The sequence below is a fragment of the Bidens hawaiensis genome, unplaced genomic scaffold (genome assembly GCF_021521415.1).
Source record: "Bidens hawaiensis isolate Kalapana, Puna unplaced genomic scaffold, B.hawaiensis_p1.1 tig00034732_1, whole genome shotgun sequence".
Classification (NCBI taxonomy): domain Eukaryota; kingdom Viridiplantae; phylum Streptophyta; class Magnoliopsida; order Asterales; family Asteraceae; genus Bidens; species Bidens hawaiensis.
Genome location: NW_027496035.1, coordinates 65,604 through 137,692, shown reverse-complemented (window position 1 = coordinate 137,692; position 72,089 = coordinate 65,604). Strand labels below are relative to the sequence as shown.

At 37.8% G+C, this 72,089-nt stretch overlaps 1 protein-coding gene and 1 pseudogene across 2 annotated transcripts; one reads left to right on the top strand and one right to left on the bottom strand.

Annotated features, from left to right (window-relative positions):
* Window positions 1-11,867: 11,867 nt before the first annotated feature.
* Window positions 11,868-48,584, top strand: LOC143586630 (uncharacterized; annotated as a pseudogene). The gene is made up of 3 exons (XR_013144741.1): window positions 11,868-12,275; window positions 46,960-47,972; window positions 48,424-48,584. The product of XR_013144741.1 is annotated as an uncharacterized LOC143586630 (transcript).
* Window positions 48,585-65,099: 16,515 nt separating this feature from the next.
* Window positions 65,100-65,942, bottom strand: LOC143586629 (uncharacterized). The gene is made up of 2 exons (XM_077068129.1): window positions 65,445-65,942; window positions 65,100-65,372 (listed from the first exon to the last, which is right to left on the bottom strand). The coding sequence occupies exons 1-2, from the start codon at window positions 65,940-65,942 to the stop codon at window positions 65,100-65,102; spliced, it is 771 nt and encodes a 256-aa protein (XP_076924244.1).
* Window positions 65,943-72,089: the final 6,147 nt, after the last annotated feature.

Sequence of the window (72,089 nt, the reverse complement as noted above, 5' to 3'; positions counted from 1 at the left end):
GAACATAAAATCTTTTCAATTTCGTTTGATAACGCGTCCAACAATACGGCCGCGGTTGGCCATTTAAAATTAAAGTATAAACCTATTTGTGATGGAGCGTTTTTTTATAGCCGATGCATTGCACATATTATCAACTTGGCCGTGCAAGATGGGTTAAACGTGATCGAAACGCAAAGAAACAATTTTAAAAGAATGTTACGAGATGTTTTTAGCAACAATAAAACATTTTAAGATACAAAAAATTTTGTGTAGAAGCTAATTGTCAATGGTTGGGGCCAAATTGGGATTGTCCAACAAGATGGAACTCGACTTGTGATATGTTTGAGAAAGCCATCCAACAAAAAGAATCATTAATTGCGTTTCATCAAATTTTGTCAGGTAGGGGTAAATGTGCACCGTACGATCCTAGAAACTGGTTATTGATTGAGATCGTTACGGAGGTCCTTCAAATTTTTAAATCTTGCACAACTAGTTTATCCGGGGTTTACTATCCAACAAGCCCCATTGCTTTACCAAAAATTGTTGTCATGTGCACAAAGTTGAGTGAACTTCATTGTAGGGGTGCACCTTATTTTGATATGGGTGTAAAAATGAAAGAAAAATTTAGAAAATATTTTCAAGAACTACCCGCTGTTTTGACATGTGCTGCTGCGTTAAACCCTTGCATCAATGTTGGTGGTGTTGAAGCTTTAATAGAAAAAATTTGTGACGAGCTAGAGTTAAACGACGATCAAAACCCCTATTATAACCAAACTTTAAAGAATGCTTTCAACACCACCTTGTCAAACATGTATGATGTTTACCTTACAAAATACGGGTCGTCTTCCCAAATTCATGACTCGTTAAGAGCTGTTGCCCAATCCCAATCCCAATCCCAAACCGACCTTGAAATGGGGATGTACTACATGATTTGGGAAGACGCCGGTAAACGTCAAAAGGTAAACACCCCAAGCAGTGAACTTGGAAGGTATGGTGGTACCAACTTTGTGAAACACATGACTCCGGATGAATTTAGAAGTCTTGATTTGCTGGCTTGGTGGAGAGGTAAGGAGGATGAGTTTCCGATCCTCGCCGCCATGGCCAAAGATTTACTAACGGTCCAAGCTTCCACGGTAGCTTCGGAGTCTGCTTTTTCTGTTTCTGGCAGGGTTATATCGATTAGGAGGACTCGACTCACTCCACCAGCTGTAGAGATGTCGATTTGCTACAAGGATTACTTGGACTCTTTAGATAGGGCACAACATCAACGCTCACTCGAGGGGGAAATGGAGTATGAGGCGGGCTTGTATGAAGACGAGGTCAATCAAGGACACACTCAACCAATGACCGATGAAGAAGCCGCGTACGACGATTACCTAAGGAATAGCTCGGGATCGGGTAGCGAAGAAAATTAGTTAAAGAAACAGCAAACATGGAGGCAAATAATGAGTAAGAAACAGCAAGTTGTTCATGTAATCGTGTCTAAGCATTCTTTAATGTTTGTATTTTTGAGTTACGAATATGCGATAACGATTTAATGTTTGTATTTTTATTGTAAAAACTATAAATGAAAGTTATGTGTTTTTAATCTTCCAAGCAAAGAACCCTAACAACGAAAGCAAATAATGGCTTCGGTCAGTCCGTTTTGCCTTGTAGTTACCGGTTTGCATTGTAGTTACCGGTTTGTTTATACTGTGAAAAAATAATGGTTATTTAAAAAAAAAATAAAATAAAAAAAAAAAAACCGGTTAACCAAAAAACCGGTTTTTAAAAAACCGGTTAATAAAAAAACCGGTTTAATAACCGGTTCAAACCGGTTTCTAAACCGGTCCTAACCGGTTAGACCGGTTAGGGTTTTTACATACACAAACCGGTTATTAACCGGTCCGGTTATTAACCGAACCGGTTATTAACCGAACCGGTTTTTTTCCGGACAAAAAAAAACCGGTTCGGTCACCTCTACTTGCAACGTTATTTGTTACTTATATTTTTTTTGTGCAATATTATTCTGTACTTTTCAATAAACGATTTTTTAATAATATATAAATCAGCTGTGTGTAAGAGTGCTCTAACTAATACAGTCACCTTCGTCACATAAGTACCGTATAGATTTTAGCTTCCGTTTATTTATTGTTAATAAAGACAAACACTACTCAAACCCTACTTAACACTACTATTATAGTCTTTCGCCCGGTTTAAACCTAGGACATCAACTTAAAGAGGCTTGTTCTATCAAATAAGCTAATCCCATATCAAGCTATGCGTAATTTTCACTTGGAAAGGGCTTGACCATACAGTCACGTAAGGGAATCACTCACATCACCAACAACATACTTTGATATGTGCAACCATCACTTGTTAGTGGGTGTCACACCCCAAAAACCTTAATTTAATAGCAGAAGATTTAGTCAACTAATTTGGACGGTGACAGATTCCGTTTAGTCATCAGTATTTAAACACAACATATTCACATACAAGTTGAACTTTTATTCCTTATAAGATGTCATAAAGTACACGTGCCAGAGTACACGTTTTGTTTAAAATGGAAGTCCAACATTCAAGTATTGCACTCGTTTTTCCCACATCACCTTCACGAAGCATTCACTTTTCATCTACCTAAAAAATACGTTTAAAAATTTTGACAACAAAAAGGTTGATGAGTTCTCAATTTAAAAACTATAATGTAATAGCTTTCGACTTTTACATCAATTATTTCTTCATTTTAATCAATGTGAATATCATTTTTAACTTTAAATCTTGCATTTTAATTCATTTTTATTTCATTGAAACAAAGTTTTTCTTTGTTTAATTATTTCCTTAATTACCACTTCGTCCACATTGACCAAAGTCAACTTTCCTTTTAATTGTGAAAGTGTATGAATATAACATTTTAATTCAAAGTGTGACAATTCATATTCACATAAAATCCTCTTCCAATTCTTACGAAGATAACCTTTAATCATAACTTTCTCAAAGTTTATAATATTAACATTTTATTTCTTTAAGCAAAACGTATTAGTCATAAGCGCTAAAAATATGACACATGTATGACTATTAAATCAATAACCCGACACATACCATACTCAAAATATTTGCCCCCAACATTTAACCAGAGCAAGTGGTCGGCAGGCAAGGCGTCATCCCGATAGATCTATCAATATTTCTATGCCCTAAACCAAGGTTAACGATTATAACGATTTGGCGGTTGTTTCCTCACTTTCGCGTTCATGCTATATTTAGGCAGTTGTTTCCTTATCTAAGTATTTCACACCAGTCTAATTTAACTCATCCTGTTTAATACGTTTGTAAAAATAAAATACAATCCATGAAACGTGTTCTCCCACCAATTAAAACATTTAAAAAGTGGGGACTGTGAGAAACTCACCTTTTTCTCGGCACAACTAACACATATGAGGTGATACACAACCAGTTGATGCAAGATAATGACAGTCATCCAATGATAACTGGATTCCTATGTTTAATACAAAATATATTAACACATAAACACATATACAAGTAGGAACGTATCCTAACTTAACTCGTTTATCCTCACATGTCTTATTTATCCTATGGTTAAATTACGAACTTCTATTGTTTTAGAAAATCGTAACCAAATCGAATGTTTCAAAATATAGTATAATTATAAACAACTTTTTCATTGTCCAAGTTATTTCCGATAACAATATTTATACTAATCTCTCGTTATATAACTTTTTCAACACTTAAAGATATAAAATATATACCTCCTCGCATACGGTTCGAGTCTAGAAATCTGCTCAAAACCCGCATGCACTGTGATCCGGATATACCAGCACATTCGTTTTTGCGTCACGGACGTTTCTCCGGTCTCGGATCGTTTGTACGACACCTCAAAACCTACATGCAACTCGTTTTAAGAAACTATATCGTTCTGAAACCTGACCAGTAACTTACAAATCTTATAACTCACCATCCAGATATCTGATCTTTGATTCCTTTGGTGAAATCAAATATCGATGTGTTAGGAACACTTATCGAAAATTTCAGCTTGATCCGACGGTCGGATCTCCGGGAATCTGTATTTCTTTACAGATGCGTTTTGCAAATCCGACCAGAAAGTCGGTCGCGAAAATGAGTCTAAACACCATACTTAGACATCTCAAATCTTTATCTCCACCGTTCACAATACTCTTCTATGAGTTATTAACTCTCTGTTCAAAAATCAAGGTAATCGGACCGTTAGATTTTTCGTACCAACATGATCTTTGAAATCACGTAAATCTAGAACAAGCTGTCCAGATTTTGAAATGTGATTTTGGCAAACTTAAACTCAAAATTAGGACGATCAGAGCATACCATCGCGCTCAGGACGTCTATAAATGGTTCTGGGTAGAAGATGGGCATTTGGCCGTCTTCACCCACCACCGGACCGCCGCTCGCCGCCTTACCGGAGCACCGCCGGCCACCGACGGACCGCCACGGCCGGCCTCCAGAATTCCACTTGCTCTCCCCTCTCTCTCTAGGCTCTCTCTCTCTCATTTTCTTAAATATGAAGTATTGTGTGATAGGTGACGGGTGGATTGTAAAGCCACCCTTAAGTGTAGTAATTTTAGTTAAACCACGTGCATTTATGTTTAATTTCAAGGATTTGGATTACTACACTATGTCGTGTGATTACAGGTAAAAGGAGGTAAAGGACGAAACAACAAGATCATAGGCGAAAACGGTGAAGAAAATGGAGTTAGAACGAGAGAGTTACGAAGAAAACAAGAAATAGGAACCAGCTCCACCGTGGCCCATGGTGCACGCCGTGGACCACGGTTCAACTAACGCAAATCTTCCAGAGCTCACCGTACCGTGGAGTGAAAACTGGATCGTGGCCCACGGTCTGACCCATGGATGATATAACGTTTAATATATGTTAATCCCGTGTACAATTTATTTAATATTTTATCGTTTATGTTCGGTTTCTCGTAAGATTTGTATACTACTAACTTAGTTTTATGTTTTAGGTTTAGGGTTATAATTCCGGTGAAAAGAAGGCGAAAAAAGAGCAAAAACAAGCCGAACCGGAGAACCGACGCATCAGGAAACGAACCGGACCAAACCAGGATTGAACCGGACCAGCATAGTGGACCAGACCCCCTAGGGCCGGAGCGCCGCGCGACGGGGGAGGGAGTGCCCGCCGCACGGCGTGGTGGTGGCGGTGCCGAGCTTCCAGAATCTTCCAGTCGTTAACCGTCTTAACCTATTTTTGGACCCCTGTTGCCTATAAAAAGACCCCTAAACTCACCCTTAAACATAACCTGAAGTTCCAGACGATTTTGGTGAGTTACGAGGCGTCCGAGGTCAGTTTCCGGCAGCTTTGGAGTCGAGGAATCAGCCGGCGAAGTGCTTAATAGTCAAGGACGAAGACTCCGGGTTTTATCGCCTTTATACTTCCGTTCTTATTTATTGTCGCTTATTATTGTTTTGTTTAATTTTATGATGCTAGGCTAAACTTTATAGACTGCCTAGGCTTATGATGAACCTACTTTGACGTTATGGTTTGACTTGGGATTTATTTATCGTTATGGTTTTATGAACAAGTAAAAGGTTTACTTACATTAAATTGATGCGTATAGATATTTCGGATTGTTTGATTGATTGTTATTATTCCATAGTTGCCTTGATTATTGTTTGTCATTATGATAGGTTGCTATTAGGTCAATTACTTTGTGTTTTTGATTATTTTATGATTGATGTGCACTAAGATCATAGGAATAATACTTATTAATTAAATAAACCTAAGTGTGTTGCTAACCTAAATAGCTGTAAGGTGCTAGGTTATTGGTAGGTCTTTGTTGATCAGGATTACTAGATTTAGTTCTTCGTAAGGAGTCCGTCTAGGTTTGATTGGTTAACTTTGTCTATCGAGTCAATTGAATATATTAGACTGCCTTTGCTTCCGCGCTGTAAGGTAGGATTTCGTATAAAGGAACTAGTTTGTAATTAATAGCGAACTTGATTTTTAATACTGGTGTGCGTTAAAACTTGTTAGAAATCCATCAGGGGTTCTGTTCGGGTTTTCTTATAAGTGTCTATTTTACGATCCCAGTCCATAACTAAATATTTTCCCGAGTCAATTCATTACTGAAATTTAGGGGAGTCTAGCCTAGGTAGTTTTCTCATCATCATCTTATTTTTATAAACAAACTTCGTTTTCATTTAAATTACTTGTTTTCTTAATTAGTTTTTAATTATAGTATTAAATTAATATTTTAAATCCCCCAAACAAATATAATTAATAAGTCGTATTTTGTAGTCGAGTCTAATTAGCTAATAAACGTAATTTAAAGAGTCTCGTGGGTTCGATATCCGGACTTACTTAGCTTTACTAGAGTCGATCGGTTCATTTGCCGGTTAGCAGTTTAGTCGAGTTTTAGAGAGTCTAGAGTATTACTTAGTGTTTATTTTTAGTTAATTTAGTTAATAAATATTAAACTACTTCAAGCACATCAGTGGACCACGGTCGAATCATAACTGCCAGACTCCTTTGTCTTTAATTGGCCGTTTTGGCTATCTTTTTCAGCATCTTTTCAATTGGAAACACTTGAGGGACCAGGAGACCGGCAGTTACGATCGGACCGTGGTCTGAAAACCCATCATCCACTGAACCCCTTACTACTACAACCTCTACAAGTGTACCTACTTCAACCATGTTCAGCTTTCAGCCACCAGTTAATCTTCCACCCTTGACAAATTTCATGCCTATTCAAGGACAATTATTAAACTCACCACAACAATCATCTTTCCAATCTCAACAAAATCCACTTTATTAACAACCATACACATTTTCCCAAGACCCACCCATAACTCATATTTCACCGAGTCCAAGATCGGGGCCGCAATTGTTTGGTGGGCCACGGTATGGTGATGGCAATGAAGGGTATGAAGAGTTCGAAGAAGGATATTCAAGTGGGGTTGATGGGAAACAGTTGAGGATTCAAGGGCAATTCGGGTATGTACCCGAACAACAACCGCAACAACAAGTGCAACAATGGGGTGGACCACATGTCAATCAAATACAACAACCGCAACCATTGCAACAAGTTCCACAACAACCGCAATATCAACAACCTCAAGAACCAAATCCCCAACCACAATTTCAACAATATTGTGACATTCGTCAATTTCGGGTCTTGTTTGTATTCGTTTTTGTATTTGTTTATTATGTAAACCGACCCGATTTGTAAACCGAAGCTTATGTTATAATCAAAATGATGGATTTATGTTATAATATTGTTTCACACTTGTTGGGTCTTGAAAACATCCTACCTTTATTTTTATTTTTATTTATTTATATATTTATTTTATATTTTTTTTTTTTTTTGTGTTTTTGTCTTGATCCATTTTGCATGAAAACTTTTGTGTCTCACACCCATATTTGACCACCAACATTACCCTATATATACACCACCTTTCCTCTTCATTTTCCCTTGCTACAACTCCAAAAAAAAAAAAAACTCTCTCAAACATCAAAGATTCAAAGTTATCTTCTTAAGTGTTCTTGAAGGTTTTTAGTCTTTCATCTTAATTAGTTTATGTTGCCTTATTAATACTTGTTTATGGTTGTGCAACATATATATAATATACACCCCTTGTTTACCTTTGGTAGTTACTTCTCCGATTCCGGTCGGTGAGGTTTCGGACCTCATAAGGCAAGGCTTCATGGAGGACTTTGTGTCCTTGATATATATACATCTATATAACTTGTTCATACATATTAATCTTGCTTATTTTAGTTTGTTGGTCATGTTTACAAGTTCCATGGTTATGGGTTTTTAAGAGTCTATGCTTCGGTTTAACCGTAAATAGCTCTAAACCGTAAACCGAACTTTGTTACTAGTTTTGTTAAATAATTGTTTAAACATACTTATTGTTAGATCTAAGTTTCTAAAATCATTTTTACAAATTCTATGGTTATGGGTTTGTAGAATCTTACCTCGGTCTTAACCCGAAACACGATCCGAACTGAAAACCGAACTTTTGTTTAAAGACTTTATTGTTAACTTTTGGTTGTAAAACTTAAAAGTATTTTTTTTATTTGTACGTTATTATACAAGTTCTTTAGTGTTTGGACATGTGGAAACCAAACCGATTCTTACTCGCTTAAGACACGTAAGTGTGTTTTTTTTAGCCATCAAGACTTATATATTTCTTTAAAAATAGTTACAAATTGATTTTTAAATATTTTCTTAAGTACTTGGAAATGTTGGATCCAACTTGATCTCATAACAAAGTTTGGACCGACAAAACCGAACACTCACTTAACGTGCGTTGTTAGTTCTAAAACAATGGAACTACATACTTGGTTAAGTCTTATTAAATTTTATTGAGTTATCTCATAACATTCAATATTTTGAAAAGTTGACTTTGGGTTTGACCAATTATCAAGACCCGAACCGACAACCCGAACACTCGATAAAAAAATCCGTTTTAGTATCTTTATTCCAAAAGGATTTGCATTCTTGCATTTTATCCACCTTATTACTTAACATAGGTTGAGTAAATATTAAGGTTAGATACGTTAACCCGATTTCGAGCAAACTTACATTTTTAAAGGGTTATTATTATAAATTCTTAAATAGTTACATTTTAAAACCTTGAACTTTAATTATTTACATTTCTCAACATTTATTTTGTTTAAAGACCTTCAAGACAACCTTTCTAAATTCAAGACTTCTTTTCTTTTTAGGCATTGTGCGTTAAACTCGTCGTTCCGACAAATCTCCAAATTATCATCTTTCAAGTTTACTACTTGAAGGTGAGTACTTCATACCCCATTTTCCATCTTTTATTTTGGGGGTGACATTTCATACTTATTCAACAAAATTCTTTATATTTGAATCTTAAACCACAAACGTAGTTGTATACTTTACCTAAATAATTGCTCGATTTGGTGTTCTATGCTTATATGCCTATGTGTTTATCGCTTTTGGTTGGTGGAACTATAAAATCCTAGACTATTTGGCATCCCCTTATAGCAAGGTGTCGTTAACGTAATGCAATTAACGATAACTATAAAATCCTAGACTATTTGGCATTCCCTTATAGCTAGGTGTCGCTAATGTGTTTAGCGATATCTATTTATCCAAATTACCACTTTTATTTATCGTTTCGTATGCAAGTTTTGTGGCTATCTTTATTATATACTAATATGATTAAACTTATGAATTGCTCACCAACCTTTGTGTTGACAAACTTTATTTTATGAAATATTGCAGGTTTGCATCTTGGTTGATTTATGATTGTGAAGAAAACGACATCAAAGACCTTAGGATATTAGTAAAAATAAACAATATCAAATTTGCCATATTTTGTGATATCTTGTTTATGGTTATTTTATGGATAATTGTTATGTGACATTTTCAATGTTGTGAAATGAAATGAGTTTATTAAATACTATCACTTTAATTAGTGTCATGTGCTTATGGACAATCGTTACACCTTGGCATGTTCCGCCGCCTTTGGTTGGGGTGTGACAAAAATGCACAACAAAGGCCCGTTTATCGGAAAATGGGCCAACCGAGAGTGCCATTGGGGGTACCAAGACAACATGCAAGAGAAATAGTTAGGGGGATTGAAGCTCATTTTCGACCAGTCATCACCAATAACCCATCTCCGGTGGTTATTCCTCAAAACCAAAGTGGAAGAACGTTTGATGTGAGAACCAATGCGCTCCAAAGATTACCAAAGTATAAGGGTCTAGCAACGGAAGAACATTATTTTCATTTGGAGGCATATGACTCCGTTTGCAACACGATTGGAGGTCAAGGTTTCTCACCGGATGAGGTTAAGTTGGTGTTGTTTCAATTTCCGTTGGAGGATAAGGCGAAGAGATGGTTCAACACATTGCCATCCGCATCAATTTACACTTGGGCCGAGATGCAACAAAGGTTTTTGGAAGAGTTTTACACGGCCCAAAAGACTAATTATGCGAGACGAAGTTTCAGAAGCCTCCAACAACAATTGGTGAGATGTTTCATGAAGCATTCGAGAGGTTTAATATGATGATCAAAAATTGTCCTCACCATGGTATAGCTCTTTGGGAGTTATTAAATGCTTTTCATGAGGGGTTGAATGCGAAAGATTAGAGGGATCTAATGTCAATTAAAAATGGTACATTTGATACCAAATATGAACAAGATGATTGGGCATTTTTTGAGCAAATGTCGGTCACATCAAAGAGAAAAGCTGAAACCGCAAGAAGAGCAAGGCCGGTAATTAGAAGAACACAAGGGCATGCGGTTAATAATGAGACACCTCAAGCTTCCAATCAAGTGTATGATGTGTGCACGAATTGTAATGGTTTGGGACATGCAAGTGATGCGTGTACCGGTGTGGAAGGACAAGTTGAAGAGGTAAATGCAATTCAAGGCCAAGGAGGTGGTAATCGGAATTATAACATGAACTCAAACACTTACCACCCCGGGTTGAGAAATCATCCAAATTTTCGATATGGAAATCAATCAACTCAACTCAATCCTAATTTCCAAGGGAATTCTCAAACCCACTTTATTCCTCATCAACAATACTTCAATCAAGGAAGTCAAGGTCAATTCAAGGAACGAGTGGTGGTCAAAGCGGGTCTTCAAGTCAAAGTTCATCAAGTGGGAATGAAGTGATGGACACGTTAAAGTTGATACAACAAGACATGTAGAAAAGGAATCAACTTGATGAAGCCCGAATGCAAAAGAATGAGGTTCGTGACAAGGCCATCCAATCATTGACCACACAAATGGGTCAACTTGAAACCGAAGTGGCAGAACTGAAGAAAAACAAAGGTCAGTTTCCAAGCGACACCAAGGTAAACCCTTCTCATAATTCATCTCGTAATGTTCCTATTAATCATGTTAGTGTGTTGAGAAGTGGTAAAGACTATAAAGCCAATTTGTCACCGGGTTTTTGTTGAAGGTGAAGCGGAAGATATCACGGGTAAAGAAAGTGATGATGATGAAATTAAAACCAACAAACCCACTAAACATGTCACTTTTGAGAAACCGTTGCAAGCTTCGGGTCAAGCCATAATTTTAAATGATAAAAACAAGGAAGTGGAATCAAATGTAGTTCCATTTCCTTCGGCTTTGCTTGACCCGGGCAAGAAAAAATGTAATTTTAAAACGGGGTTCTCAAAAGGAGGAAATGTGGGAAGTGTTTAAACAGGTTAAAGTGAATTTACCTTTACTTGAAGCAATAAAACAAGTACCCGCATATGCAAAATTTTTGAAAGAATTATGCACTCAAAAGAGGCAACAAAAAGTGCCTAAACGGGTAGATTTAACCGAGCGGGTAAGTGCGGTTTTGAAAGGAGATCTCCCTCCTAAGCTTCAAGATCCGGGAACACCCTTAATTAATATTTAAGTGGGTGATTTTCAAATGTCTAGGGCGTTATTGGATCTTGGGGCCGAAGTGAGCATTCTCCCGGGGGGTTTATATGACCAATACGACTTTGGTCCTTTGAAACGTGTGGAGACCATGGTTGTATTGGCCAATTTATCTCATAAACTTCCCGTGGAATCGTACGAGATGTAATTGTGAAGGTAGAGGATCTTTATTATTCTGTGGATTTTTTGGTTTTGGATTATTCATCAGGTGATTCAAGTCAACAACAAAATGTTATCTTGGGTCGACCCTTTTTAAACAAGGCCCATGCAATCATTGATTGTAGATACGGTACCGTTGACATGGACTTTGGCAACCGAAAAATGCGTTTAAATGTTTTTACTAACGTTGCTAATTCTTTGAGTGGTGAAGAATGTTTTTTGGCAGATGTGGTGGATCATTGTAATCCTCATGAATATGATGAGGATTGCGTAGAGGCTTGTCTTTGTGATGATTCTGAAAAGGTACACGTTTGTGCTTTGCGAATGGAGGAACAAAAACAGGATGCTTTAGCTCTACAAGAGGGAAGACCACCATGGACACATCAATGGGAGAGTTTGGAAAAAGAAATCAATTCGGATACCAAACCATCTTTGGAGTGTCCAACAAAGGTGGAGTTGAAGGAGCTTCCAAGTCATTTGAAGTATGTGTTCTTAGGGGAGAATGAAACCCTCCCGGCTGTCATTGCTTCAAATTTGGAGGAAGAGCAAGAGCAGGCATTAGTGAAGGTGTTGGAAGCACATAAAGCAGCCATTGGATGGATGCTTGTGGATTTAAAAGGTATTAGTCCTTCTATTGTTATGCATAAAATAATTACAGATGAGGAGGCTAAACCAATAAGGGAGACTCAAAGGAGATTGAACCCGAACTTGCGGGAAGTGGTGAAAAAGGAGGTAATCAAGTGGTTGGATGCAGGGATCATTTATCCCATTTCAGACAGCTCATGGGTGAGAGCTGACACAGGTAGTTCCCAAGAAATCCGGCATCCAGGTAATAAAAGATGATAAAGGTGAACAAATCGCCCCTCGACCGGTAACCGGGTGGCGAGTGCGCATCGATTATAGGAAATTAAATACCGCCACCTCAAAAGACCATTTTTCATTACCATTCATTGATCAAATAACTGAAAACCTTTCGGGTCAAAAATATTATTGTTTTTTGGATGGGTATTCGGGGTATAATCAAATTGCAATACATCCTGATGACCAACACAAAACTACCTTGACTTGTCCATACGGCACCTTTTCTTTTAGAAGGATGCCTTTTGGGTTGTGTAATGCCCCGGCCACTTTTCAAATATGCATGAAGAGCATATTTTCAGACATGGTTGGGGATTCACTTGAGGTTTTTATGGAGTACTTTTCTATTTTTGGTTCAACTTTCGAGTCTTGTCTCAATGATTTAGAAAAAGTTTTAAAACGGTGTGTTGAGACAAACTTGGTGTTAAGTTGGGAGAAAAGTCATTTCATGGTACAAGAAGGTATTTTGTTAGGTCATGGGGTTTCAAGTAGGGGGGATGGAAGTTGATCAAGCAAAGATTAGAGTAATTTCATCTTTGCCACCCCCGAAAAATGTTAAAGGGGTGAGATCATTTTTGGGACATGCTGGATTCTATAGGAGATTCATTAAAGGTTTTAGTGAAATTTCAAAACCTTTATGTAATCTCTTATTGAAGGATGTCCGAGTTTACTAATGATTGTTTGCAAGCGTTTGACAGTTTGAAGGAGAAGTTAGTGCTAGCACCAATTTTACAATCACCGGATTGGTCAAAGCCGTTTGAGATTATGTGTGATGCTAGTGATAGCACGGTTGGAGCGATTTTGGGCCAAAGAGTGGATAAGAAACCAGTGGTGATTTATTATGCGAGTAAAGCTGTATCCGAGGCACAATTGAACTATACTACCACCGAAAAGGAGTTGCTTGTGGTGGTGTATTCCTTAGATAAGTTTCGTTCATATATTTTGGGAAGTAAAGTTGTGGTGTATGCAGATCATAGTGCGGTTCGATTTTGATAGAAAAGAAAGATGCAAAACCGCGTTTGATTCGATGGGTGTTATTGTTACAAGAATTTGACCTTGAAATCCGTGTCAAGAAGGGTTGTGAGAATGTAGTAACAGATCACTTATCATGGATTATCCTTGATGGTGTTGATGATCCGATTGAGATAAACGAGAAATTTCCGGATGAACAGTTGCTTGTTGTTTCAACCGCACGGTGGTATGCTCACTATGTCAATTATTTGGCCACGGGGGGACGATTTTGGGGGTGGAATCATTATCTTTGGTGATTGGTAATCATTATTTGATGTGTTTTATTCGTTTGATGTTGCATACAATTGATGTTATGATGATTTCTCAAACCATGAGTGGCTAGTTTCTCTTGGTATTTCTCTTGGATGTAAGGTTAATTACAAAACACTTTTGTTTATTGTTCTTGCATTTGGATTGATTATCTAATTGTGATGTTAGTATAATTATGATGTTTGTTTGATTGTTTGTAACTTGTCCATATTGTTTCAACCTAGTTTCGTTCTATACGTTCTTGGTATTGTTGACAATTGAGATTTAGTAGAAGGAATTAGGGTTAAAAACGTATTGATTGATTAACAAGTAACAACCTCGCGTTCTAGTAATCCGAGTACTTAGTTCTTGATTAATCACAAACAATTACATTTACACAAAATCAAGATATTACGATTTATCCATTGAACTTAAACAAGAGTGTTGCGTGTTAACCAGAATTCCAAGAGAAATACTTGCTTGATAAATTGTTTACAACTTTCGTGTTAGTTAATTTAGTTCTTAAAATCAAATCAAAAATCAACTTGAAAATTACTTTTGTCATTTACTTTTTAATATTAGTTTAATTGTTAAGCTACTTATTAACATATTTTTCAAAAACTCCTCGTGTTCGATACCCACTTACCGCTATCTATTTAGTTGTAATTGGTTTATTTTTGAGTGAGTCTTCGACCTCACGTCAATAGGTCGGATTCTCGGTGTCTCAAAACTAGTCATCCGACGTTTCTATGTATAGCATGTTTCAGGTGACTCAGCAGGACACGTGTCACGTCCTGAGTCACCCACATTACACTTGGCCATAGGCTCACGAAATTGAGGCGCTTATTGATGACTCACTCATAAGTGTGACACTTTTCATGCATGGAGGTAGGTGAGTTTTTCCTCGCAGTCTCCGTTCGCGTATTGATCTCTTACTCCAACAAACTCACTACTTCGAGTGACATTATATTTTCCATATATTATTCGCCAAACAATTGATGTGTTGTAAAACACACGTATTTTCCGCACCTTTTATCTACGTAATATATTATATTTTATGTGTTTTTACTCGTTTTAGATAGGTTTTACATACATTTATTAATCTTGTAGGTTTTGGGTAAAAGAAAGGAAGAAACCGGGACTTTTCGAGCTTTTTATTAGCCTTTTACGCATACAAGTTCAAGACAAAGCTCAAGGCCCGACCCGTATGCATCATGGATGCCCAAGACCATATTATATTATATTATATAAAAAAATAAAACCCTAATCAGCCAAATAGGGCTGCTGGACGGAATCAACAGCAGCACAACAACATCAACAGCAGCACAACAACAGCAACAGCAGCAGCAACAACAGCAACAGCAGCAGCACCAGCAGCAATAACAGCAGCCCGGAACACCCAATATCCTTTCTTTCATAACATTGTTCAACAACTTTAATTCTCTTGTTTAATTGTTAACTAGTTTTGTACTTGATTGAGAGATTGAATTGTTTATGATTAGTGTTGATCATTGGATGTTTGTTAATATGATTGGTATGAGTTTAATGATGGTTTTATTAAGTGTTTGCTGCTGTCCAAAAATTATGCTCGGCTAATCTTGTTAGTTCTACCAAGGAATGATGATTCTTGTTAGGTTTTATGGATTGTTTGATTGATAGACTTGAATTGTTATTGTAAAGTTTGATTTAGACATGAAATAGGTTGTGTTTAAGGGCTGGAAATTTTGGTGATTTATTGCATAAACCCCGTGTGTTGATTAATTAGTTTTGTATTGATTGATCGGTGCATTGTTTGATTCTAGACTTTGTGTTTAGGGTTTGTTTGCGGTAGGTACCACCGTAGGGTTTTGTTGCATGATTTATTGGATTAAGTACAGCGGTTAGACACCTTCTATGAGACCGAGAGGTGATAGGAAGTAGGGTCGTCTCATTGCCTTTGCATGCTAGAATAGGGATTGCGCGAGAGCGAGTTCGTTTCTTGTCAGATTTAGGTGTTTTGAGCGACTAGTTGATCTATTTTGGTTTAAGTTGAATTGTTCCTCTATCCTTGGTTGTGTAGTATTCATTACCATTAGGGTCGAGTGTTGGTGAGACCGAGAGGTGATCCTTCATTAGAACACGTTAGCAATTATTTCCTGGTTTGGTCGTTTTAGCCGATTTTGAGTAGTTTAGGCTTGTTGAGTGAGACCGAGAGGTAATCCAGTGAGCCCGAGCGATCCTTAGTCGTGTCATCTTTAGGGACCGGTGTCTTGAAGTCATCCAATCCATTAGCTTGTTAGACCTACAATTTGATTCCGACCTAGGTAGACGTTTTTCTCCCATCCGAAGTTAACACCGTCAGTTTTCCGTTAAGTTTTCTATTTTTGGTAACTTTTGTCAGTTAGGTCAGTCAGTCCAGTTAAGTCATTTTATAAAACAAATTTAAAAATCAAAAATTAATTAATTATTATTCTTAGGTAGGTCGTGTCTAGGGTCGTAATCGTTAGCGTCTTTCGTGTCTTCGTGTTCGATACTCGGACTTCCTAGAGTTATATTACTTGCGACCGGTACACTTGCCGGTTGTGTATGGTTAGGATTTTCATTTTAATTAAAGCTTCGTTGTGAGGGTTATCCGACGCACATCAAGTTTTTGGCCCCGTTGCCGGGGACACGGTTTTAGGCGTTTGAGAGCAATCCGAGTTAGGACTTACCTTTTGTGCTACATGTAATTATTTTTGTTTTATTTTGCTTATTTGTTAGAATAGTTTAGATAATATTATTCCTAATTATAGTTTTATGCGACAGACTCGATCTCTAGGACCACCCGACACGGAAGCATTTCCCGAGCCAAAGAGAGAGTTTCGTGAGAGACGTCGTCCCGTTTCACCTTCATCCACTTCTTCATCCGTTGACCCCGACGATAGGGATAGGATCATGGGCGACATTCCACCACCGAGAAGGACAGTTGCGGACCGGGCCCGACCGGCCAATGCTGGCGCGAGATCCAGCATCGCACCACCCGCCATTGGAGTTGCGACGAACTGGCAGATCCCGTCAAACATTCTAAATACCATTGCTCATTCTGCTCAGTTTCACGGGTTGCTTCATGAGAACCCGCACTCTCATCTCACCCGCATCGTGCGTATCTGCGACACTTTCCATCTTGCGGGCGTTTCCGAAGACGCCGTTAAGCTCCGCGTCTTTCCGTTTTCTCTCGCTGATCAAGAGAGTCTGTGGCTCGAGTCCCTCCCACAGGGCTCCATAGCCACTTGGGCTGCCATGCAGACCCAATTTCTCGAGAAGTACGATCCTCCGGCTAAGGCCGCTCGTTTGCGTAACCAGATACATTCTTTTCAAATGGAGGACACCGAGAGTTTTTACGAGACCTGGGAGCGGTTCAAGAATCTATTAGTGCTGTGCCCCAACCACGGCTTGCAAGATTGGGCGGTCGTCGAAAAGTTCTACAATTGAGTGACGTATGCGATGCAGAGTATGCTCGACACGGCGGCGGGAGGAAATCTGTTGACAACAAAGGACCCCGATGAGTGTATCGCCTTATTCAATGGGCTAGCTATGAGGGATACCAAAGACCACCCGCCAGAGGAGGTAAGACCGTCGATTCCATCTCACGAGGCATCCATTCGGTGGACATGACCACCGCACTAACGGCACAGGTCGAGGCGTTGGCGAAGATGGTAAAGGACATGCAGACGAAGAGTAAGTTGTGTGAGATCTGCAGAGGGGGGCATGATACCGTTCAGTGCCCAGTCAGTTCGCAGGAGGAGGTTGTAGACTTCATAGGAAATCCAAACCGAAATCCAAATTCTTCCAATTCTTATAATTCGGGATGGAGAGGCAATCAGAACTCCAATTGGAGGAGCGGCAGCCAGTCCGGTTTTTAGCAACGCCGGAGTTTATTTCAGGATGCGGGCGAAGGAGCGAGCAGTGGGGAGAAGAAGCCCACATTGGAGGAGATGATGGCGCAGCAAACACAGATGTTGTCACAGCTCATGGCACGAGGGGATTCCCGACACAAGGAGACGCAGGAGAAGTTCCGCGAACACGAGCAATTCATGAAGAATCAGGCAGCGTCAATTCAGGATCTCGAGCGGCAGATGGGGGAGATTGCCAGTTGGTTAAATGAGAGGCCGCAGGGTACGCTACCGAGTAATACCGAGCAAAACCCGAGAGGATTCGTGAAGGCTGTGACGACGAGGAGCGGTGCAGGGGCACGAGATGAGCCCATGATTCAGCAGAGATCTAGAGGAGAAGTCGTCGAGGATCCTGCAGTCGATGGAGAGGAGCAGGTGGATGAGGAGATTCAGATGGAGTCCCCGCCGGCCCAGGTGCATCAGAGGAGCATCCCAGGGAGTTCAGCACAGGCCGAGAGACAGCAATCACCGAGCGAGCCACCGAGAGTTTACAAACCCCGATTGCCATACCCCGGGAGAGTCCGTAGAGATAAAGATGAGGAGCAGAACTCCAAATTCCTTGATATTCTGAAGCAGCTTTACCTTAATATCCCATTCCTTGAGGAACTCACTCAGATGCCTAAACACGCGAAGTTCCTCAAGGATATTCTTTCGAATAAGGAAAAGTTGGCTGAGGCCGCTTCCACCCCTTTGAGTGCTAATTGTTCTGCTATCTTACAGAGGAAGCTAACAGAGAAGAGAGCTGATCCAGGGAGTTTCACAATTCCCTGCACCTTGAGTGATGATACAATGGTTCATGCGCTGGCTGATCTTGGTGCCAGTATCAATCTCATGCCGTATTCTGTGTATCGCAAGCTGGGTTTAGGCGAACCGAGGCCTACCAATATCAGTATCCAGCTTGCTGATCGTTCCTTGAAGTATCCGCGTGGGATTGTTGAGAACATGCTCATTCGCATTGGTAAGTTCATTTTCCCGGTGGACTTCGTTATTCTTGACATGAATGAGGATGATAATGTTCCACTCATTTTGGGCAGACCTTTTCTTGCCACCGCACATGCGTTGATCGACGTTCGCGATGGCAAACTGATCCTTCGAGTCGGGGATGAGAACGTCACGTTTGACGTTCGACAGTCATCTAAGCATCCCAAATCGACTGATGACTCCCTATGCTTCATTGATACGATCATGACTCATGTGGGGGAGTTTTCCAGTAACCCCGGTGGAGGCCCCGCCTCAGACACACATATCCTAGATAGGGAGACCCCGGAGGTTGAGATTGTCACCTTGACTGAACACCCCCCTGATGCTGACATTGAGTCGTTTTCCTCTGATTCTGAGTTATCTACCGGAGTTCATCGTGTTCATCAGTTGCTTGAGTTGGAGGAGTTACGGGACCGTACTTACGCGCAGTCAGATTGTTATAAGCAGCAGGTGAAGGAACTGCAAGATCGTAAGTTAGAGGGTATTGACCAGTTTAAGTGTGGGGATATGGTTTTATGGTATAATTCCCGGTTGAGGCTATTCCCGGGAAAGTTGAGATCCCGTTGGTCAGGTCCGTTTATGATTACTGAGGTTTTCCCGGACGGCACTGTTCAGATAAAGGATAAAGGCGGGACGTTTATGGTGAACGGTGATAGACTGATGCACTACATTGGTGGGCCGATGACTGATCAGACGGTCGAGGTATTCTACCTTGACCCAATCTCCGAGATGTAGACGTGTGGATGCATCCCTCGGGAGACTGCACGAGTTGTAGAGTTTGTATTTTTGTTATATGTTTGTGCTATCTGTTTTATTTGTTTTGTCTATTTCAGGATGTTCCAAGATGAAACCGCTCGTACTCAATCTACATTCGAGTCGGTCGATTTAAGGGGTGTTCCATTATTGAAAAAAAAACACAAAAATATGTTTATTTGTTTATGTTTTTGTTTTCCGTTATATACGCTGCTACATGCGAGCGAGTTTGAGCTTCTGCAGGTTATATTATGCGCATAGTAGCTATGGTGGCGTTGTGGAACAGGTTTTCCCGAGGTTGCGGCCGCGAATGAAATGCTATACGGTCGTTTGGACACTACTCAGCTATTGAAGATTCTGCACACAAACCAGGGGAGTAACCCGTTCTTTGTTTTTACTCTTGTATATTATCTTTTTATTTTATGTTTTTATTTTTATTTTATTCTTTCCCTTATACTCATCGAAGACGATTTCGTTCTAAGTGTGGGGATAGGGTTTATTTTTCTTAGTTGTAGGAAAATTTAAAAAAAAAAAAAAAATTTGAAAAATAGTCCCTTGAAATTTGTTTTCTCTACGTTAAACAGGAAATGATATATTACCGAGTAGTGGTTGTTTTTTTAACTTCTTGGTGTTTTCAAAATACATATATATAATAAATAAGAACAGTGCCCATTAGACCCGCACGTAATGTATGGTAACCGAACGGTTTAGACTCAGTAATCGTGTGTCGGTAGGCTCAGCCTTTAAGAATGAAAGGGCAGTTTGGTTGTTGACCTAATTGAACCTTTTAAATGGCCTGGCTTTTGTGGGAAACATCTTATGGGTTTTGTTTGTTTAACTAAGCTCTTGACAGGACTGGAATGAAAAGTCGGGTCATACTCAAGCCTCGAGTCACATGATCATCTGTATATTATGTGTATAATCTTTTGTATATGTGTCTATTCCTGTGAAGCTCCGTACTTTGTTGCGCGGTGGCGCAGACCTGAACGTTGATGCTAGTAGAAGACAGTTTTGCTCGGCCCTCTGTTGCGCAGTGGCGCAGACCTGAGCCTTGATGCATTTCTGTAGTTTCGTCTAACATGGTATTAAAAAAAATAAAAAAAAATGCAAAAAGCCAAAAGGCAGAAAAAAAAATATTTTAAATCAAAACCACCATGAAAGAAACTAATGTCGGTCGATCTTGACCAAGCTAGAGTTTATAGGATTGTAAATGAGTCGAAATGTTTTAATCATGTGGCAATAGGTTTAAGTCAAGTTGGGGTGGCTCGGCCCGGTAAAACCATAATGGAATTGGTGAAGTGGCAGCAGGGCTATTAGGTGTGGGTTCCACTTAGTCATACAAATTAATAGAATTGTCACGCCTTATTTGCCTTGGAAAGTATTAGGGGCATGGGTTTAAAGTGGACAGCAATACCGGCAATCGACCTGATCTAGCTTATTAGGTGAAAGTTGGAAGGGGTAACGGGTCACTTGTTATAATATTTTAAAAAGAAAAAAATATATATTAATAATAATAAATAAATAAAACCAAGAGTTGTCGGTTGAACTCGGGTATGATCCTGTGTAGTATTCTTTTTCAGGGACGAAAAAGTCTTAAGTGTGGGGATATTTGATGTGTTGTAAAACACACGTATTTTCCGCACCTTTTATCTACGTAATATATTATATTTTATGTGTTTTTACTCGTTTTAGATAGGTTTTACATACATTTATTAATCTTGTAGGTTTTGGGTAAAAGAAAGGAAGAAACCGGGACTTTTCGAGCTTTTTACGAGACTTTTACGCATACAAGTTCAAGACAAAGCTCAAGGCCCGACCCGTATGCATCATGGAGGCCCAAGACCATATTATATTATATTATATAAAAAAATAAAACCCTAATCAGCCAAATAGGGCTGCTGGACGGAATCAACAGCAGCACAACAACATCAACAGCAGCACAACAACAGCAACAGCACCAGCAACAGCAGCAATAACAGCAGCCCGGAACACCCAATATCCTTTCTTTCATAATATTGTTCAACAACTTTAATTCTCTTGTTTAATTGTTAACTAGTTTTGTACTTGATTGAGAGATTGAATTGTTTATGATTAGTGTTGATCATTGGATGTTTGTTAAGATGATTGGTATGAGTTTAATAATGGTTTTATTAAGTGTTTGCTGCTGTCCAAAAATTATGCTCGGCTAATCTTGTTAGTTCTACCAAGGAATGATGATTCTTGTTAGGTTTTATGGATTGTTTGATTGATAGACTTGAATTGTTATTGTAAAGTTTGATTTAGACATGAAATAGGTTGTGTTTAAGGGCTGGAAATTTTGGTGATTTATTGCATCAACCCCGTGTGTTGATTAATTAGTTTTGTATTGATTGATCAGTGCATTGTTTGATTCTAGACTTTGTGTTTAGGGTTTGTTTGCGGTAGGTACCACCGTAGGGTTTTGTTGCATGATTTATTGGATTAAGTACAGCGGTTAGACACCTTCTATGAGACCGAGAGGTGATAGGAAGTAGGGTCGTCTCATTGCCTTTGCATGCTAGAATAGGGATTGCGCGAGAGCGAGTTCGTTTCTTGTCAGTTTAGGTGTTTTGAGCGACTAGTTGATCTATTTTGGTTTAAGTTGAATTGTTCCTCTATCCTTGGTTGTGTAGTATTCATTACCATTAGGGTCGAGTGTTGGTGAGACCGAGAGGTGATCCTTCATTAGAACACGTTAGCAATTATTTCCTGGTTTGGTCGTTTTAGCCGATTTTGAGTAGTTTAGGCTTGTTGAGTGAGACCGAGAGGTAATCCAGTGAGCCCGAGCGATCCTTAGTCGTGTCATCTTTAGGGACCGGTGTCTTGAAGTCATCCAATCCATTAGCTTGTTAGACCTACAATTTGATTCCGACCTAGGTAGACGTTTTTCTCCCATCCGAAGTTAACACCGTCAGTTTTCCGTTAAGTTTTCTATTTTTGGTAACTTTTGTCAGTTAGGTCAGTCAGTCCAGTTAAGTCATTTTATAAAAACAAATTTAAAAATAAAAAATTAATTAATTATTATTCTTAGGTAGGTCGTGTCTAGGGTCGTAATCGTTAGCGTCTTTCGTGTCTTCGTGTTCGATACTCGGACTTCCTAGAGATATTACTTGCGACCGGTACACCTGCCGGTTGTGTGTGGTTAGGATTTTCATTTTAATTAAAGCTTCGTTGTGAGGGTTATCCGACGCACATCAACAATAAATTCATAATGAGATCAATAAGTTTGTAGACGAAGCTAGCATGATACTTAAAGGTCTTAGAATATTATGGTTGTAAACGTTGCACAGTATTCGAAGAAAAATGGAGTTGATAAATATACAAAGGATAGCACCTTGATACTATCTTTGATGGATAAGGAGATGCTAACTCATTACTGTTTTTCAAGAACGCAATCATAATCGATTAGGGAGCGTATGTCCTACACACAGTTCGACATCACTATATACAATTCGGCGCGACTATATATAGTTTGGTGTGACTGTGTTTAAGAACATGGTTCGTATATATACTTTACCAGAGAATGGTATACATGATCTTTTGATTGCATGGAGTTGCGTATGACCTATTATCACACTTTGTTATAAATTAATACTGGGTATAACTTAATATGACTTCACAATACACTCCTCCAAATTAAGATTTAATCTCTAGTGTTAAAAGTATTATATAATACCTTTTAACACAAGATTGGGTGTGCTTATATATATATATAATGTGTGTGTGTGTGTGTGTATTATAATAATTTTATCTAAGCATATTATTTCCGCTAATAAGTTATTATTGATCGTTTCCCGGTGTCAGTGTGGGTGTCGGTTCTATGTTACTCCAAACTTAATAAAACTAGTTTAGTTGTTTTTCCCAAAAACAAACCATCTAAACTTATGGTGTCTATTCGATTTATTTTATCCACATAATAAACCTCAAAATATGACGACGGTATTAACTTTTACAAACTTATCGGTACAGGTGATTTAACGACCGTGTTCGAAAATACTAATTTGCATTTTCCCGCTTCGCTATAACTCAGAATTGAGTCACGTTTTCGCCTTCAGTCCAGGTTTTCAATTCTCTACACTACTCAATTGGATCCACCCATGGGTAATTTCTCAAATGTCAGGTTGAATATTCGCACGTTTAACTGAAAACGTTCGTTTCTTCTAACTTATCACCAAAATTTCTTTATTTGGCCTGACTTCTCACGTGCTTTCCTTTATATATGACTTTCTTTAATAGAATACCATAATATTTTAATTTACGGTCATAATTTCTCACTTAACCTGGCCTAAACATGTCTTAATCGCACTTAAGGAATATAATAATACTTTTTATTTTACCGGGTGTCACAGTGGGCTTGATCACAATTATTATGTAACTAGCTTTTGAACCCGTGTATTACACGGGATTTATCAAACGATAAAAATAAATAAGGTCCCTTATTTCAATTGTGATTCTCAAAATACTTATGAATTAATTTAATGTAGAATTAAAGGAAAAACATATGGGTCAACGAAAATTACTAAAATAGCATGATTATGGAAACACCGGGTGTGAATTTGCAAGAAATTTAAAAAATGTGCTAAAGTTGCGTAGTTGGTCAAACTTTAGTTATGAAAATAACACTAAATTAAAAAATCCACACTATGTTATAACCCGCTTGAAAAAATGATTTTGACCCATGACCAATGGATAGCTAGAATGAATGAGATGAGAGAATAGAAATTAAAAGTAATGTAGGCTTGATACCTAAGTTTCAACATTTTCTTTTAAAGTATTGTAAGATTATTATTTTAAATTTTGTTTATATATATATATATATATATATAACATGCTTTAATTATTTTCATTTCAAAGTGCCAGTGAGCTTTAGCTCAACTAGGGGTGAGCAAGAAACGGTTTGGAACCGTCAGAACCGAGGAATCGGAACCGAACCGGTGCCTCGGAACCGCCAGAACCAAGGAACCGCTAGCATGTATTACCTTACAGTTCTCGGTTCTCAGTATTTGCATTAAACGGTTCCCAATTCGACTCCGGGTAAAACCGATGGTTCTAAACGTGGAACCGAAGAACTGGAATATTAAAAACTTTTTAAATAATTTACCAATCCCCATTTTTTATAGGGTAACTTATTAATCGGCATCTATTCAATCATTCTTTAATTCAAATATTCTTTCTTTGCGTTCAAATCCTAGCAGCTAAGATCAATTTGATTCAAGCTTTCAAGGTAATATATATAAAATGATAGGATCTTCCTTTAATCTGCCGTCACTAATGATTTTTCCAACTTCAACAATTAGGTTTTAATCAAATAAATAATGGATGTTCATGTTGTAATCTATATGAATTTTACCGTGAAAGAAGACATACAATTATATAAACTTGTTATGCAATTAGCAAATTTTGCACAACCCGTTTGATAAATAAATGACTGAACCGGTTATGGCACAGAACGAATTAGCGATAATCGACTTTACTAGCTCTAGAGAAACCGGTTTATTATAATAGATTCCGGTTCCAGTTCTATTTTTCAGTCACTTTCGGTTCCGGTTTTGGTTCGGTTCTCGTGGTTCTAAACCGTTGCACAAGCCTAAGCTCAACTGACATTGGAGGGGGAGTGAAAATTTGGGATGGTGACCGCAAGTTCTTTAAGACCGAAACCACCCTGACCAAGTTTTGCCGTATAAGGCTTTATCGGAACAGAATATGAGAGGCTTGAGCCACCCGGAGCTATTTGCATGCATCCCCCCCCCCCCCCCCCCGCCTCCCTAAAATATACTTTAAAAAACACATATTGCTGACCATACATGACTTGAAAAGTTGAAATCGCACAAAGTTGATGAAATATATATCCAATGTCACTAGGCCAAAAAGACCATTGGCAAGTGATATTTTATTATTCAAAAGTTTTAAAAAGTTGAAAAATAGCAAGAAGAAGAAGTTTATTTTATATTATATATATATATATATATATTAAAAAACCAAATACCTACACTCTCGCAAATTCTACTATTCATGAATTATACAAATTTTATAGCTTAACTTACAACTCTTCTATGCACATATGTGTAAAGGATCTTAAGTTTAATCCTTTTCAATGTAAGTCATATACTCATATCAAGAGATGTTGGACAAGATTATGTTCCATTACCGGTCAAAGAATTTGAGTTTTGTTTTTGTGGTTGCCTGCATTTCTTGCAATTCCATGCATTGTGTTTACTTTGATTTGTTACTTCCTAATGTTAATCAGCAAGCGATTTCATGGTAACGCCTGGACGTTGTTACTTTCTTCGGTTAAGGTTTCAAACCAATCACACCTCGCTGCAATGCGAGGTCCACAATACTAGTTAAAATTAAAAAGCACACATTATTAACAATTTATAATCCTATAATATTTGATTTTTATATATTGAGGTGATTTTTTTCACATGTCCCTATTTTTTTATAATAAAGTGACAGACAAACGGACAACAAATTGCGCCGCAACCTCCTTTTGTAACATGTCATTATTAACATGTAAATAACCTTTTATCACGTACATGCAGTCCAGACAAATCTTCAAAGGCTGCGTGAGAATTTTTTATATGCTAGTTTGTATTCAATGCTTGCTTGTTATGTGATATATACGTCTATAGTTCTATACTCCAGTGATGCTATTTCACTGGTCATTTTGAAAAGACAAAATAGCAAAACTCATCCTTTATGTTTACATAATTTTTCATTGGATGTCCTTTAGCGAAAAAATAACAAAAAACATCCTTTTAAAAAAAAACACCTTATCACATTATGTCCTTTGGTCCCAACGCAGTTAAGTTTTCTCGTTAAAACTAATCATGTGCAAGGCACGTGGGGGTACTTTTGTAATTTTACAAATTTAATAATTAGAAATGAAAAACAAATCTAAAATGATACACACACACATGTCACTCTTTCTCCTGCCATCACCACCGACACCCAAACTTTGTCACCCGCCTCTATAATCTTCATCACCGCCATCACACCAGACCAACCACCGTCACCCACCTCTCCACCGTCTACCCCGATGAAGACGGCGACACCGAAGACGACGGTACTGATCAAATCAACTCGTCAGAAACAATTCACCGGAAAATCGATTTTGTTTATAGAGTGCTCGCAATAGTACTTGGTCTGCAGGGATTGCTTGTGCAGGTCTCATTCCATCATTCCCCTAAACTATCATGTATTGAAATTGTTGTTTCTCGCCAGAAAATTTTGATGCTAATAGTCGGAACCCTAGTTCTTGGGCAGGAATTAGGGAGGCGATTGGGTGAAGCCGCTGAAATTTAACTCTGATTCTGGTCGTTTGCTTGATTCAGGTATTATTAGGCGGTTGGGTGAAGCGGTTGAAATTGAACTCTAATTTTGGTCGTGAGCTTGACCAAACGGCAGCTGGTGAGACGTGGTGAGCGATGATGGCTATTAGTAACAGGTGGAGTTGGTGCCCTCTAATTTGACATATCCCTTATTTTTATTTCATAATATGTTTCACTTCATTTGTTAATCAAGGGTTTTAAGGGGTAAATTGGGGAGATGATAGGTTAAGGAGTTTAAGGAATAACACTATGTTCCAAAGTCTCATAGACGAGAGAAAGGAAAGGAAAGGAAGTGAAGGGTTTTTTTTTTCCTCCTCTTTCCTTTCTTCCCACACTTTCTTTCCTTTCAATTCTTTCCAAATTAGAAAGAATCAAATCACCTCCGGGTTACACTATATTTCTCTTCTTTTTCTTTATTTTTCTTTATTTTCTTTTCTTTAATGAAACTTGGGAACACATGTATTCTTCAATCTTGTCCTTTCTCATCTAAATAAAACTTGGTAACACAACCATCTTGATCTTTCCATCCATTTCCTTTCCTTTCCTACCTTAACTAAAACTTGGGAACACTGTGTAAGAGATGGTGGTGGTCAGAGAGAGGGGGAGATAGATATAGTATAGAGATGGGGAAAGAGAGATTTATTCTTTTAAATGTATTTATTTATTTTTTTAATTTTAAATTTTAATTATTAAATAAATATGTAAATTTACAATACTGCCCTCATGTGCTTTGCATATGACCGGATTTAACAAGAAAAGTTAACTGGGTTAGTGCCAAAGGACATAATGTGATAGAGTTTTTAAACATAAAAGATGTTTTTTTGTCATTAAGTTTATCAAAGGACAACCACTGAAAAAATATGCAAACATAAAGGACTAGTTTTGCTATTTTGTCTTTTGAAAATAAGACCTTTCTTTCTTTCTTTTTTTAAAGACCAATATGTTAAAAAAAAGGGGGAAAAGTGGGAAACTCACAGGTAGTAAGAACCACAACGATTACTAAGGTGTTGTTTGTTTTTGAAGACAAAAACCACTTACAATCTGATTTCATCTGATTTAATGTCTGCAACTGAAGATGTGGTCTGAAGGTCTGCAATCTGAAAATATAATACTGCATATTTTATAAACTGAATATCTCTGCATAAGCTGAAAATTAGTTCCCTATCATACATATCACAATAGATAGAATTTATTTAACGTCTGTAGACTGATAAATTAATTGATGGTGGTGTAAGAACTGTGGAAATGGGTGGTGGTAGACGATTGTGGTAGGCAATGAACGGTGGTAGTGGACAGTGGGTGGTGGTGATGGACTGTTGTGGTGGTAATGAACGGTGACGGTGGCCAACAGTGAGTGGTAGTGGTGGCGCCGGACGGTGAGTTGTGGTGATGGACAGTTGTGGTGGGTGGTGGACGGTGGTGGTGGTAGTGGACGGTGATGGTGGCCGACGGTGGGTGGTGGTGGTGGACGGTAGTGGCGGACGGTGGGTGGCAGTCATGGACTGTTGTGGTGGGTGGTGGACGGTGGTGGTGGTCGACGGTGGGTGGTGGTCATGGACGGTTGTGGTGGGTGGTAGACGGTGGTGGTGGCCGACGGTGGGTGGTGGTGGTGGTGATGGACGGTGGTGGTGTGTGTGGTGGTGGTGGTGATGGACGGTGGGTGGTGGTGGTGATGGACGGTGGTGGTCAGCGACAGTGAGTGGTGGTGGTGGGTGGTGGACGGTGGTGGTGGTGGACGGTGGTGGTGGTGGTGGACGTGGCGCACGATGGGTGGTGGTGGCGCACGGTGGGTAGTGGTGGTGTTGGACATTAGGTGTTGATAGGATATGAAGTGTGAAGAGTGTGAAGAAATTGAAAAATAGCTTATTTTTTAAGACAATAAAAGCATTTTTCAGATCTTTTTCTTCTGAAAAAACAAACAGTTTTCAGAAGCTTATGTCTGCGCGTCTGCAGACATAAGCTCATTGCAGACCTTTTTAGCAAACACAAACAAAACCTAAGCAAAACGAAAGAAAACAAACGACGAATTTCTAATCGTAACTTTGTTATACAGTTTTTTCAAACGGGTTGGCTACTAAAAGCATTAAAACTTCTATTAAATGAAAAAATGATATTAAATTTATTAAATAATAACATCTAAAGAAAGCAATACTGACATGGGATGCCAGTGCCTTATCATTTTCAGTTTTATTCTTGTATTTCATTATGAGCCTTGTGAATTTATTGAAAATGAAATAATAAATAAAAATAAATAAAGGGAATGAAAGATGAGTAGGCTTGTGAAAGTGACAATAAAAGGAGTATGGATAGGTCTAGAGGTGCACAAATCGGTTTTTTTAAAAAAACCGGTTCGGTTATTAACCGGACCGGTTTTTTTTGCCCGGAAAAAAACCGGTTCGGTTAATAACCGGACCGGTTAATAACCGGTTTTTGTATGTCAAAACCCTAACCGGTCTAACCGGTTAGGACCGGTTTAGAAACCGGTTAGAACCGGTTAATAACCGGTTAACCGGTTTTTTTTTTAAAATAACCGGTTAATAACCGGTTTTTTTCATAATAACCGGTTTTAAAAAAAACCGGTTTTTCCATTAACTGGTTCGTTAACCGGTTTTGGATCTAAAACTTGTAACCGAAATACGAACCGGCGGTTTGTAAACCGGTCAAACCGGTTTTTAAAAAACCGGTTTTCGTAAAAACCGGTTTCCGGTTTAAACCGGCAAACCGGTTCCCCAACCGGTTTTTTTGACCATCTCTAGATAGGTCTACCTGAACTAGCTGTCTTTTGCTGATGTGGTAACTTCATCCGATCATAAAGCATTTATTTTTACAAATATATTGCCTTTTATATTTTATTTTTAACATGATAAATCTTGATATTAACAAAAATAATATAAAACTGATGTACTGGAAATACAAATGGTAAATTGACACATTATACAAAGAATTAAAGACTAAAGAGAGATGCTATCACTTATCATGACTGATTGTTATAAAAAGAAAAAAAAGGTATTAAATGAAATCACTTGATGGTTTGTTGGTGCGTTTGAAAAGTGAGAAATGATGTCATCTTCAGTTAGGTCTTGTCGCTTGAAGTGGTGAAGAAAATTAAACTTTTGGGTTATTTTTGGAATAAAAACAAATCTTTGTTTAAGTTGTTGATTTTGAGGGAGTGGTGTAATTTTGATTTTTGATGCTTAATTTTGTTGTTTTTAGTATCTAGCGGCTTGCTGGTTTGTATCGTTTTTAATGAAAGTCGATGTTTGAAAAATAATTGGAAAAAAATATAAATAAAAAGATAGATTATACATTTTCACACGTGAAACAAGTCGGTTCGTAATATGCATCTTCCACCGCCATAGACTTCTTCATACACGGGGACTTTAGGTCCTACTACAATCTTTTGGTCCATCTCAACTTTTATTTTAAGTCAATATTAATTACTATTATAACAACCATAACAAAATTAACCATACAAACAAAGTCATATATATATAATTATATATATATATATATATATATAGAAGAGGGATTTTTTGAGAACCGTGTTGAGTTGTAAGAACTTAAGAACTCCATTTTATACCACATATTTAATTAAATGGATTGGAATATGTGGTTGAGATTAAATTTGCCAAAAAAGTCAAAGTAGGAGAGAGAATAAAGATGTAAGTGGTTACACTAACTTTTACGTCCGTTACGCATGTGTAAAATGTCGGCTCGGTGTGTAAAAAATTCTGTAATCTTTTTACGTGTATGTAACTACATATATTACGCATGTGTAAAAAAAATTCGGAAAAAAAATCGTTACACTGACTTCTTTCGAGTTCTTAAAACTCAAAGGGGTTCTAATTTGAAATCTCCCCTATATATATAGGGTAAGGTTAAAATGAAAACCCACTTGAGTTATGAAAACCCGTGAAAACCCAATGTAACATCGTCTTTTTTTTTGTTACATGTAATATATGTTGTAACATTTAATACAAAACATCAAAACATAAAAAAAATGTTTTGCTATTTTTTAATATTTTTTACTAATTTTTATATATGTTTTCAGGAGAGAGAAAAAGTTATATTTATATTTCATTTTTTATTCACTTTAATTGTGAACCACAAGATTTAAACATTAATTAAAAACATGTGGTTGAGAATGGGTTTCTAGAGTTTTCACAACTCAAGTGGGTTTTCATTTTATACTTAGCCTATATATATATATATATATATATATATATATATTATTAGGTTCATTTCAGAAGTATTTTTAGCGCGAGAAGAAATTTGAACCAATCACATTATTTCTCTTTTATTTTTGATTATTTAAATACAAGGGTATATGTGTAAAATGTGAATGATTTTTTTGGTATCTAATGCTTGTTAAATTGAATGTAAGTTACATCTCATGAGTTTCTTTAGTAATTGGTATTTATCTTATCTTTAATTTTATTTTCGTTATGAAGTTGAGTTGTGTTATGACCATATTATTAAGCTTTGAGTGGTTCTGAATAGGTTATGAATTAACTAATTATAAGATATTTTTTTAAAGGTAGTCAGATAACTTGATTTAGTTTTTGTTTATCTTGTTTATTAACTAATGTTGGTAAATCTGGTTTGTACGTACTGTTACCAAAACAAATTTCTTTAAACAATGTGTTTTGTTATCTTCATAAATCACATATAAACATTCACATATTATAAATTTTCCTACACATACTACATATTATAATGCATATACATACACATAAAAAATTTTCCATACACAGATTGATTGTTATATAAACAAATTAATGGTCTTTGTAAGTAAGAAAAATAATATACCTACACAATTTTACACACCGCCTACACCGGTAATCCTACATAAGTCTTTATTTCTTTATACATAAAATGTGTTTTTTTATTGTTACTATATAATTAAAAAGTATTTAATAAAATTGTGAAAAGTGTAGGATAAATTAATTAAGTTAATATTTTTCTACACAAACTACATATACCTATTGATACAGCATATACATACACAACAAAAACTTTCCCTACACAGATTAATTAGTACACACATAAATTAACGATCTTTGTAAAAAAGAAAAATAATATACCCACACAATGTTACAACTCGCCTACACAGTTAATTCTACATATGTCTTTTATATATGGTAAGCCATACTTTTTGGAGAAGTTACAAATAATAATTTTTTTAATTGATTTATTTCATATATGTATAAATAATAGTTTCATAATTTATTTAAAAAATACCAGTAAAAAAATATGCCATATACACAAAGAAAATATGAAAATAACATGAAAAATTAGCTACACATAATGAACTATAACTACATAGGGAATGATATGTACCTAACCAGAAAGATCTGTATCTACACACCTATATTCAATTCACAGGGAATGATATGTACCTACACAGAAAAATCTGAAAATAATATGAAAAATTACCTACACAGAATGAACTATAACTATACAAGAAATTATATGTACCTACACAGAACGGGCTTGTGATGATTTCTTCCCACTGTCTTAATTTTGGGAACTTTTGATTATGTTATGAGAGATGATGGTGGCATGAAACTTGGGATACGATCTTCAATCAGATGTTACAAATCTGTGCATATAATGAAAAATACAACAATACCTTTTTGCACTTAAAGACATTAAAACAAAGATGAAATAATTACAAGATTGCCATGTTTAATGTAGGCCGTGGATTAAACTTAATCAAGGGTTATAAATTACTTCTCGCTATAAAATCACTTCTCGCATGATCCATCCCCTATATATATATATAAAAGGATGAGTTATTGTATAATAATCAGTTACCATAAATTAAGTACGCGAGCTTTTAGAACATCAATTTCAATTTCATGCGATGGCATAATCATAACCTAAATCTAATTATACGATCTAATTAATCAACTGATTCATCGAGCATCCATTCGTATCAATATAATTCAACCGGTGACCCATATCAAACTAATTTGCAGATCGATATCAAACTAAGTGAGTTATATAACCCTAAAAATGTTCATTACCTGCAAATACGACTTCAAAACACAATCGGTCAATTTTTTACAATTAAACAAACAATTGCGCTTTGTTCTTCAATTTTCCACCTAATCATACTAATTTGTGTCATTAATTTTACTCCTTTCAATCAGTTGTTGAAGTAGATACCAACAAAAAGTTAAGCGCTTAATCTTCAAATTGATGATTTAATCAATCGAATTGGTGTGTAAGAGGCTTCATCAGTCGATTATGAAATTACTGAATAATGCATTCAATTGAGCTCCGATTATGATTCAAAATATTATGTTTAAACGTTCTGAACAAAACTGAAACGTTCGAATAAAACTTAAAACATTCTGAACAAAAATTTAAGAAGTTCATAACAAAAAAATTCAGAAAGAAAAAACTGAAAAGTTCATAAAAAAAGTCTAAGAAATTCAGAACAGATAAAGTTCAGAAAGAAAAAGTTAAGAAGTTCAGAACAAAAGTCTAAAAAGTTTAGGCTTAGATCTTGATACATTCAATGTTAAAACCCATCACTCAAAACTCAAAATTGATTGTTTGAAGCTACAAATTGATTATTAATTGAATCGATTTCAAAGATTAACCGATCAATTAAGTTCAATTTCAATTCTTATCAAAAGCTAAAAAACATGCGAAACAAGGGAAGTGGCGTTCGTGTTTTTTTGGCAAGCTTCCAGAGTTGTCAACTCCGGTGATAGTGAAGGAGGTGTGTTGATGTCGGTGAGTGGTGGATTGGTGGTAGTGGTGGAGATGGAATGAGGGAGAGGGATGACCATATGAGTGTAATTATGATTTAGGGTTTTTGAAAATCAACGTAATTGGATTGAGGAAGAGGGACGAAAGAATTTACAAGATTGTCACCGCGTGTTTTTTGAAATACATGGTATAGGAAGTCGCGTACGCAATGCACGATAAAAGGTTATTTTATTGGATCTTTTATCTACACACACACACACACACACACATATATATATATATTGGGGGTAATTATACACAGAAACGTGTTTGCGAGAACAGAAAAGTAAATTATTTATTTTTTTTATTTAAAAAAAATTGAAGTACAAGAAAATGATAGATATGTATTGTCATTTCTTTACGCATTCTAAAAATTATATAAACAAAATTCGTTTATTTATAGAACATACACATATGTAAATCATGCGTAGAATACCAGAATAGATAATTAATTTCTAGATATTTTTTCTATACATTACCTATATGTATGTAGGTAAATGTTTAAGGGTTGAGTTATTCTACAAAGGTTAACAAAAATGAGAATGATGAGAAGTTATAATTTATTAGCATGCGTCAAGTGGGGGCTAAAGGAGAAAGAACATAAAAGGAAAAACACATGTTTTCTCTAGTCACATGCAAGGTAAATGTTAATTCCCCAATCATTTAAAACGTTTATAACTTTTTCGTTCGACATTTTTTTTTTAAAATTCATCATAATAACAAGCGTTTCTTATCTTTAATACGAGCATGACTTTATTTTATAAAATTAAAAAATAATTATGTCATTGTGTCTATCTGTTTGTCATTATGTCTTATGTTCATCATTGTGTCTTTCTATTTATCATTGTGTATTTATGCTTATCATTGTGTTTTTTTAAAGTGATGAAATCTGAAAATTGCAATAGTGAAATAATATCGTTGTGTAATTCTAATATGTAAATATAATGATAAAATAACAATTATATCTAATTCATAAAAGTATAAAACGCAATGATTAATGCATATTACATAATAACATAAAATATAAACATAAAACACAATGGTGAATACATATTACACAATTATCTGAAACGTAAAACACAATGGTAATTACATAATACACAATGACCTCATAATACACAGTGACTAAAACAAAATGATGAGTAGAAAGACACAATAACGAACAAGAGACAAAATGATGAGCATAAAGACACAATGACGAACAAAAGACACAATGATGTACATTTTGTTTTAAATTTTATCTTTAATATGTGTAATGATTAAAAACACAATTAAAAAAAAACGATGACAAACCATACAATGTACAAAAACCCACTATTTTTTTATTTTTATTTTTATATATCGATATGATACTCATATTAAAGATAAAAAAACCGCTTGTTATTATGGTGATTTAAAGAAATGTTGTATGAAAAAATTATGAACGTTGTAAAATGATAGAGGAAATGACATGTACATTGCATGTGGAGAGAGAAAGTCAACAATATGAAATATTCCATATATGTTATTTCGATCATTTTTTTATTCTCAAATTAATCACAACTATTCATATCTAAGATCAACGAACTAAATTACTTCCCATAACCATTCTAACCATCACCAATATCAATAAACTTTTAATGTAAAAGTGATTTCATGTGTTGTTCATTTAAGGGTAGTTGTGCCCTTTTAATATTAAAGAGTATTTTAAAAGAAAAAAAAAAAAAGAAAACCCCTCACATGGCATCAGTTTTTCGTTAGAAACTAAATGGGATTAGCGAAGGGACTAAACTTGGAACCATCTTATGAATGTTTGGGCTAAGTTTGCAATTTTAAAACTTAAGGACCAACTTGTAGTTTAATCAAACCACATGGACCATTTGTGCAATTTTCTCTTATTAAAATATCAATTTTAGTCTGTTTGAAAAATATGATTGTTTACGAGTCGAGCCAGAGTGGGTTTGAGCTCGAGCTCAAAATTAAACGAGACAACTTAGCTAGGCTCATGCTTGATTTTAAAGTTAAACGAGCCTAAGATCAAGTCAACGAGCCTAGCTATGAACCGAGCCGAGCTTGGGACGAGTTTGGCTCGGTTACAAAAATGAGCCAACTCAACTCAGGTTGTTTCAAATCAAGTCTTTTTAACAGTTTTATTCGAGCTTTTATTGAATGAGCTAGCCAGGAGCTCAAGATTTAAACTGCGAACTTTTTGAACAGCCTTATACTGCGAAATGACACCAAGGATAGGTAAAGCAATATTTATGTAACGATATAGGAGCATAAGTAAACGAAACTGAATGCTATTGATAATTACATTTCTCTAATTTTTGTAATCTTACATGGCAGATGTGCTGATTATGTCCCCAATATTGTTGATGTTATAACAAATTTCAACATATTAACAATACACTATAAATTTCTATAACATAAATGAAAATATAAATACAAGTAAAAGAAACTAGTCGTTTTATTTTAAATTAAAAACTAAAAAACCTATTCAACAAAACTAAACCTACTAACTTGAATTAATGATCACATAGGGCTATAGTCATATAAGTAAAAAAATGCAAGTTAAAAAAGAAAAAAAAGACATTGATAAATAAAAAAATAATAATAATTATTATACAGTTTGGAAGGAGGTATCATATTTGATATCCAAACGTATTCATTAAATTATCAGATAAAGACATTTCTGCACTAAGTTACTATGTCCACCTCACAAATTACTTCACATATTATATGTTGTATAAGAGTTGTAGAATATAAATGAACCTATATTTAAAACTAATGATTTGAAGGTGGAGTTAATTTTTATATCATTTTACAATTTTCTTTTTCTTTTTTGGATTGTTACTACGAACAATAGGTAAGTACTTTTTGGACCAAGTGGTTTCAAAATCCATTATATTTATATAATTGTCTTTTTGATTCTTGGTTAGCTTTTATAAGACTACTAGTTATGACGGGGCTTTAAAGCCCGATTGTCACTTTGCAGCCTCCTTTAACGCCTCTTAAAATTCCCCATTTTTGGTTTAAAGCCCTTTAAAACCTCATCCTCACCTTTTATTTTTCATTACCACCCATTAACACACTACCGGCACCCTTTTACCGCCCCTCTTTAAAGCTCCTGTGTGCTGTTGAAGCTTCAAGCCTTGCCACCTCATCTTTTCCACTTGCTTTCACGCCCACAACAAAAGGTCTAACCAGCATCTTTTTATATATAACTTCTTTTGCCAAAAATAATAATAATAATAATAATAATAATAATAATAATAATATATTAGTTACGTTATTTAAATTATAAGCTTAGTAAGATATAAATTACTTTTTATGTGAAGAGGTAGGTCCCAGCAGAGCCTAGTTGGACCCGCAAAACTCACCTTGAAAAGGGACGTCTGCGCAGTTGAACCCGCAAGACTCCTTAACGGACGTCTGCATGGTTGAACCCGCAAGACTTAAAGGGACGTCGGCGCCGAGACCAACTGGATCCGCAGGACCCACCATGTTCAGAGACGTGACGTCCTTACGCGCAGTACGCAAGCTGTTCCGGCAGGAAAAGCCTCCCAATAGTGAAGTACTCTGCCTGTTCCCGCAGCTGCGGATACAAGCCATCAGGGAAGGATACCTGCGCAGCAAAGCTACACGCATAAGGCACTTAACTCTCATAATAATTCAGTAATGTCACCTGAAGAAGGAATGAGCAAAGCCGGGAACTCTCCCGCACAAAGCCGAGAGAACTCCCGCCCAAATGAGCCAGTCCGTACGATACTGTAGGATCTTTTGTACTGTACCTGACGAGGTATGGACAAAAGATCTGACCAAGGATACGACAGCTCACTGACAACGGTATGACGAGCAGCACGCTCTTGTACTGTGTCACTATTAGCCGCTGCCTACTCACCAACCTGTCGGAGGACGTGCATAGCCTGCAGTTGGTGGAACAGGAACAGTACACAGCCGGCCTGGTCACTATCAGCCGCTGCCTACCCACCAACTACCAGCATGGCATGTGCATAGCCCACAGTTGGTACAATAGGAACACTATTCAGCCGGCTATACCTTCTTGGAAACCTACCTTCGGCTATAAATACTCCAACACCTTGGAATGGTATATCATCTTATCTCATCTTATATCTTATATCTTATACCTGATATCTGCTCTAGCAATCTCTTAATATACACGTATATTCAAGAGCAATCTAGTCTGATTCTCACGCCGGAGGGTGGTCACAAGGAGGTACCTCCCCCCTTCTTAGTGACGAGCTCACGGTGTCTGTTTTGCAGGTTATCAGAAGAACCATCTTTGCCGGATCTAACCCCTCGTGGGAAACATCTATTTAACCCCCAGATTATCCGTAATCTGCCCGGGGTCGATTAGTGTTTCTTCATTGGCGCCATCCGTGCATAAAAGCTAGAACTTATTCTTTTTTCAGTTTTTTCAAACTTCTGGAAAGATGGTTAAAGAAACCCCGGTAACCACAACCCCAGCTACTGGGGGGAATACCGGCGACTACACAGTTTTTACGAACACTACCCCGGTTACCCAAGCCGGGGCAAGTGCAGTAAATTTTACGAACACTACCCCAATTACCCGAGTTGGGGCAAGTGCAGTAAATAATCGCTCACTGGGATTCACCGATACCCAGTTAGAGAGACAGCGAACGAGGCTCCCCCGCCAAACACTCGACGAAGTTAAAGCGTGGGCGGAAGCACGTCAAAAAGAATTCCAAGCTGAGTTGGATGAACGCTTACGTTCACTCCAACAGGCTGATGAATTCGTAGAGTACTCGGACGATGATTCGGAGGAATCCGATAGTGACGCAAACCCTCGTCATAGGGCGAAAGGGAAGCGTAAAGAAACGGACTCCCAACCGAGAAGGCATTTTGGAGAAACCTTCAAACCAAAAAACGCGGGTGGAAACCCAGTGACTTCTCCAAAGCATTTAGACCAACTGCGGCAAATGCGGGAACGTCCAAATTTGCAAGGGACATTGCGGAAGCAATCGCCCCGAAAAGTGCCAAACAGATGTCCAACATCGGCACTTACGATGGTATATCTGATCCAGACGATCATTTGAACAGATTCATAGCGGGGGCAACCGTCAGTAATTGGACGGAACCTACGTGGTGTTATATGTTCCAAATGTCGCTTGTTGGGCCAGCTAGAGCGTGGTTCGATCGTCTACCAGTCAACCACATCTACGATTGGGCAGACTTCCAACAGAAGTTTAGCCAACACTTCAGCCAACAAAGAAAGTATACCGAAGAGCAATGGACAATCCTCAATTGTATTCGAGAAAAAGATGAATCTTTGCCAGACTTCATCACTCGCTTCAACTCAAAGAAGCTAAGTCTGGGTAATATTAGCGAAGATCTTGTTCGCGCTGCTTTCATCCAGGGCGCGAACGACCCAGAGCTCATCCGCACCTTAACGGGTAGAGATGGCATGCCATCCACATGGGATGCCATCATGACAGCAGCTAAACGCTTTTCGGAAACGAAGAAGCAACTGGGTAGAGATCTCCCCCAGAGCACAAACCTCTACACCCAGAAAACAAGAGAAGACAACGTCTTTGCCACCCGACTAAACAAAAAGCGGAAGCTAGGCATTTGGCAGTCAAGGGTAAACTTTGACACCTCATCCGGCTTGCAACATTGGTTGGGCGGAAGGGATAACGTACAGAAGAACCAGAACTCCAGATGGACGCCACTCACCAAAAGCGTCACCGAGATATTCGCCACTGAGGAGCTCCCATGGCCAAAGGCTCCAATAATCCGACATCGTCACAATGCTGATCGGAGCAAATACTGTGACTTTCACAGGACAAAAGGCCACAACACTGAAGAATGCACAGACGTAAAGGACATCGTCGAAGCATTTGTTAGAAATGGGACGCTCGCGCACCTTGTGGCGTAACGAACGCTGAGCAGGCTGATGCGTGTAGAACCCCAGTTGGGGAAAACACGAATAAAATTGCAGCTTCAATGTTGGAGACTACATACTGCGTAAACAACAAGATCCCGAACCAGGTGCATATCGGCTCGATGGCACTCCCATCCCAACAACATGGAAAGGAGCTCAATTACACAGTTTGCATGTAGATCAATTCCAAACTTGTAAAGAAAAGGCCCAGAGCCACTTCTAATGGAAATGATTCTCCTTAGAACATTGATGCTGATAATCTTACATTTATACTTATGAACTTTCCAAACTGATATGTCGGTCTTAACCGCATACATAAGTGGGAAAGAAGTCGTTACTTGTGGAAGGCGGCAAAACCCGCATAAACACAAAAAACGACAAACCTTCACGCAGGTCAGTCATAGGTAAAGTTTGGTGATCCCACTAAGTGAAAGTGCCGGTTCTAACCGCACAAATCATGATAAACTGAACTAACCTATTGACAACCGCGCGTCGAACGGTTAATTTATTCAACACTGATGCCGGTTTTCACCGCATAAATAAGTATAAAGAAATTGTTGCTTGTGGAAGGCGGCAAAACCCGCATAAACACAAAAAACGACAAACCTTCACGCAGGTCAGTCATAGGTAAAGTTTGGTGATCCCACTAAATGAAAGTGCCGGTCCTAACCGCACAAATCATGATAGAAGAAACCGAACTAACCTATTGACAACCACGCGTCGAACGGTTAACTTATTCAAAATACTTAGATAACAGAAGGATGAGGAAAACCTACGCGCATGTCAGATGTAGGTAAATGTTAGCCATCCTACTAAGTGCAAGTGACGGTCTTACCCGCACAATCACGAACGAGGAAGCAAAACTTCAACCTATTATCTACCACGTTCAAAGGTTAACTTATTCTAAACACTTAGAAAATTTCAAAGGAAAAGATGAGGAAAACTTCCACGCAGGTCAGATATAGGTAAAGTTTAGCCATCCTACTGAGTGCAAGTGACGGTCTTATCCGCACAATCACGAAAAAGGACGCAAAACTTTAACTTATTATCTGCCACGTTGAAAAGTTAACTTATCTAAGTACTAAATAAATTGCTAAGTTAAATCAAAATATGCGTGAAATAAACAAGGCAAGGCATTAGCAAATAATCTTTATTCCATCGAAATTCAAATATTACAAAGATTGCTGGGTACATACCCGCATACAAAAGAAGCTATACAAAAATAAAAATCTACTCTAATGGTGGAAAGGGATCTTCAGGATCAAGCTTCAGGACCACTTCCACTTGGACCCGCACCATCAGTAGAGTGTGGCGGTTCAAGGAAAGCTTTAAGGATAGCTAGCCCATCATCAGCAGCAGCAACTTCGTTCACCTTCTCCACCACTGGATGCGGGAAGGCGGCATACTGATTCACTGCTTGGTCATATACAGCTTCAGTATCTACATCATACAAAGGGAAGTTGGAAGGCGGGATGCCCTTCTCAACGAACCCTAGACCAAGCAGGAAGCCGGCCTTTTCCCCATCCTCATGAGAAGCGTTGAGGGCTGCGCTCATAGCATCGTCATAAGATGTATCCGTAAAGACCCGATGCACAACCTACAAAAAGAAAATGTGTCAACCTTTTCTAAGTACAAAGAAAAGCGTAAAGACATTATGAAATTAAGCTTACATGCGACAACGCTTCTCGTAGAAGCCATTCCTTGGCAACCAGAGCCTCCTGGAGGGCGGCTTGAGCTTGGTTACGGGCGCGTTCGGCTTCACTTTTGTTAAGGTTGGCGAGCAACACTTCCTTAGCAGCAGCCTCTTCAACGCCCTTTAGCTTCCGCTCAGTGTGGTCAAGCACGCCCCTCTGGTCCAAGATCTCTTGGAGCTTCTTGGCGTCTTCCATAGCCAAGGCATCATGAGCCTGCTGGAGCCTCTCTAGCTTGGCTTTAAGCTCCTCGTTCTCAATGCGTAGAGGCTCAGCAAAAGCTTCAGCCTTGGTGGCCCTCTCAGTTGCGTTCCGTGCAGTTTCCTTGGCCAGCCGAAGCTGTTCGTTAACAGCTTGGGCAGCCTTGGAACGGGCCTCGAGACGGGCTTGAACTTCAACTTCAAGGGCCTTGAAGGCCTTCTCCTTTTCCGCAGCTACTACGGTAAGCCTATTGTTCTCATCCCGGACAGCCCGCGCCTGAGCTACTTCTTGGATACGAGCTGCTTTTAACTTGTCGTTTTCACGACAAAGCAGCTCGACGCGCGGCTGCATCCAGGCCAGGAGAATCCGAAGCTCATTGGTTAGCCTACCCTCCTGGTAGCTAGCCATTGCTTCCCCCAACGCACCACTGGGATCTGCGTGACGAGCCCACTCCACGCACTCCACAGGCGTGCGAAGGGTTGTTCCTCGGCGGATGTTCCATCGTGGAACATACACTTCATTGGAATCCGACACTGCAAAAAACAAAAAGCAGTTAGGAAAAGATGATATATATAAAAAAAAAAAAAAAAAAAGGCCAAAAGAACCCTACGCACCTGTAGGGTCGACAACAGGCCGATAGCCGCCAAACCCATCACCTGAACCCAAGGGAAATCCATCCAAGAGGTCAGGCAGATGGGAAGGAGGCAGAGGTTGGCGAGAAGCCCCAAGCATACCTGAAGGATCGGCCGTCGTTGCCGATGACGGAGGAGGCATGGTTGAGGCCGCCGCGGTAGAAACCAACGGAGGTGAACTCACCGTAGGTGAACTCACAACCGTGGTCGCCGCTGCGGAGGAGCCTGCAGAAATAGTCACCGCTGGCTCAGTGAAAGATTCAGTAAATATGGCACTGACAGCCGGCGGAGACGTCGTCACAGTTGGAACAGTTGGCTCATCCGGGTGAGCAACTGAACCAACTGAAGCAGGCGCAGACGCCTGGGTCATCGCCTCAGGTAGGTTGACCAAACCTACCGCCATGGGTCCGGAGGTGCTCCTCCCCGCTCCACCCTGGAATGCGGTAGCATCCATGCCTGCACAAAGAAGATATATAAGTATAATGGTGGAAAACTATGAAGTTAAAAGTAAAGGAAGTTTGTACTTACGGGTTTTCTTGAGCCTAAAAGTGCGAACAGGCGGGGACGAACCCGATGGAGCCGGCCTCTTTACGCCGCTCACCGTCGTCATCCTGGGCTGCCCGGAGGTGACAGTCGTCGCAGCCTCCGGAGCAGTGGTCTTATCACCACCAGGGTTCCCCGCCACCTCATAGCTTTCGGTCTCTGAATCAGACCGATTCACCGGATCGGCAGTGGAGGCAACCTTCGCCTTCCCCTTCCCGCCGGCAGCCTTCTTTTTCCGCACCAAAGGAGGACCATCTGCGGATTCCTCATCAGAAGACAAGATTAGAGGAATTCCAGCAGAGGTTTCAGCATTGAGAGGTCAAGGGTTGAATAACTCCTTACCTGGCCGCCTGGCGCTCAGGATCTCGTGGCCTGGCGGGTAGACCTCCACGAACCGATCCGCCGTCTGTTCAAGGATGGGCAACTCGTTCTCATCTAGAGCACGAGTACCCATCCGAGCAGGACCATCAGCCTCCCGCGGATGTAGGAGAGACTGCAAGTCATTCCCCTCTGAAATAAAAAAATAAACAGTTAGAAGAAAAACCTATATCAACAAAGAAGACAGAGCATACCGTAAGGGACAGAGTTCAAACCGTATTCGAGGACGATGGGAACCTGCGACGCCTCCTTCCACACCCGGCTCATCCCAAGCATCACCATCCCAGACTCCGCAAAGCGGTACACCGGAGTCTTGATCGGGGAGATCTTGGCGAACCATTCCGCCTCCTGGTAGTTGAGGGCGTGAAGGGCTGGGAGTGCTCTCCCATTCTTAAACGTCATCGCAAGGGGGACGACGCGAGCGGAAATATAAAAAAACTCACGCTTCCACGACCGAAGACTGCGCTCGGTAGCGCAGATCTTCAACCCCTTGATCCGATTGACCAAGGTGTACCACCCCTGGATGCACCTCCAAGAATAGAAGGTCATCAACCGGTCAACATGGGGCTCCACGCCTAGAATGAGGCACACCCACTCAAAGTGGCGGATCTTGGCGATCGCCATCGGGTGTACCTCCGTCAAATGCACACCGTGCCTCTCCAAGACACGGTATACAAACTTCGTCAATGGGAACCTGAGATTCCCATAAACGAAGAATGCAGCATACACCCCTATTTTGCCCTTGGGGGCATCGTACACCGTCTGTTGTGGCTCCGGAAACTCAGGCTCGAACGACTCGAGCATGAACTTCCGGATGATGTACTGAAAAAGCTCGGCCGGAAGAGCACACTGGCACTCGCCAGCAGTACTCTTGTCATCCTTATCGGAAGTGGACGACGGATTCTCGATTAACACGTCAGACTCCTCGGCAAAAGAAGACATGTTTGGATGTACAGAAAAACGATTTCATAAGAATGCTCGACGGAATAGTGAGTATTCGCTGGAAATCGTTTAGAAGATGAAGAGAGAAGTGAAAGTGTGGATTACAAAGGACCCTCTCCCCCTTTATATACTCATCGCAATTAATGCGATGAATTTAATGCGGAAGAGAGAGAAATCGCAGGTGCAATGAAACTATGACACGTGGCAAAGTGCAAGCTGGCAACAGCTGTTGAAAGGACGCGTGCCATTAATTTCGCGGCCACGCGCCCGAAAAATCGCGCCCACGCGCCTGAAAAAGCGTCTGGAATGACCATGTACTGTCACGTCGCCATAACTTCCTGCACGTCCTGACACAGTCAGAAGAAACCGTCGGACGACGTTTCAACAGTTTGGACTGTTCTTATCCTTTCACCAACTCTTCGAATTTCAAAATTTCAAAAAAATTCAAAAGTAAGCGGGAAAATACCCCTTACATTGGCAACCAAGAAACTATAAGACAGGTGCGAGTACAGTGTTAAGGCAAAACCCTTCACATACTTAGCACCTGCAGGGAATTGAAGCCAAGAATACCTCGGCAACCAAGTAACCATAAGACGGGTGCGAGTATAGTGTCAAGGCAAAACCCTTCACATACTTAGCACCCGCAGGGAATTGAAGCCAGGAATACCTTGGAAGTAAAGTAACTATAAGACGAGTGCGGGTGCAGCGTCAAGGCAAAACCCTTCACATACCTAGCACTCCGCAGGAAATTGAAACCAAGAAGGATCTTCTGGGCAGTGCTTGCGGAAACGGGAATAACATCCCCGCATAGCGGGAACGTCGAGAACTAGATTGTTTGAACCTCCAAGATGGAATTGGTTGTTTAAACGTAATTGATCACTATGTTCAAAATTACCAAAACCTCATGGAGAATCTACACAAGTGGAACTCAACGCTCCTGACTTGCGAGGAGGTTACAGACCTACCCGCATCACACCCAAAGATCAAGCAGAAAAGTCGGGAATTTCTGCACGTGACATTAGGACTTCCGCGGGAAGAATCCCCATGGAAAACCTTAAAACTAAAAACCTTTTCAAAACCCCTTGTTTAAGTCCAAAAGTTCACCTCACTTATTAACAATTCATGAGAAGAACATTGGACTGGGGGGACTTGAAGAGGTAGGTCCCAGCAGAGCCCAGTTGGACCCGCAAGACTCACCTTGAAAAGGGACGTCTGCGCAGTTGAACCCGCAAGACTCCTTAACGGACGTCTGCGTGGTTGAACCCGCAAGACTTAAAGGGACGTCGGCGCCGAGACCAACTGGATCCGCAGGACCCACCATGCTCAGAGACGTGACGTCCTTACGCGCAGTACGCAAGCTGTTCCCGCAGGAAAAGCCTCCCAATGGTGAAGTACTCTGCCTGTTCCCGCAGCTGCGGATACAAGCCATCAGGGAAGGATACCTGCGCAGCAAAGCTACACGCACAAGGCACTTAACTCTCATAATAATTCAGTAATGTCACCCGAAGAAGGAATGAGCAAAGCCGGGAACTCTCCCGCACAAATCCGAGAGAACTCCCGCCCAAATGAGCCAGTCCGTACGATACTGTAGGATCTTTTGTACTGTACCTGACGAGGTATGGACAAAAGATCTGACAAGGATACGACAGCTCACTGACAACGGTATGACGAGCAGCACGCTCTTGTACTGTATGTCACTATTAGCCGCTGCCTACTCACCAACCTGTCGGAGGACGTGCATAGCCTGCAGTTGGTGGAACAGGAACAGTACACAGCCGGCCTGATCACTATCAGCCGCTGCCTACCCACCAACTACCAGCATGGCACGTGCATAGCCCACAGTTGGTAGAACAGGAACACTATTCAGCCGGCTATACCTTCTTGGAAACCTACCTTCGGCTATAAATACTCCAACACCTTGGAATGGTATATCATCTTATCTCATCTTATATCTTATATCTTATACCTGATATCTGCTCTAGCAATCTCTTAATATACACTTATATTCAAGAGCAATCTAGTCTGATTCTCACGCCGGAGGGTGGTCACAAGGAGGTACCCCCCCTTCTTAGTGACGAGCTCACGGTGTCTGTTTTGCAGGTTATCAGAAGAACCATCTTTGCCAGATCTAACCCCTCGTGGGAAACATCTATTTAACCCCCAGATTATCCGTAATCTGCCCGGGGTCGATTAGTGTTTCTTCACTATGTAAAAGTTAATATAACAAAATGATCCATAGAAAAACAACCAAAATACAATATAAATCGAAAACACTTGTTAAATACACACAAAAGATTTTACAATTTTAATTTGTTAAACTCCTATGTTTGTTAACAACTTGGCTATATTATAAACCAAAAAAATTAACAACTTATAATTTAATAAATAAAATAACTAATTACGTATGCTTGAGTGTGAAGTATCTTAGATAAGATTAAAAACTAATTGCATCAAATTCAATGTATTTTCAACCCTTCCCACTCGTATTATGTAACATAACAAACTTGCACTGATACAAATCATACAATAATACATAATACAATTATTATAATTTCAAAGTTTTTTATAATAAAAAGTTTTATGACATAATATACTTATTATATTATTACAAGATAAAACTAAAATAATAATAATAATGCATGAGACAAAAAATGGCCACTACCTTTAACTTGTTTGTTGTTGTCAGGCAAATAATTAGAAAATCCACAATATGCGAATCATTCTCCATCAACTTCCTTTCCTTTCCATTCCATTCAGCTCACGCTTGCTTTCTTCCTCATCAATTCATTACCCAAGTCATCAAATCCAACCCAATCACTAATTCCTCTCAGCTAACCTATTTCAAGATCCAATACCCCCAAATCCTCATCCCCAATTACCCACCTTAAATCTTGCAATTCACTCATCAATTGAATCAAATTCACTTCCTTTCAACAAATTACTCAATACCCAGATCAATTTAACTATAAATCTGCAATCTTGCACCATTTTCCCCAATTTTCCCCAAATTAATTTCCACTCAGTTCATCAATTCCCTCAATTTGCGTCCTGTTTACGAAATTAAACTTCGATTTTCTATAAATTTGCACTTAAGCCTTCCAATTTTGCTTATCTGGGTCATCAATTTTATAAATTTTACGAATTTATACAATTAGGGTTAGGGTTTTGTGAAATTTTGGTCAAAGGTTTGTGCTTTTGTTGACTTGACGACGAAGATGTTGCCGGAGTCACCGGAATTGTAGAGGCGAAGTAGGTCGGAATCGAGGGTTCCGGGAGCCCGTTAAGTGTGGTGCGTGATAGCTACTGGGAAGAGAAATGGAGGGTCTTGCATAAAGAAGAACAACAAAAACAATCCAGCCCACAAAAGCAAAGTCAAAGTCAACGTAAAGGTTGGTCAGATAAAGTGAAGTCGCGGTTGTTGAGGACGGAATCTGACCCGTCCTCCTCAAAGGCGTATGTTGAAAAAAGAGGCCCATCTAGACGACAAGTTAGGAGAAATTTACTGGATGATTTGGCCCGACAGCTTGCGTTTGAAGAAGAAGAAACCGAAGCTGAAAAAGCAGTGAGCGGAAACGGAGGCAGTGAGGAAAACTCTTCTATTTTCTCTGACCCGCCAAGCCCGATTGACGGTGTTAATGATAATGATGATGACCACGAAAACGACAGTGAGCAAAGCAGTGTGGCTTCAAATTTACTAGTTGATGAGCCCGAGCCCGAGCCCGAGCCCGAGCCTGAGTCTGAGCCTAGTACTGAAGTGGGTTCAGGTGATGCCATCCAGGAAGATGATGAACATGGGCACAACCCGGTTTCTGATGGCCCGGAGGATGCTACGCCTTTGAAGGGAGTTGAGAATGAAGAATCCGTAGGGAAGTCGGGGTTGAATTTGAAAGACAGGATAATACTGTCAGGAAAACAGTGGTTTTGGAAGTTTGGGAAAAACAACCGTGATGGTGTCTCTCGGAGAAAGGCGGCGATTCTACAAATTCTTCTGTCGTGGGGCCCGATCAGAAAGGTGACATAGCAGGTGTCTCAGAGAAAGGCAGCGGTTCTGCGAATTCTTCTCTTGTGGGGCCTGATCAGAAAGGTAACGCCGCGGGTGTCCCGGAGAATGGCGACGAATCTACCGATTCTTCTCTCGTGGGGGCCGATCAGAAAGGTGACGTGGCGGCTTCTGGGACGGATGTATCGAGCAAAGGAGAATCGGTGAACCAAAACAAGATTTCTTCTTTGAAAAATCTTGGTCAATCCATGGTGGAAAATCTTCAGGTATGCTCGATCTTGGCTTGCTTAACTAAAAAAAGCTCGAGCTCAGCTCACGCTTGTTTCGTTTGTTATTTGTTAATCATTCTGTTTATATTAATATATAATTACTTTTGTATATTTAATTATAAATTTTAAAATTTAACATAATTTATTTATTTACTTATTTTCTGTATAGTTTATACATACAATAAAAGTTGATGCAATATGTAATTTATATATTAAGTTTATTTATATAAACACTAGGCCCGTTAAGTCGATGAGCTTAGGCAAAAGCTTGGGCTCATGCTCGTGTAAGATCGGACTTTAGCAAGCCAATCTCGAGTAGCTCATCTGTGGTTCTGCTCGGCTTGTTTACACCCCTGTAATCCAGTCATTGTTTGCATTTGATGCAATGGTCGGGCCAAAATTTCTGGTATTATTTCCGTTCACTGACACGTTTTATAAAACAATGCAGGTGATTGAATCAGTGTTCCAGCAAGAAAAGGGTGAAATGGGCCATGTAGATAATTTGTCAAAGAAGGCACTGGTGGACCGAGGACAGATGACGGCTATGGCGGCCCTGAAAGAGCTTAGGAAAATCAGCAATATTCTATCAGAAATGTGAGGTTATGATAATGTGTGTGTATATATTCTTGGTATTGTTGTTCAACTTGAGAGTGCCATAATCTCCTATAATAATAAATGTTCCTCATAGCTTGTTATGTGCACTCTCTTAGTTTTTTAGAATAAATTCAATTATGTACCGAAAGACTCGTCTTTAAATGTAGATATATTGATTAAACGATTAAATTTATATTTTAGGTTCTTATATCTAACCTGTTTAATTAATAACTCGTTTAGCGGCTTAAACCGCATAAAATAATCAGGTTGTGGGTCGTAAAGTTTTCGAGATATTTTTCCTTTTAGTTTCTTAGTTTTAGGTTATTTTTATGACTAATTTTTTTACCCTATTTATGAGTCAAAGTGATTACTGCAAAAACTTATAAATGATGGATTGCTATAGAAGGGAAAAGCAAAAATGCGAAGGGAGACGGCAAAGGGAGACAATATGAGATGAGAAGTGTGAGAAGGATTTGTGGCTATACAAAAAATCTTTTAAAAAAATTGAAAATAAAAAAATAAAATAATAACTCAAAATATAAATGAAAAACGAAAAAATTTTAAAAAACCAAAATGTTTCTCCCCGTCTTTTCCGTTCCAAAAAAAAAGGAAAAAGAAAAATGGCCAAAAAGACAATGTCGAGAAAAAAAAACGATGCCGAAAATGATCAAACATAATGGTACATAAAAAAGACACAATATGTCGCAAAGCATAACACAATGTCGAACAAAATATAACACAATGTCGAGTAATATAACACAATATCAGGAAAAAAAGACACAATGTCAAGGAAAAAATCATATCAACGACGAAAATAAACAAAAAACACAATGATAAATAGAAAGACACAATGATCTTTGTTCATCAACATTGTGTTTTTTTCGAGTGCATTTTTTTTGTGAACGAGGAAGATGGTGGAAACATTTTTGTGTTTTTACATTTTTCGTTTTTAATATAGTAAATTTTGAGTTATTGTTTTTTAATTGATTTTTCATTATTTTTAAGAGGTTTTTATTTTCTACAAATCCTTCTTACTCTTCTCATTTTTGTACACATTTGCAGAATAACTGACCCTGCTATAGAGAGAACAATTTATTTTGAAAAATAAAACTCCTTATTAAATTTATGACTAGATAAGTTATTTTAAGAAAAATAAAACTCCTTATTAAATTTATGACTACGAGATAAGTTATTTTAAGAGAATATTTTGAGAAATAGAATACTATCAAATTATATAACTTCGAAGAAGCCAATTATTTGTAACTCAACTGGTGTTGGAGGAGAAATGAAAGTTTGAGTTAGATGCCGCAAGGTCTTAAGTTTGAACATGATCCCAATCTGGTTTCACCTCAGCGGGCCTTTGGACATCGGGTTTTACCCAAAACAGGAAATGGTGAGCTTGGGGTACCCAGCGCTGTCTGCAATTGAGGGCGTATGGGGTCGCATTTAGTCATTGGACAGATAGCCGGACTTTTATTCCTGGGTCGTTAAAGAAAGTTATCTTTGCAAGTTTATTTTCACACAAAAAGAAAAAAGAAATACAATAATTTACTAAAGTTTTATGATATCAACCACAATGACATACATGAAGAGCTATTCAAGTTACCCAATTGATTAAAGGATAAGCATAATTGTGGTTACCTTATTGCTTAATTAAAGCATTTGGTAGTCTGAGTTGTCAACGTGATGTTTTGTACCTATCTATCTTATTTGAATAACATATGAAGTTTCAAGTTTGGTAGGCTATGTGTGAATTGTAAGGACTAGATTACTTGCGAGGGTGTGAGATAGCATTGACTTTTACATGGGTATGATTGTATGAACATTACAAGTTACAGGGTTATTTGAAGACTTTAACCTAATAACCCCACGAGTGTAGTAAAAATATGACTATTACGATTTGAAGTAGGGGTGAGAAATAGCCAAACAGTTAACATAGCAAAAACTCGAGTTTTGAAATGAAGTTATAACTTCATTAATTACTTGAAAATTTATATGAATCCTAAGCCTGAGTTTGACTCAGTTAACAACTTAACATATTGCAAACCTCGAGTTAAATAGTTGCATGTGGTGTTGATAATTTTTAGTGTATGGGAGTACTTCACCCATGTCCCTATTATAATGTATCTATAATATACATAAACGAAATCCCTAAAATCCTATGTGTCGCGATGTGGTCGTTCCCCCACTTTATGGAAGCCACCAAATTGCTTGATTTTTAAATGATGACCTCTCATTGATTTAAGCCAAATTCATGGGTATGTGTCTTACCAAAACCAAATAGCTCTTAAACAGGTTATAACATCTCATTAAATTAAAAATTAATCTTACCAATGATTTAATATGAAAATCCTATAAAATAGGGATATACTAAAATTTAATATCCAATTTAAAAAGAAAAATATATTATTTATAATTAATAAACAATTTTATAGTAAAAAACATAAGCGGGTCATGGGTCACCAAATCCAGATAACTTTTAAACAGGTTATAACATATAATTTATTTATGAAACGCTTTCATCATTAAACCCTAAGTATATTATTAACTTTCTTACAATAAAGAAAATTAAAATCCAAAAATAAATATTAAAAAACAAAAAATGTAAAACAACCATTCACTCAAGCCATCGGATTGCTTTATTTGTAAATGAAGGTTTCTCACGCATTTAACCCAAATTCACGGGTAAATGTCTCACCAAAACCAGATAGCTCTTAAATAAGTTATAACATCTCATTATATTAAAAATTAATCTTATAAAATATTTGATATGAAAATCCTATAAAATAGGGATATACTAAAAATTTATTTCATTATTTTATTTAAAAAGAGATATTATTTATAATTAAGAAACAGTTTTATAATAAAGAAAATAAACGGGTAATGGGTATCACCAAACCCAGATATCTTTTAAACCGGATTATAACATGTCATTTATTTGTGAAACCATTTTATCATCAAAACTCAAGTATATTAATTATTAACTTTCTTGCAATAAATAATATTAAAATCCAAATATACATATATAAATATTAAAAATGAATAATGTAAAACAACCCCCGTAATACGGGGGATAAAATCTAGTGTATTATATATATATATATATATATATATATATATATATATATATTAGTTTGGAAGTTGGGGCAAACTCACATTTCGCTACTGTTCTACCGCTAGCTATTTTTAAGTGTATGTTACAATCACGTAAAGCGTCCCTGACATGCCATCGATGTATACACGTTTTGTCACACGTGTACTCATTTGACCTCCATGCGTCCTTTTTTCTGAGTGCTTCTTCCATTCGTATCAATCAATTTCTCCATCTCAAAGCGGCGCTTGAGAGTCAATCCCTCGATTGTTGCTAACATCTATAAGCGGAGATTCGATACAAGATGTTTGCTAAACTTAATGAATCTGATCCATATATCTCTCGATTGCTACTGGCTTTCCTCTTCTTGGGATGATAATGAATCTGAAGGTTCAACCTACCCTATGAATCTTCATCTCCAGATTTTAGGGTTTCGTTGCCAAGGTAATCAATTTGTTATTTTATTAATATATTTCGTGTTATGTAAGCTTTCTCTTCAGTTGCTTGCTGCCATAATATCTACTTTCTAGAGATTGATGTTCAAATGTTTATTCCTTGAGTCTATTGAATACACATAATTATAGATTTATAAGTGAGGTTTTGGATTGCTCTTTGTGTGCAAGTTTATCCAAGTTTACAAAGATAAGTTCATGCTTTTTTGTGGCTTATAAAATTGAATTGTTTTCAGGAATCTTGCTCAAATACTTTAGGCTAGAATAGTCAGTAGTTCAGTTTTGTTTGGTTGTTGCATTTGGCCACCAATGATTTCAGTTGTCATTATTAACATGGATGGAAGGTGAGTTATATACATGTGTGTATGTGAATTAATTCTTAAACACACTAAAAATAATATATTTCATTATTACTTACCGAATGATCTATTCATTTACTATTGTTGTTTTATTTACATGAGATAAGTGATTATGATATTCTTAGTTTTTTGAAAGGATAAATATAAGAGTGTTCATAAACCTTTTTTATATTAGTTGTTCATCTTATTAATGCACATTATTGGATTTTTAGGATTAACCCAATAGCTTTCCTTTTTCTTTTTTTATGAAGTTGTTATATATGTATATTCGAGCCTACAACCAGCGGGGAGATGACACAATTAGAATATAATCATTTCGTTTGACATTAAATTAATTATTTATTTAATTGTGTAGAGCCGAGGGTGACTGGAGTAACTTATGCACCTTCACTGATTTATATGACTACAAAGACGAAATATCTTTATCTTGAAGGCTATGAGTATAAAGTCCATGGTCTAACACAAGATGATGCAATTTAAATAAAAGTAAACTTTAATTTGACATTTCAGATTCTTAACAGGCCAGATCGCATATAGTACGGTAACGTGTCAGCTTACAAGTTGTATTTTGTTGGTAACGGTTTAAATTGTAACCACATGTCATATTGCAGTCTGCAGATTGCATTTTCTTTGTAATGGATCAGATTCAGGCTGTTGATAGGTTTGAAGTGAAGCTACAACCCACTAGAGGTGGACAACAAAACCGGTTCCTGGAACCGGTTCGGTGGAACCGAACCGGTTCCTACCCGTTTTTCGTAGGAACCGGTTCGGTTCCGTTTCAACCCGACGATCCGGGACCGGTTTGACATTTTTGGAGGTGGACCGGGTAGGAACCGGAACCGAACCGGAACCGGTTCGACCGGAACCGGTTCGGAACCGGTTCTAGCCGTTGGAGTAGTTCTAGCCGTTGGGAAACGGTTTTATGGCCGTTTTTTAACCGTTGGGGTCAAAAATGGCCGTTTTTTTGGCTCCCCAAACATCCCACTACTAGTATAAATAGGTATTTGGTGTAATGGGTTCATCACAACACTCAAAACGCAAACCCGAACGCAAAAAAATACAAAAAAACGCTATTACAACGTTCTGAGTTCTCTAATATCTTGTTTTCTCTTCTTTTATATTCATATTTGTTGTTATGGCTGCCTCACAATCATCGGTTGGTCAAGGTTCCACCGCCGGACCAAGTTTCGTTCGTATTGTACCTCATAATCGTAATCAAGAGATTTGGTGCAATTGGGATTTGGTTGAATTGAGTGACCATTCATTGAAGGCTCGGTGGAAGTTTTGTGGGATTTATTTAAACCCACTTTCGAATTCAAATTTGAAGAAACACATCGAAAGACCGTATTGCAGGGCGTTGAAACAGAACGTCGAGTCGCAACAAACGCAAATGGATAGTGAAGGCGGAATATTTACATACCAAATTGATCGAGTTCAAGATCGTATGGCGAAGTTTGTGATTCAAGAAGCTTTGCCGTTTAGCCACTTCGACAACCCTCGCTTAACCGCCATGATTCGAGATACGCTTCAACCACAATACACTCACGTAAGTCGTCATACTCTTAAACGCCCAAGCTTCTACGGTAGCTTCGGAATCTGCTTTTTCTCTTAGTGGCAGGGTAATATCGGTGAGAAGAACAAGACTGAATTCGGAGTCGGTGGAGATGTGCATTTGCTTGAAGGATCACTTGGACTCAATCGATCGTGTTCAACACGTAACCACTCTGGAAGACGAAACACCACTTGATGTTCGAGTGCACGACGAACAAGAAGGCGTTTCTACAAATAATTCTGATGAATAAGTCGCCACTCAATAATTACGACGAACAAGAAGGCTTTTCTAGAAATAATATGTCACAACTTTATATTTATAAGTTTAATGTTTTGTTAGTTTGTTTTTGAATATTTTAAAACATGTAACCTTTTTTTTTTTGAACTTCTTAAAGTAAATAAAATGAATTTTATGTTAATTGTTTTTTTTATTTAACATGTTATACAAATACGAATCGTATAACACCGCTCTTGATTATAATTCAGCATTTGACTTGCGTAAGCCAAAAGACTATAATACATAGCAAACTCAACAAATGTAACACGATACAGATTTAAGTTCACCATTACACGATACACGATACAGACTAATCAATTCAAACTCGCTGACACTCATAGCATTAAGTTCAATATGTTGTTTACCATTGCTCTGTGGGTGAACAACAAAAGTAGCATGAGCCTCTTCAGAAATCAGAAGAACACAAATCATCACCTACACAAGCAGCGGAAACGAAAAACGAAAAAAAAAATAATATTTTACACTGTAACCGGTGTAAGAACCGGTTTAGGAACCGGTCAGAACCGGTTCCACCGGTTCCGGGTCCGAGGGTTGGGGAACCGGTTCGGTTCCCTAACCGGTTCGACCATGGAACCGGTTTAAACAGTGATGTTGACTAATGGAACCGGTTCTGAACCGGTTCCGGTTCCTTTGACCAACCCGATTTGATCACCTATACAACCCACCCATTTTTAGCAAATCCATCTCTCCTGGCGATTAAGATAATCACTATTATATGAACTTCGTTTTTTCCAAGTTTGTATATTATTTTGTTTGAATGGAGGAAAGAGTTCATATTATCACATTCTTGAACTGAGAAAAGAATAATTTAAATTAAAATATCATAGTTTTATTTCCTAATACTGTACCTGCTCTGATTTTAGGTTGCAAATTCGCGTAATCAACCTATGTATAATTGGTTGGTGTTGGATACAAACTTTGATTTTACAAGAAGAGAATAGTTTGAAGCAGAGGGGAGTAACACTAAGGTATGCATCTTCATACATGGGTTAAAGAGGGTTTAGGCATTCTCTTATTTACTCACAATAAACAAATCATACGAAAGGACAAACAAAATTGCAAGAAGGGTTGCATTGACAAACTTTCTCAAGCAAGAATCAAGATTTGGGTATCGTATAAATGTTTCCAAGAATTCTAAATGAATAGCCTGAATGGTATTGAGAACTTCCAAAAACAATCTAAATTCAATGTAATGGAATGTCTTCTATTTGTACTTAAAAGTCAAAAGATGAGATATAATTAGGTGAATATTTTGTGATTGCAGATACAATTTGTAAACTGACTATAAACTTGATGATGATAGCTATAGTTAAATTTTGGTGTTCTTGCTTTTACCGTACTGAAATAAATTTCTTGGATACCGCTGCATCGTGCGGGTAATCACACTAGTTAGTGATTAAATAAACGTGTTATCAGATTTTACTTTAGTGTATGTATTATTGCATACTCTCTAGTATATGCATTAAAATAAATTAATGAGAAATTGGATTTTAATAATCTCAATCAAATGCTATTAGCTGATAATAATTCCAATTGAGTTTATTTCCACTGATGGTCTCAAATTTAAAAATATTGGTTCTCAATAGTCCACCGTTAAAAAAAACTTAACGACGTTAAGTTTTTTCCGAATCTCAAACTGAATTTTTAGGGCTTTTGATTGGATTGAGGAAACGAGTCGATTGATGTAAACGTTAGCTCGAAATGATGTTCCAAACGGCTTGATTAGTGCTACAAACATGGTGTTTGAACTTCAAATTAACAAAAATGAAATTAACAAAAATGAAGGAGAAAATTCTGAAAATGATCCAAAATAGGAGAGAGAAATCCAAAATGATCCTTGAAAATTTCACATTCCAAAAATAGGCCCCTCAAATCAATCAAATCCGATGCATTGGGAAGAAATCCGATGCATTTCGCTAACCACTAAGAAAATACCAAGTGTCCCACTACCTACCTACCCAATTGATTTTCCACTCAAACAGATCGATCTAGATAGTCTTACGATGAAAACCATCTCCCTAGCTTCCTTTCCCCTTGTTTTCATCTCCAACGTGATTTTTAGAAAGAAATCAATTTTCGTGTTTTTTTGAAATACATCCGAGGAGATGTATTTCAAATGCGTTTCATCTCCGCAGATGAGTTTAGTAAGAACATCCCACCAGGTCCGATTATTTATGGTTTTTATCTTCTATTTCAATTCATCTTTTGTAAGGCCCTGATCCCGGAAACCCTACATTAGCGTTGAATTTACTCATAAACACAGTTCTAAAATCAGAGTTAATTAAAACTTTCGCGAAATAATTAAAAACTTCATGCATTACATTACAAAACATCGAATCTTGTCTTAACATGCAAATTATCCATTCATAGATATAACATAAAACAGTCATGACGCTTCTTCATAGATACCCGTCTCTTTAGCTCATGCCATGTGTCCCTCCTCAAGCCAGCTGCCTCAACCCATTTGCCTGCGTGCATACTAAAAGTCAGCTACGCTGAGTGAGTTCTAGTTAAGCAGGTACATACATTTCATTCTCATTCTTTACATTCTTACTTCCATACATTCTTACTTTTACTTACCTTCATTATTTTATACATATATAACCTTCCTACGTTTTTAAAGGGCCTTTCGCTCTATAACCTTCGCATATATTATTAGGGTATGCAACCCTTCATTCTTCGCCTATATTATTAGGGTAGGCAACCCTTCATTCTTCGCCTATATTATTAGGGTAGGCAACCCTTTATTCTTCGGCTCTACATATCATACATACCTTTCATACACTACACATATCGTACATACCTTTCTTTCATTAGCTATACCTGTTCTCATATACCTCTTCACACATACGTTTTAACTCTTTCTACACTAATTAGGTATATTTATAAACATTCATACGGCATACACTTACCACTTGAGGTAAGTGTATTAACTAATCACATTGAGTATGCACACAGCCCCAAAACATAACACAGAAATGGGGCTAGAAACTCACCTGGAGTCGGTTTCTCTCACCGTTAATGGTAACGCCCTTCTTTAGTTGTGTACGGATAACTGTACAATACATTACACGTGTCAATTATCTATTACCACTACTTCCTATATTTAAGTTTACGAACCCTCAACTAACGGGGGTCCAGGGGCAGCGCCCCTGGTAGCGGGGTCTAGGGGCGGCAGCCCCTAGTAGGGTCCAAGGGGCAGAGCCCCTGGCTGGGGTTGAGCTGGGAAAAATTTTATTTTCAATAACAGTCCTTTAACAAAATGCATCAGAAAATGAATTTTATAAAATTTCGCATGGAAGAATTTCGCTTCACATGCATGGAATTTCGCTTCGCATGACTTTTTCGCTTCGCATGCTTTTTCGCTTCGCACGAAACTGTTTCGCTTCGCATGACTGTGCGATGCGAAATTACCTTTTTCGCTTCGCATGGTCATGCGATGCGAAATAGCCTTTTTCGCTTTGCAGGGCTTATGCGATGCGAAATTCTTCTTTTTCTTCGTTTTTACCATTTAATGGCCATTTTACTTCGTGACTCTTCCTTAGGACCCGATTTGACCCTTTTTAAGGGTTTTGGGTTGTACAAACTTTGTATACTTGCGTTTTATAAGGCCCGAACATCACATTTTTACCATATAACATTCTCGTGGGGTTATAACTTATCAAGTTCATGTTTTTCTTCCATCATATACCCCGATCTATCCTTCTATCGGTTTGCATGTCGAATCCGACCTAAAACTTAACCTTTAAAACCAAAACTCACCTTTTGTTGGTCTCGGGTTCGGATCTGGATAGATCCGTGGAGCTTGGTGGTGTTTCTTGTTGTTTTATGGTGTTTACACCCAAGATTCTTCCTTCCTTTTGCTTGGATCCGAATCCGATTGCTAGAGAGAAAGTGTGTGTTTTCTAGTGTGTGTGTTGTGTAAAGAAATGGTGAAAGGATGGGGAATGACCTTATATAGGGAGCCATGGGCCCCACCATCCACCTCCATTCCAATCTTATTCAAATACAAACACGCACACAACCAAACTAACGACACACCGATAAAAATAAAACTTTCCGTTATTTATTAATTCTCAAAATACGGATGTTACATCTTTGGTTAGGTCAAGGTTTGATAATCTTTTTCTGGTTGTTTTGATTTCAAGTACAAGAATGAATTTTAACAGAGGTGATTCGATTGAAGTCGTTGATATGGGTTGTGGGTTCTTGGGGTTCATTTTACGACGGAACCATAATCTCCCGTGTTGTGAAGGAGTACATCGTTGTTTTCTGTAACCTCCTTGAAGCCGATAATTCTGGGTTCTTAAGAGAGTTTGTGAAGGCCGATAAAATAAAGCCAAAACCTGCTGATGTTTTTGTTACCGGATTTGATCTCGGCGAGAAAGTTGACTTTTTTGCAAACGATGGCTGGTGGGTTGGTCGCATTGCAAGCAAAACTGGAGAAACCGAGTATCTAGTTCATTTTGACAGCACCAATCAAGACATCATTTACCCGTTTGCTAAGATTCGCCTTCATCAGGACTGGATGCTACTAATGAGGTTTGGGTGTATACTCGTAGTTGAACAATGTTGGAAGTAGTTAAAGTTTGTGTAGTTTTTGTTGTAATGAAGTATGTGTTGTTTTGGTTTCTATGGTTGAAGACCCTGTTTATGGTTGTAATCAAGTTTTTATACTAAGTTTTCAACTTAGTGTTATAGTAAATCTATGATTATGTTTATTTTTTGTAACGTAGTTAGTGTTTATGTATTAAGTGCTAACAAGATTATCCAAACAAAACACAAAATCGCTGCATTAAACTAAAATTTTACATGAAACCAAATGAAAATTACAATGTTAATGTTTTCCATTAGTTGATTTCCATGTAATCGACACTCTTCTGGTCTTCTTCCTTAGCCTTGTTTGAATTCACTTCTGTTTACTTTCCAACCTGATTTTCATTGATCTTCAAGCCTCTAAATGCTTCCTCCCAAGCTGCATCAATGTCAAAATCGTCACTATCCCATATGGCAAAGGGATCATCTGTGGTCTCTGTGTCTTTTACTGGGGGCAAATCATTCTTTTTCGTCGGCGTGCATTTCATCGAAAACGTGTATGAAGGTTTCAATGTCGTCAAACTTACGAAGATCAGGGAGACGTGTTTCCAGATCATTGAAGTTCGGTTTTGCCATATCTTAGTAGTTAAGTGGGTTAATGGAAAAAGGATGTATTTATTTATAATTTGTTGGACAATTTAGGCTTCTGTTTTGGCTGGCCCGATAATTTTAGGGCCGAATTTGTATACCCCATTAAAAGGATGGCCCAATAATCTCTGGTCCGTTTTAAAGTGGCCCAAAAAAATGTTTCCGTTTTTTTAATTCCAAAATAATCGGCGCCGATTTATTTTTCGATAACACCATTGATTTTGAATCCCGCCTTTTAACACCTCGGGACCACCCCCACAGTTCCCTTCTTCCCAGCCATTACCTATATTCTTCACCAACTCCTCCATTCCATCTTAATCCTTTCGTTTTCCATTTTGGGACAACGAGGTCATTTTCATATCATATAGTCGACAACAAGACAAAGCGTATCCACAATGAATCTTGAGCTGGTGGCTTCCAAGGTTGATGATGTTGGTAAAGACATTCAACCGTTCCATCAAGGTGAAAACAATGAGGACAAAGCCGTGGGCCAGCAACATAAGGAGGTAATGTGAACCCTAATTTTTGGTTGAACATCTAAAACCCTAATATGTTTTTAAATAAAATTTATAAATTTTATTATTAAACCCTAACAACCAACTATGGTAATATAGAAGAAGGCCCCTATGACAAGAGTAGTTTGGAGTGATTTAAAGTTGATTGATAGTGTACTTGAGAGTTCTATCACCCATTCGGATCTTTGGAAGGCACAATGTTTTAGTCATTGGACTAATGTCAAGGCCAATAAGGCTGATGACCCTCTAATGCATGCAATTTTACAACGGGAATCGCCTATCACATATGACCCTGAGTACGATGGTATTTATTATGATATGGTTGGTTTGAATCAGGTTCGTTTTGGTCTGAAAGAGTTTGCATGCATCACCGGTTTTACATTTGGTGAAAATGCTATACGTTGGTGTAATAGTCCTGAACAATTTTTTAAAAGAATTGGTTTTCAAGGAAGGAAGATTCAGGTTGGCATCTTGAGGAGCATATTAACTAGTAAATAGAGACGGAACCAGTTGATGCTGTTCGTTGCTGTTTCCTTTTAATGCTGTATTCCGTATTTTTTGGCATAGAAAGGGACAAGTATATTGACGATGAGTATGTGGACCTGGTTGAGAGGTTGGAAGATTGGAATTCATATCATTGGGGTGTTCCAATTTGGGGCAGGTTACATAAAAGTTTAGAAAATTGTTTGGCCAAGAGAAATACTTCGAAAACAGCCTGAGCAGCATCGTACTCCGCAGTCGGTTTTCTATGGGCATTTAAGGTTAGTCTGTTTTTACTACAATATGTTATAGTCAAGTTACTAGTTTTAAGTTGTTTTCTTGTCCTTTGATTCGTAGATGTGGATCTTTGAAGTTTTGCCATACATCTTAGTTTGTGATTGTTAGTACACACCAACAATTCCTTGATGCCCCGGGTGGACCCAAGAGCATGGATTTCAGTGTGGCACCGTTTCAAAAATTCTTGCCAATTCAAAAAAGGTTCGAATATTTGATGCAAAGCATTTTTTTTATAGATAACAAGGTGCAAAACACTTGCTTAAAGTTAAATCATGAATTTAATGCAAAGCATTTTTTTTATAATTTTAAGGTCCCATATATGCCAAAGTGGATGACGTTTACTGAAGCCGAGATAAATCATTTCAAAGGGTCGTTTGAGTACGTAGATAACAAGGTGCAAAACAAAATTATTATTCCTCGGCTTAAGCAAGTGACCAATGAAAGTGTACATGATGATCATAACATAGTTGGGTTCCAAACCAAGCCATGCATCAAGTCATCCCACAACTCATCAGACCACCATTCCAACAACCCATCAGACAACCAATCCCACCATCGATTTGGGTTGTTTGGGAATGAACTATGGGTCAGTATAACAACAATTTGTTTTAGCATAACAAAACCGTCGGTCAAGTTAACCAAACAGTCGGTCAGGTTAACCAATCCGCCGGTCAACCTAACCAATCCGTCGGTCAGGTTAATCCATCCTTCGGTCAAGGTAATCAATCTCTTTATTCCGAAAACCATACCTTGTTTCCTAGTGGCGATTATACTACGAACCAAACCGGCTGGCCGGATATTGATGTCCTAGGTTACGAAAACGATATGATTGTTCATAATATCCCCATTGAAGGCTTGCATTCCAACCCGCAAGAGAACCAGAAGAGTAAAGATTTCGTAAGAAGCTTGCTTGAGGTACCTCAGATGAATGTGTTTGGCGATCAGCTAGACACGCTTATTAAAAGGTAGCAAAATCATGAGAAACAAACTCAAGCAAATCACCAACAATATGAGGTATCGTCGTTAGATAATTTATTCGCTAATCCTATGTAATGCTGTGTTGTGTTTACGCTAATGACTATTTTCCCAAACGCAGAAGTTGTTCATCACATCTGCCAAGAATCAACTGGATATTATCACTGCTCTGAATGTAAGTAGTTTTGATGTTTTTGTTTAATTAATTGAAACACCTAATCTTAGTTTACATATTTATTGTCGTAGAATATAAAATCGAAAACCAAAAGGGAATGTGATTCTCATGCTGAGGAAAATGAAAAACTGGCGAATGATGAGGTATTTTCTAACTAGTAACCAAGATATAACTTTCATTTATTTCTAACAAATATAAACAACAACTTTTGTTTTATTGTAGTCTGGTTCAAAATTCGAGGTTGATGAGTTGGATGTTCGGTGTTGTAGCCCTATTGTTGCTGATTCTGCTCTTCAAGTAACCCCAATGGTAAGCGGCGTACACTAATAGTGTGAAATAAATTTTAGTCCTGCAGCGATTATTTAATCCCCCATTGTGTTGGCAGCCTATAGTTAAAGAAAAAACAAAAAGAATACGCAAGTTGTCTAGTGCGTTACTATCACCATACGAACCGATTAGATGTGCTTTAAAGAAAAGGGCCAGAGTAAAATGAGTTTTCAGAAGATCTCATCAATGAATATGCCAACAAAAAAGATTTTTTCATTTACACATCCATTGACTCGGGCATGTCCCTGAACTTTGAATTCTGGGGGAGGCTGATTAGGGCCCAACATGGTGGTTTGTTGGATACAATGGTAAGTCGTGATGGGCAATTTCGGTTCTAGATCGCGTTCGGTTGGAAACTAAGATCATCCCTAATGGTAACTAGATATTAAGAACACTCACATCATATAATTTTTAATTTATTATAATACAAGTTGATTTTTATTATTGAACAACATTTGAAGTTGTGGGTTAACATGTTGTTACTTGAAAGAGCGCCGGGATCGAATTGGACAATCTTGTCACCTGCATGGTTAATTGCGTTAAGAGAATACCATTCCATGCAATCGAAATATGAGGATGGACAATGCCTCCATTTCCAACTGTAGAAGGTTTTGAGAAAGTAATTAATCTTTATACTTTGTGTTATATTTTATATGATGTGTTATAACATGGTTTTTGCATTTGCCACTCGTTGACAAATTTTTATTTTTATCATGACAGTTTTACATTCCTATCAACATCCTACATAAACATTGGTTACTTGTTTGTGTTGATATGAGTGCTTGGTCGTTGACTATATATGTTAGGTAAAGATCGTTGTCGTCTTTAGAGTAGCTACTAATTTAGTTTACTAACACAGGTTGAATTACGTTTTGGGTAAACAGTCTCCCCAGATACGTTGAGAACGAAAGAGATGAGTGCTGCCGCTTTCTGGACGCAAATTTCCCAACTTGGATTGCAAGTCATGGATACAGGACGGGGAAAACATATTGGGAACCGCCTTTTAAGAGGATCTATCCAGCGAAAGTACCTCTTCAAGCTCTGCCTTTAGGTGTTTGTGGTGTGTGGGTGTACTTGTTTCTTGATCGTTTAACAAGAGGTGAGGACGTATATCAAACGGATGAGCATAATCCTATGGTTATAGCTAAGGCGGCAATGGAATTTCGGTGGAAGTTTGCCCACATGCTGTTTGAAAACAAGGTAAAGTAGTTTGAACAGCCGAAAATGCCAGAATTTGATAATGTTGACGAATCTACGAAGCGGAAATTGGGAGAAGATTAGAATTAACGTGAGCTTTAATGGATGTTCTATGTTACTTGTGTTATGCAGTATTTCTGAACAATCATGGGTGAAGCAGATGTTTATATCCGCTGTTTTCGTTTAACAATGGCATAGTTCCTTTGTACTAACCGGTTATTCCGTATATGAAATGGGTAACACGTGCTGTGTTTAGGTGTAAACTGCCATCTATTTTGTTGTTTAAATCGTGTTAGATTTGTATTGTTTGGATACTTGCACTCCAACCCACATGTATGGGCATGCATATGGGTGTTACCAACATGATATACACAACCATACATGCAAACCAATGGCATGCATGCACACCACCTAGGAAGACGAGGAAATATTTCCATGCATGCAAACCAAACCCTTAAACAAAGATAACCAAGCATCCATAATATAATTACAACCGTTTATCAACCATAATACAACCTGATACACCTTTCAAAATACAACCCCAAACAAGTCAACACATAACCATTTGAACAACCCAAAAACACAAACACCAACTCCGTGATCATGTTAACCATAACTTGGCTCAAAAAGCGTTCAAATCAACAGTCATGGCTTGAGATTGTGTTGCAGCGGCTGCTTGAAAACTGGTAGCAACGTTACTTGTCCTTGTCTTCTTCCTTGATTGGGACAGTTGAGATTCTAGTGGTTGTTTACACTTACCAGTTTTGTGACCGATTGCATGACATCGGGTACAAAAACTCGGAGCCGTTACCTCACCACGAGACGGGATGCGTTTATTTTCTCGGGTCGACTGGCTTGTCTTTTCTCCATATGCGGGGGTAGTAAAGGTACATGATTTTTCGGCACCACCCATTCAGATTCATTTGATACCGGATTTATGGGTTCCAAATAGGTAGATACAACAAACTCTTTTGTATAGTAATCCATTGCTAGGTGACTACATTCTCGCTGCTTCTTGAATCTGTAAACTGAGATAACATGCCCGCATGGCAACCCTGACACTTGCCATTTGCGACAGTCACATGTTCGATTCAACAAATCAACAACGCATCGTCTGCCACCGTCGTCCACGTTGTAATGATATTCGTCTATGCCCGTAACCTTCCACGCCTGAGATTTTGCCATTTTCCGTGTTCTACTTTGAGCCCATTTTGAGAGTGAATGAGTCCATTTTTTTGTTATTAGAATAGTCGTTAAATTAATAACGCACGATTGTTAACATAAAAACAAACTTTACCTACGTCTTGTCGCCTTTCAAAGAACCATCTTCTTTGTAGTTCCACAAAGTAATCTATTAGTTTTGTAACATGATATTTTCTTTCTTGTAAAGACAAAGCGTTTACAGATTCCGCACTATTTGAATTCATTATATTAAACCGACGAACGAGACAATAGTATCTAGCCCAATTTCCAAAACCGATCTTCGTAAGGGTATCCTTGACAGACGGCTGTTTTGAACATAGTAAGTTAAAACTTCGCTTAAAATCGGATCTCCCGTAAGCTTTACATGTTGCCCAATATATTCGTTGTTGAGTTTTGCCCTGTAACCGTAGGTTGACCATCAAATGTCTACAACAAAAACCTTGACACGCAAGGGGAAATGCCTGCATTATGCCTAACTAAATTGGTTTTGGGATGGTCACCTACACATTCTCTAAGTTTACTTAAAAACCACGCCCATGATTCACCACTATCACTCTTACCTACACTGAATGCAATTGCAAATATTTTATGGTTGCCGTCCATACCGACAGCCGGAAACATTGTCCCTTTGAAGCTCCCTTTCAAGTGTGCCCCGTCAATAATAATCATAGGCCGCAAACACCTAACAAAACTTCTAATCTGAAATGAAAAGAAAACAATGAGTCTGTTAATATAACATAATTTTGAAAATTATACTAATAAATCACTTACAGCGGCACCTATGGCAACAAATGACATCTCAAAAAGGTTTGAGCCATCTCTGAGGATAGGAGTGCGCGTTCCTGGATTGGCTATTTCTAAATTGTGACAATAAATTGGAAGTCTTCCAAATGATTCGTCGGAGGTACAAACAAGCAAAGTCTCAGCGTAAACTTTTTTTGCCCAAGCTTGTTTGTATGAAAAATGAGCCATGAATCTTTCATTTAATATATTCACAATATCTTTCCCTTTAATGTTACGTGAGTTGTCCTTAACCAAGTCGTTAATGCAATGTGAAACTACCTTTCTATTAGCATTGCGATGATGAGGATGAAACGAAGTCTTGGAGCATGTATGGACATCATTAAAAGACGTTACATAAAATGCATCAGAATCTTTGACGTTACGTGACCGCAAACTCCATTGACAATCTTCTGATCTACAACGTACTTTTAGTCGTTGTTTATTAGATTGGGAAGTGATGAACTCAAAGCCCTCGGCTAGTGCCATCGTTCCTAACTCAAGTTGTAACTCTTCATTGTTCACAAACAACACTTGCCTAAAATTAGATGTGACGACAATGAACTCTCTTTGCGTTTTTCTTCTTTGTTAGACATGGAAGGACTATCTACTTCAACTAGGGGTAGCCCAACATTTAAATCAACAAGCTGTCTACTTTTGATCGATACACTGGGGCTAAAATCACCATAATCATAACTTGGTTTATTCAAATCCGATAGTAACTCTATCAGTGGGAAATTCAGATTAGGGATAGCTTCCTTTTCGGACATAGAACCCTCAACATTTTGTGTCGACATATGACTACCATATTCTCCAACCACATACAAGTACACAATTTCAGAATTGTTACTTTTGTGAATTCGTTTTAAAAAGAGAGATAGATCGTACTCGTCATCTATATCAACAAGATACACGTAAGACGACATCTTGTATGATAGTTGAGTATACATGACCTAACTTAAAACGACCTTCAATTAAGTCAATCAGGTTACTATAAGTAACGTCTGACGGTAGACTAAAACCACCCCGTTTACAACTTATTGGAATGTCCTCGAGGCTACCATTGACGTCTTGCCATTTACCACCATAACACACAGCAACGTTATCAAATTTCATTGGAACACCACACAACACATACATCGCTTAGGAGTAGTTTATGTTGATGGAAGACAATTGACTGTTAGTTACTAATTATTTAATTAGAGATAATCCAAATCATAGTAGATTGTGGTCCAACAAACTAGTTTTTACCTCAAATCCGTCGATGGCAACATAATTAAAGTAAATGACATCGAATCTGACAACAAAAGCATCGAAGGAACTAACTTGGGTCCCACAAACGGTCCCACAAACTACTTTATCACCAAAAATCTCGATGGAGATCAATTTGCATACTCAAACTATCTGAGTACGTTGGTAGCCCCAACTGGAAAGGACCTTCGCTTGTTTTTTACACTCAGGTCCATTGTATCTAGTTTAAAGAACCCTTATGTGCTCATTTCACAAGTTTCATGGAATTGTATGATTTTTACATATTATATCAAACTGTGGGATTCTCACCAGCTATGTTCATAGCTGACTTTATTTTATACATATGCTACAGGTATAGAGATACGAGGATGAATGTTAGAAGACACATAGCATGCTTATAGGATATTTAAAGAACGACTTATCGTTTCATTTATTTATTTGTTTAAACTTGTATTATTTGATAAACTTGTGTTACATGATGAGTTAAACGAAATAATGTTATTATAGTCACCTAATAGTGTCACGTGTGTTTGAGCAATCTGTATGTCACACTCAGGCGTTTCCGCTTTAGCCGGGGTGTTACACATATTAACACCATAAACAACTAATATCAACTAATTATAATAAAATTTTTTTACCAAACTTTAAAATTCAAACTGACCACATCTACGTTCCACAATGGAAGAAATCTCGGATCCTCGCTGTTAACAAGATTCAGATCAATAGAGTCTGGTGCTTCTGTAAAACATGGAGGAAGAACCGGCCACCGGAAAACCTCTGCCGGCAACGTAAAACTATTAAAAGCTTCCAATCGATTCAGCATGAGATACCTAACCCAACCATGCACATGCTGAAAAAAAAGGAAACACATACAAACACCTCATTCTAATTCAAACTAAATACAAACTACTTTATGATTAACAAATCAGATTCAGATTTAAGCTAGGCTTGAGATAGCCACCAGATTCACGACCTAGAAGATGACCCCAAAACTCCGGACCAAGTTTCATTCCGTTAAGTAAATTAGAAGAACAAAACAAGAGGTCTCCATGATTATAGAACTGGTCGATGTTAGGTGACCAAGAATCAGATTGTGGATTTTGCAATTGCCAAAATGTTTGGGCCGGGAAAATACTATTATCAGGAAAAACTTTAGCATGAGTTGATGAATCCATTTACGGAATTCGAATTTCGATTTTCAGGAAATTATCAGAAAAAGGGTTTTGAAAGATTTGGTTTGGTTTAAGGGTTTAAGACTTGGTTTATGTTTTAAGATACAAATCATATGCGAAGACGAAACTCACTTGAAATACATCTCCTCGGTTGTATTTCAAGAAAACACAAAAGTCATCTTAATTTGAAAACCTACTTTGGAGATGAAAACAGGGGGAAAGGAAGCTAGGGAGATGGTTTTCATCCTAAGACTATCTGGACCGATCAGTTTGAGGGGAAAATCAATTGGGTAGGTGGGTAGTGGGACACATGGCAGTTTTGTTAGTGGTTAGCGAAATTCGTTGGATTTCTTCCCAATGCATCGGATCCGATTGATTTGATGGGCTATTTTTGGAATGCGCAATTTTCAAGGATCATTTTGGGTTTCTCTCTCCTATTTTGGATCATTTTCAGAATTTTCCCAAAATTAAGCCAATTGGAGAATCGTTTAGAGATAAGTTTTACATCAATCGACTTGTATTATTCTTCCAATCAAAAGCCCTAAAAGTTCAGTTCAAAATTCGGAAAAAACTTCGCGTCATTAAGTTTTTTTAACGAGGGACACTGAGAGCCAATTTTTTTAAGTTTCGGACCACCCGCAAAAATAAACTCAGTTAGGATTATTATGGCCAATGACATTTTGTTGGGATTATTAAAATCCAATTTGCCTAAATTAATAATTAAATGTGTAATTTATAATGTGATTTTCTTCCTTCAAGCTTCTTTTAGCTTTTTTTTTAATCGTTTTGTTTTCCTTTTATTTATTTATTTTTATGATTTCAATCTATATGACTTTTAACAAGGAGACTATGCTTACTATATATTTTCTTTATGTGAATAGGATTAAATAAATGAAAAAAAAAGCTAATTTTGTAGCTAGTAATTAAAAAAAAAAACATTTAGCCCAATGATATTTTACCCATATAGTTTTTGCTAAAAAGAAACACTTTTTAATTCATCTTGTCTTTAGACTATATGGACACCAAAAAGCTTCAATCATGTGTTTTTACATTGCTTGTTTGCACAATTTGATCATCTTTCATCTTGCTATGATCATCCTTAAAACTGTCTTTTTCTGTTGCTTCCACATCAAGTTTCAAACTTTCTCTAGCAAGGCTTGTAGACTTACACGATATTACTTATTTCAAGACTCTTCTGGTGATAAAATTTGGGAAAATTCTCAAAATGTCCCCTTTTTAGAGATAGATTCTAATTATATCCTTTCAAAATTCAATTTCTTATAACTTGCCGTCGCCTCTATGTTAGGAGTTCGAGACACCATGTTTATTAACTCGCTGTCTCCCCGTCATGTTAGCTCAAAACTCGTCGTCTCACCGTCATGTTAGCTCAAAACTCGTTGTCTCCCCGTCATGTTAGCTCAAAACTCGTCCTCTCCTACCATGTTAGCTCAAAACTCGTTGTCTCCCTGCCATGTTAGCTAAAAACTCGTCGTCTCCTCGTCATGTTAGCTTAAACATTAAATTTAATAAAAATTATGTTATTTAAAAAATTATATCTAGACAAGGTACACATAAAATGATTTTGATGGTATGCATTAGTTTTCTTAATCGTTTTATTATCCAAAATCATATATACAAGAATTTAAAAAACCAATAAAATTAAAAATATTTAAATATTTTTTAAATTAATTTAGGATCCATGTTTTTAGTAAGATAAGGTAGAATTATTTTTAGCTAACATGGTGGGAAGACGACGAGTTTTAAGCTAACAAGACGGGGATGCAACGAGTTTTGAGCTAACATGACGGTGAGACGACGAGTTTTGAGCTAACATGGTGGGGAGACCCGAAACCCAAAACCTAACCCGAAAAAGCCCGTACTTGAGCCCGAACTAACCCAAACCTGAACCTATGTAATTTGGGTTGGTTCTCGGGTTTGATTATAAGATTCGGGTTAACCCGAAAAACCCGAATAAACTTTTAGTTTTGAAATTAAATATATTTTTATGTATAATAAACTAAGTCTTAAGCATTAAAGTTATCAGAATCTGGTTCTAATCGACCGTTTCTAAATATTATGGATCGATTGCTTATTATTAATGTATGTTTTTCGTTTATTACTAATAGCAACCAAAATCGAACAACCAAATCACACCCGATTGAATACGATTAAGGCTCGAGTTAGTTTTACTCTTCTTTTAAATTGCTTTATCAAGTTATGTTGGTTTTTTATTTGATTATTTGTTAAAAGCAAAGAAGAATATGTTACTTGTTTTAATTTTAGCATTGTAGTTTTTAATTTTTTAATTTTTTTTTGTGTTTTTTTTCTTTTGTTGTTGTTTTCTAAGATACTCAAAGCCCGATTAACCCAACCTAAAAAAAACTCGAACCTGAAAAACCCGTGAGAGATTTGGGTTGAGTTTCGGGTCAAGATTTAAATCTTTGAAACCCGAAAGAAGCCAACCTGACAATATTTTACATCATATTTCTTAGGTATAACCAACCTATTAAACTAATTACCAACATCACTTGGTGTAAATTCTTTTCCGTAAAGCACCTCAAGAAAACCCTAATTCCCATCTATGATCTTTGTGCATTCTTTGAAAGTCTTCAAACCTTGCTTGATATGGTCCATCTTTGATCATAGCTAGAATGGTTTCCATGGTGTAAAGACTTTGGAAGTTTGCTTCTAGACCAGTTGACTTAGTCAACGGGAAGTTTCTTGGTTCATCAACACTTCTAAAAGTTCCTAACCATATCCGTTGATTGCTTGTGTATATTTGAGCCCCCCAACTTCCATTATGTTGTGGTACAACCCATTTGTATATTTGTAAATAACCATAAGCATCATTTCCTTACATAGCTCGCTGCCATATATTTCTCCATTAATTCCTATAAAGAACATAAAAGTATTTAATTTAGTTAAGCATAAACATAACAAATTAAAAGGTGTATTAATAGGGCTGTAAACGAGCCGAACAGAACCGAACCGGGCGAGACCTTGTTCGTGTTAGTCCGTTAAGCTTTTATCGGACAACGGGCAGTTCATGAACACTTTACTGAACAAAATTTTATGTCTGTGTTCGTTTGCTAAGGAATTCAGTATTTCGTGTTCGTCCATGCCCGTTCATTATTTTTGTAAACAAACACCAATGGACATAAACAACGTAACCAAACACTAAAGGACACTAACGGAATTTAATAATAATCACTAAATCAAACACAGAATCACCTAAAAATCCGGAAGAACACCACATAATGTCATAGAAAACTTAACATAGCAATCATAAACATAATTATTATATGGAGCACAAACGAACTCTCTGCCGAACGTACGGTTCATTTACATCACTAGATGTCTAGATGTATATATATCTAGGTGTATATATATGTAAACTCTTAATCAAAAATTTATCTTTCAGTCATGGTAATAATATTATATACTTTTTAGTTGTATATAAAAAGTCAAAAACTATTCTCAGCTGTAAATATATAAGAAAATCGATGGCTCGAGCGATGCATGCAAACAGGAAACACCAGTAGAACATGAAGAAAAGGTTAATCTGCAACTTACCTCAGGGTATCCGAATAAGCTGGGACAAAGACGCTTTTGATTTTAGGAAGATGAACAAGCATATACGTTTTGAATGAAAATTGAATGAATTTATAAGGAAGAAAATTGGAGTGCTTTAGGAATAAAAATAGTTTCTAAAAATAATTGGAAGCCATTTTATTTTTAATATATATTTTTCTATAGTAAGAGAGGGGAGATTGAGATGGTTTGGACATGTAAAGAGAAGACAGACGACGAATCCTGTTAGATCCGTAGAAAACATTACTATAGAGGGGAGGAGGGGTAGAGGACGACCGAAATTGACTTGGGATGAGAGGATTAGGCATGATTTGATAGACCTAAACCTCTCCGAGGACATGGTTGAGGATAGGAATTCGTGGAGAAATAGAATTAAACTTAAGGATTTTTAGAGAGAATTGAATACCTTAGGGCTTAGACTTAACTTATTTAGGTCACATACCATAACGGTATTTCCCTTACATATATTATTATTATTATTATTATAATTATTATTAGTTTTTATATAGCTGTTAAACTGTGATCTTATTGTTAATATTATTATAATTAGTAGTAGTTTTTATATAACTGTTAAACTTTGATTTCTTTTATTTTGCTTCATACACATGTACTTAGAGCCGAG

What these genes read in the sequence shown, in the direction of transcription:
- LOC143586629 (XM_077068129.1), bottom strand. Translation starts at nt 65,942, where the DNA reads ATGGCACTAGCCGAGGGCTTTGAGTTCATCACTTCCCAATCTAATAAA. An exon ending in TTGTTGCCATAGGTGCCGCT is followed by an intron (nt 65,373 to 65,444) that starts GTAAGTGATTTA and finishes TTTTCATTTCAG; the next exon opens with ATTAGAAGTTTTGTTAGGTG.